Here is a 72089-nt window from a genome sequence, read left to right as displayed (position 1 = left end):
GGGTTGTTTATCGAAAATGGGAGCGTTTCGTTGTTTCGCTCCACGCTTCACTTGTATTTATATTTTTAGTGCTTTTAAGGTTTCTTTTACAATGATCGAATGGTTTAGTTATGTAGTTTAGATAGTACTATTTGATTAGCATTTCGGCCTCTTCAAGAATATTGTAAGCAACGTTTCGAAATTTTTGCTAAAACGGCTTTATACCTTATTAATTGTAAAATATTTAAATTATTTTTCCAGTGTTTTTATAGAATGGTTATTTTTAGAACTAAATATGGAAAATATTATAAGTTTAAAAAATAATAATGGAGAGAGTAGCTTTAGTTATTGTTCTGAGGGGGAAAGCCCCCTTGTTTGAGAGCGTCATTTTTTAATTTGATCATCTTATAGTTCTCTTATAGCCTAATTGGGTGTGGAACTAACTTCCGAGATGAATGTCCGCAGGTTCAAATCCCAAGGGTACACAACTAAGACTTTTTTAAATTATGTGTGTATTCTTTGTGAATCATAATCGCTTGCTTTAACGGTGAAGTAAAACATCGTTAAGAACTGCAGTGTATAAGTAAAATGAAAGAAAATGGTTGATACATAATAGTAATTTGTTTAACTTTGTTTTTTCACTAATACTATAATTTTTTAATTTTCAGGTTATGAGAATCGGAAGTGGTAAGTGGAAGACACCGTCGTAGGGTAAAATTAATTCTCCCTCGGCCAGCGATACTGTAGCAATCGCATCGGTAATTGTTACTCGTTGAAAATTGACCAGGCGTTTTATGTCCCATTTCAATTGCTTTTCTGGGGATATGAAAAAAAATTCACTTCCAAATATATGGACTTTGGAGACCCACATCAAATATATTTGAGCCATAATGTAAACGAAAACGAGCAAGTCGTTCGAATTCTAGGAGTCATAATAAACAATACATTACATATTTACACAAATGTTAATAATGTGTTTGTAACGTTTATTGACTGTCTACGTTCTTAATTTAAACAATAATAATACCTATACAAGAATATCAGCCTTATATTATATACTGCCCACTGCTGTGCACGGGCCTCTATTACTGAGAGGGATTAGGCCTTAGTCTACCACGCTGGCCTATTGCCGATTTGCAGACTTCACATATGTACCCTCAAAATTCTTATAGAAAACATTTCGAGTATGCAAATTTCTTCAAGATGTTTTCCTACACTATTAAGGCAAGCGATAAGAATACACACATTTTAGAAAAGTCAGTGATGCGTGCCCTTGGGTTTTGAACCTGCGGGTATTCGTCTCGGCAGTTCGTTCCATACTCAACTAGGCTATTGTCGCTTACTCTGATACAAATATTTGTGTTTTAGTAACTATACCCATTTGAATTATGACTGATAAGCTGAGGAAACACTGTTTTGTTCAGTTTTAAGGTCATTGTAACTATTTTGACTGCCTCGGTGGCGTAGGTGTTGTGCGCGCGGTTCAACATCGGTCTAAGGTCGCGGATTCGAGTTTTGGATCGGGCTAAGTAAAGTGGGTTTTCCGTTAACACCGTGGAGTCTGGAATTATTGCTTGATGAGGACTTGCTTCCGTCACATCCTGGTTCAGAAGACCCATGGCGAAAAATGTGTCTCCTGGTTACACCTCTGCCTACTTCTTCGGTGATATGGGCGTGAGTGTTTTTGTGTACAGACATTACGATACGTAATATCTCGCCTCCTTAGTCAAAGTATGTAAGGGGTATGGATTAGCAGTTCCTGGGTTCAATATTCAATATAGCAACAACTCTCAGAACTTCGAGTTCTGTAAACATGATTTTTTCGTGATCAGTGAGGCGACCGTACGTAAACATTATGCTGAAAAGTGTGTTAAATATTTTGGATGACGCAGGCTGTTTATTAAAATGGCTTATAGGCGCATAAGTCACATAGAAGAACAAAACAAATTACTCTTCTGGAAACCGACTTCCATACCTTAGTCTATAGCCACACACCACTACACCATGTAGGCGATATGAAAATTACATCAATAGAAACAATTTATAAATATTGAACTGGTATGCATATTCAGCGTATTGTACTTGTACTTGGCCTTTTTCGACGCGCCCGTTGGGAATATTTGAATATATTAAATGGCGCACGAAATCCTATTGTTTCGAGGCAATGGGTTTCATGTAAATGTTCAATGATTGAATTACGGCACCAGTTTTATAGAGACAGACAGTAAGCGAATATAAAGCGCCGCGCAAACCAACACACCAAGTTATGGAACTGGTGGATGTTTAAGCGACTTTAGTAATCAGTTACTATAATAGCGTCAAGCAAAATTTTTATAGCGTCTGCGCGGTGCTTTAGGAATGATTTCTAGATCAGATAGTATATAATGAACCTGCCTGATGAGACTATCACATACTACAACTCCTGTACGTCAGGAATAACACGAACGGCAACCCGGCAGTGAAGTTTTTCGAGACTTGGAAAACTTTTCTGTCTTCAGCCTTAATTTGAGCGAGTTTCTTGCGGCAAGTTTCTTGAGACAAGTCTGGCCGTCAACGCGGGTAAGAATTACCCTTGTGTGCAGGTGGGGCAATATTTTTATATTTTCTCAAGAAACTATAGGCAAGATAATTGCTGCGGTTAATTAAGACTTTAGGCAAAGCCACTTCGAACCTGCAACCACACATCTTACCCAATGCACCACGAATAAATCCAGACGGTCATAGATCTACCGACAGTTGCAGATAGCGCTATCTGACCCACATTTGATACACGACAAGCAATTCCTCGGGTCCGATGTAGTTCTCGCTACGTAATCCGCCCGCTGTTTATAAGGATTTCTATACAAATCTGGCAATCTGTTCTGAGAACGTGAAGCTATGAAGTGTGTGGATATTCGTGGGGTCTTTTTGGCTTGACAGTGACAATATAATTGAGGCTAGGTACAATTGCTAAGGGGTACGTTTCTTGTAAGTGTTCAGCAGATTGTTAAGTTTGCTTCCTAGTACCATCATGCATCTGGTATTTATTTATTATACTTCATATACATTGAATTTGTGATAAATAAATTAATCTCTATAAAGATTGTAAAGATGGCCTTAATGCCGAAGGTATTTTCTATCGTAAAGGAAGTAGGCGGTTTTATCGCGTTTTTTTAAGACGTTGAAGCCAGTATAATTTATGGGTTTTGTGAGTTGACATAATGAGAACATTGTAATGCCACACAACGTTTGTTATTTAATGTTTAGAGTTATGAATGGTATTGCTATTGTTAATCTGTTGATACTGTTACTGGGTAGTCATCATCATTACCCTTAAGGAAGTAATTACTACAAATCATTGTTCAATAGCTATTTCAATCTTCATCACTTTATGAGACATTTGACTAATGCTGGACATGCTGCTTAACCACATGCCACATCCAATTTTCATAACTTCGTGGCGAATGTAATTTATCCAGCCTTATAAATCAAGAAATGTTTACACGCGGCGATCGGGCGTTTGCCGCCGAGTGAGTTCACTGAAACTCTTTGAACGGGAGATGTATGGCCTTTATCAGATGGCGTATCCATTTCAATTTCTACATTTGTTTGAATGTGGCTATTATAAGCAAACCTTTGATTTACATAATCTCCGTGAATGGGTTTTGTATGACAGCGGTGACTAGGCTAGTGGACTTAACTACAGTACGGTTCTGAGTTCGTGCAAATTACTGAATATTCATAGCTTCTCTTACTAATATTAGGAGATTTAAAACATTATGAGAAAAAGTTAAAACAATTGCTGCAGTCAAATAACAACAAAAACTTAAGCACTTAACCAAAACATTATACATTTATGTACAATACGCGGAAGATCGTAGTTTTGGAAAATTTAATATTACCGAAAATGTGTGGGCAAAATATGCAATGAACCTGTTTGAAAGCACTTAAGCATAACAAAAGCGGCCTCAAAAGACTCAAGTTGTTTTGATAAAGAAATAGAACGAAAATAAAAGGAAAAGTTAGTCCTTGCTGTTTATGGACGGTATTGGGGGGTGAAATGATCTTGGGGAAGAAAAAATGGGGTGTGAGAGGAAGGACCTTTGGAGATTGTCTAGTATTTACGATTTCGGTATGTATTACTAATAAATAAATTCATTATGCAGTTAAACATAAGCTTACACTAAGATATAGAACAGACATATCACGCCTTTGTCGCCAGACCGGGAGGAAGACGTGCAACCAGGGCAACCATTTTTCGCTTATATGTTACGTTCCATGATGTAAAAGGGACGAGCCTATTCGTCACAAACTTCAGAAAAAGTCAATATTATTATACCCACCCAGAATTTCGGAGCAATGACGTTAACGAAGGAATCTAGAAAAGAGAAATAAAATAAAAAGTTGGTTAATTCACCTCTGGCTATGGTTATGGTGTTTTTAATCCTGATCACATTGTAATTCTAACGAAATTCAATTTAGTTCTATACTATTTTGGAAAAAAATGTGTTAGTATACTTATTTTTTCCATACTTATTTTTTCCTTGCAGAATATGGGTTGATGTTTCAATATGCCTAAGTCTTCTGTACCCATTATTTTTCGGCCATGGGGACGTTAAATCGCCGATTTGCATTCACCGAGCGAGCCGGCGAGGAATTCTATTTTTATTGTGGACTTAAGATACTGTCGCATTGCTATTTACGTCACTGTTGTTGTATTAGATCCTATTTATTTTGTAAATGTCGCGTCGGACTTATAGGAAGTGGTAGCCGGAGGTAGTAGAAGGTTTCTAAAGGTATAGTACTTATTTACAGAGGTTCTAGGAGTTGAATTTTAAGGTATTGGATCCCTCAGTATCCACAGTAGAGAGGACCGAAAATTGAGCCCAACTAAGAAATGTGTGATGTTATGTATGTATGTAAGAAATCCTTATTGAAACATAAAAATGGGTCGAAATGAATCTAGATTTCGGATTTTATCGCGGTTTTTTGTATTTTATTTTCGGAGTTCGCCCCAGGTTTGAACGCTGCAAAGTCTTTAAAACGTTGAAAAATAGAATACAAAATGGCGCGCTAAATTCCACAAAATAATTTTATCTTGATAACTAATATTCGCGTAAACAAGAAATCATTAAATATGTTGTGCCGACTCAACATTGAAACAAAACAAGTTTTAAATTATTACCCGCTTCTTAAATGATGACCATATGCCGACCAATTAGATCGTTTTGTTATATCCTTACTGTTATATGGGTTGCAACGCTGACAATTGCGTCCGTCAGTACTTTCATTATTTCTCATGCATTCCAATTGGAGTATCTCAGTTAGTCTTCTATCTGCCGAACTAAACTTTCGCCTGTTCTATTTCAAATTTGCTATTTCGTAAAAAGATTTATAATAAAGTTTTCCAGTGTAAAATCAAAGTTTCTTTTTTAAAAACCCAAATCCTAGAGACCGTATAATAGTTCGCAGACCTACTAAAAATAAAGAATCGATAACCAGCAGATACTTGGTATATTTAAACATTTCTTGCCTCCTTAATGGCGTTCAAGCGCTGAATAGAAATCTAATTAAAAACCTGAATTGTGTTACGTTACTTTGATATTAATTAATCATTTCTTTCAAGATCGATCAATTCAGTACATAAACGTAAATTAATTTCGGATCAGGTATATTTTCTTTCAATTTATGTTCTGGAACGTATTTGGTATTCTTGAAGACCGTCTGTATTGAAACCAGGCTTTTTGGCTTAAAATCGTGGCATATTTGGTGCTAGCTAAGTAATAACACTAGAGGTAGGTTCGTACTCAATTCTTGTAGTTTGGTTGTATTTTTTTTATTGCCATAGTAGGTAAACGAGCCAGGGGTCCGCCAGGTGGTAAGCAGCATCCGCCGCACATGGACTAAAGCAAGTTCACAGGCACAGCCATGCTATTACCTACCGGGCAACATACCTCTACCTGGTATTATGTAAAATCGGTGCCGAAGTTAGTACATCGTTTGTTCAAAACAACATTTAACATAAGCTGTTTCATCACTCTTTCCTTAGAAATATCTAATCCTTTTATGTTTTCAAAGAATTGCTGAATACGTTTCTACTCTCACGTAATTATATATTATTACCTTATCTAGGTAATATAGAATGGGATGTATGTTTGGATTACTCGGTTGTTCAGCCCTTTTTTCTTGGAATATTATGTAGTTCTTCTTAGTACTTTAAAACACTTCTATTACCTGCCATTATCCTATTTCGATGTGTAATCTAGATATAATATTTCTTGTGTGTTACAGAAATGGTTTGCCATAGTTTTTACTGTCAGTCGTTTACTTGAAGTCAATATCTTCTAGAGAATTTATTCTTGGCAAATGCTGTTATATGAACCCCATGGAGTATTGTCCGATGTGAGAATCAAACTGAACCTCTTAGCTTATACGATATTACTATAACAAACTAATGCTATTAGTGATAAAAAAAATAATAACGGTTTGATATTAGGAACTGGTTTGAAAGAACATTTCGCAGTTTGAAAATTCACTATAATAAGCAAATGAAAATAGATAGAAAAAGTAATAATGGTCTTAGTGTTATTAGTAACTAGTTTGAAAGAAAAATATTTTGCAGTTAGAAAATTCACTGTAATAAGCAAACGAAAATAGATAGAAAAAGGAATTATGGTTTGCTATTAGTAACTAGATCGAAAAAAGAACTTTTTGCAGTTAACAAAAATATACCATAATAATTATAACACCGAAAAACTCCTTTAGAAATTGTATCATATTCGACATCCGTCACGGGAATGACTGCCTTATTCCCAGCGTTGAGAGAATGAAATTGCAGCAACACTATAGCGTTTAATGTAGACATGACAGCGTGTCTAGACCGTTTTACTTTATAGTATTTTTAAGCATTTTCTTAGAAACAATTTGCATCGAAACGGTTTAGCCGAATGAGTTCTAACAAGATGTTTTTGGGAGGTAATTGGTGTTTTGATTGATAAACAGCTCAATTTTAAAGTTTAATAAGAGTTTTTATTAGTGTAAGCGACGCTTTGAGGAATTTTATTTGCATACGCTTGCAATACTTTTACTGAACTATTAAGAATAATAGTGAAATTTATATCGAGATGCATTTTGATTAAATGTGTCCAGTAAATGTTATTTTACCCTTTTACCTATTACTGGCAAAATGTTGTGTAAAGACCTTTGCCTATCCGTAACTGGTAAATATCGCGCTAGAGTTGTTTACGTACAATGTTCCTTCTGGAATAACTAATGAGTCGATTTGAAGGCCCAGTAAGGTAAAGCGAATCTGAAGTTGGAGAAACCGAGAGCCCAATAAGTGTTACGATTAAACGCGTATAATGGGTTCAAGAGCCAGCGAGCTATGGTCTTAATGATCGTCGCAAGACTTTGAAGGGCTTAGGATGTCTTTAAATGAGAAAAGTAGGAGAATGTTTCTTTTAGAGTGGTTGCGGTATGATGTAATCATAGTTGTTGATAGGATTAAGGTAGCTTGACCTAGGTAGTACCTCCGGCTAGAAAACAGACACTTTGCCCTTACGTTTCGGATGATAAAGATTCATCACGCCTTTAACCTTGAAGTGGTTGACAGAGATGCAACTAGGCTTACTTTTCACCAAACGTATTCCGTTCCATGATTTAATAGAGTGTGAGCCTGTTATCATTTCGATAATTCCAAACTCCGTGCTGAATTTGTTCATAAATACCCAACACAACTTTACCTGAACCGGGATTTCTTTTTTTTTTTTTAACGATGAGACGAGCTTGCCATTCGCCTGGTGGTGAGCGATATGAGCGCCCATAAACAGTAGAAACACCATCCAACACCTTGAATTACAAAGTATTGTTTGATATTCTACTGCGCTCGCCATCCTGAGATATGAGATGTTAAGTCTTATTATGTCCAGTAGTTACACTGACTACAATGTTCTTCAAAGCGAATCACAATAATGACTAGTTTCTTCTTTATTTCTTTTTCAGGACAGATAAGTCTTCAGAAGGTCCAACTTTTGCTATATTTCTTTTTAGGTCTCTAAGATTCTAATATTGTGTTTGTTTCTGGACGTTGAAGCTCTTTACACATCACATGACCTACTTACTCTTTGCTATGCTATAAAAATGTGCCCATTCCATTGATGAGTATGAGTTAATGGCGCAGTAAAACGGTCTACTGATTTCACGACTAGGCGAAACGTATCCCACTTGGTTAGAAAGTTGTTTCACGTGGATATGAGATGGGAAAATTCATTGCGATTCATTCTGAGATCAAGTTGTAGTCCGAGGAAAATAAAGAACCTGGACATGTTACGGTTAAATATCACCCTGAAATCTTACGAGTTATAGCCTGACCAGAAAAATAAAGAACCATGTTGTAGTAAAATATGGAAATGGTTTCTTGTAGTGACGTTAACCTAAACACGGAACAGCAAAAGTGGTGACCTCAAACTAGATTTAATAATATCTCTATATTATTTACTGTCCTCTTCTGAGGACGGGTTTTCTTTGACTGAAAGGGTTTAAGCCTTAGTCCACCACGATAGCCTAGTGTGGGTTGGCAGACTTCACACTCCGAAATTCTTAAGGTGAATTTTCAGATATGCAGGCTTCTTCACGATTATATTCTTCACCGTTAATTCCGTTACACATCGAATTCTCAGGTATGTAGGTTTTCTTACGATGTTTTCCTTCGTTAAAGCCATCGATGACAAACAATACATAAGTAAGTACTAAAAGTCAAAAGTGTATGCTTTTGGTGTTTGAACCTGCAGACATTGTCTCTGCAGACCGTTTCATTCTCAATTAGGGTTTCATTCACACACAATTTATCCAACATTCACATATCCCACATATTTCTATATCGCAAGAAATACAACCCATCGAGCTAGCTCTCATTAGAAATAAAAATGTATTCATCCAGAATTTAATATAATTTAAGCTACATTAACTTTTATAAATTAAGAACTAAGGTCGATTGTGCAGAACTCCATAATATTTTATCGAGTTAGTTAGTACACCGAATTAATATTAAGAAGTACATTTCGCGATTTGTTCCGCCTTGGGAACAAAGAATTAATTAGTATCGTTTGTTGGTGTTTCGTTCCGCTTTGTGTATTGATTTTTTTATTTATAACCTTTGTAGCCAGGGTACGGGACCTTTTCCTCATTATCACATTGCCATTATTCCTTCGATGTAGGCTTTTCGTAAAGCATTTTACTATTAAAAGTGTGATTGAAGATAGCTTGGTGCCTAGCATAAATTAATATAAATAAAATTCTTAGTTTAAATTTCGAAATACGTCAATATGTGTGGTGTGGTAGTACTATTTAAATAAATAAATAAATAACCATGGCCCCCTATCCATGTTTTCGGTTTTTGGATGCTGTAATCTAATAACATATTACGATTGTTTACGTTTTTTATTATTAAATTTTATTTGAAGAAACAATTTTATGAATAATTTTAGATTAAGTTGGTCATCAATGGTTTCGTTACCTGACTTAAGGGTAAGTATGTAAAGACGTTTGAATATTTGTCAAAAATGTCCTTGAAGGATCCCATAATTCTATGACACGGTCGATTTGTGGAGTCATCAATAAAAAATCGCAGGCATCGCATATAAGCAATTTTTTACATCGTACTACTACGTACTCTATCCAGTTTAAGGTTTTTTATGTGAACGAAGCCGAGAGCAACACCTAGTCAGGCATATTTCCGAATAAATTAAGCCCAATTTTTACCATCGATATAAGCTCAACGAAGTGTGGATGCTTAACCTTTTGAGGATAAAAGCGTGTTTTCCATTTTATTTATTTAAACAAGCCCCAATTTCCGAACTCAAGTGAATTAAGTGTAAAAAGGCAATTCAAATTATATTTACTGTGAACGCAATGTATATTTTTAGGAACAATAAAACAGCCCGAACTGCGCAAACAACAATTGTAAATGACGAATTCGTTTGAGGTAATTTGTTACGAGCCGTGGAAATCTAACGTTTATAAAGCTTTCTACTTTGTAATTATCTCTGTAGGAATGTGCTCAGCATTTTGATTTCGGGATGTTTAGGAATTCAGGTACGGAATTGAGTTTTGACTGTAGAGAAATCGTTTTGTTAATAAATACAATGATTGCCTATTCAGATATAGGAATGATGAAATGGGACAGGATGATCTATACTTATTTCTACTGTCAACAAAGATTGCCTATTCAGATGTAGAAATTATGAAATGGGACAGGTTGTTCTATATTTATTTTTACTGCTAAGCAGTATTGCATGCGCCACACGAAATAGTTCTTGCGGGATGAAATTGTCGCTTTGTAATTTCCCCGCATAAAACGTAGTCTGTAGCGCTCAAGAGTTATGTAGCTTCCTATTAGCGATAAAAAAATCGGCTTAGTAGTTCCTGAGATTAAAGCGGTTAAACAAACGAACTCTTATATACTACTAATATTATAAATGCGAAAGTTTGGTGAGGTTATAGGCTTTCTATCTCGGGAAAATATATAGTGGGACTTTAATCCCGGAGTGCTACTTCACGCGGGCGAGGCCGCGAGCAAAAGCTAGTATTATTATATTTTGTGTGGTTTGCGATCATCGATTATTGTTTTCTATATATAGTCCATTGAAATGTTACATTTTTTAGGCCTTACCTTGCGTTTTTTAGAGGACGCAATTTTATTTTTTTGAAGTGTAGGGGGGGTCAGTCTAAAGCTAAAACCAAGTTTGTGGGGTCGCCACCCTTGTCCCACGGCCGCCATCTTGAAAATAGGGGTTGAAATGGTTTTTACGATGTATCTCTTAAACTATTTATCTGACAAAAAAAATATATTAACATTTTTTGTTGCAAATTAAATTCTCTACAACTTTGATCTAGTAACTTTTTGTCGTAGAACTATAAATAAAAAAGTTATAAGCGAAAATGTTAAGAAATTCAATGTTAAGCAATGTCCATTGCAACGTCATCAGAACGTGTGTTTATAAGGTTCAAAATACTTTTTTTTGTACTCTCATTAATACCCAAATACCCAAGGGACCATTAGAGAACAAAAGAACATCTGCCTGCTATTATTATTATTATTTCTAACCTCTCGTATTGTAAGAATAGCTGATAATATTGTGTTGAAGTTGTCGTTCAACTTATATCTTTTAGTTGTGCTTAATATTTCTGTACGTGCGGATGTATTTTATTCTGTTTTTAATTGTGAAGACGATTTCGAATGATTTTAGACACGATTAACTTAACTTTAACTTTAGTGAAAACTAATTTTTTTTTATTAGCATTTTGACTTTGAAAGTCTTTTAAACCATTTTTTTTAAATGTCTTTTAAAGCACAGCACAACTAAAAGATATAAGTTGAACGACAACTTCAACACAATATTATCAGCTATTCTTACAATAAGGGAGGTTAGAAATAATAATAATAATAGCAGGCAGATGTTCTTTTGTTCCCTAATGGTCCCTTGGGTATTTGGGTATTAATGAGAGTACAAAAAAAGTATTTTGAACCTCATAAACACACGTTCTGATGACGTTGCAATGGACATTGCTTAACATTGAATTTCTTAACATTTTCACTTATAACTTTTTTATTTATAGTTCTACGACAAAAAGTTACTAGACCAAAGTTGTAGAGAATTTAATTTGCAACAAAAAATGTTTATATATTTTTTTTGTTAGATAAATAGTTTAAGAGATACGTCGTAAAAACCATTTCAACCCCTATTTTCAAGATGGCGGCCGTGGGACAAGGGTGGCGACCCCACAAACTTGGTTTTAGCTTTAGACTGACCCCCCCTACACTTAAAAAAAATAAAATTGCGTCCTCTAAAAAACGCAACCCCAAATGTAACTTTTCAATGGACTAATTAGAATTGAACAAAAGAGGTAATTAAGCACAGTAGCAACCTTCAATCCCACGACGGTGTTCTTTCTGAACAGACTATACCAATATTCATAGTTAAGACAGGACATCTATCGGGTCAGAAATTAGATGCCATAAATGTTTGTTTTATATGATTTTACGTACAAACAACCCTTCTTTAATTAGCATGAGGGGGAAGACATGCTAATAAATAATATTAAACGCAGGGTGTTTGCTAAATTTACATTTAATGCGTGACATGAGAACATAACTGGTTTGTTCGATTCTTGTGAGAAATAAAAATTATTCGAAATATTTTTATATACAAATGGTAATTTTAACATTACTAAATGAAACTGCATAATTATTTTTCCGAAATACTTCGCAATCAAGTTCTCGAATCATAGGCGTAAAATAAAAAAGTGTCGAAGAAAATAAATATAAAAAAATCTTAATTTAATTTTACACGCCTTAATGCCATTGCGACTATTAAACTATAAGACTATAAAATAAATATTCGCAGCGGCAAAATCACACTTTCAGTGGGAAATAAATTGAAGTACACGCTATATTCGCACTTAACTACACATAAATGAACGTTTAACCAGAATTCATAAAATACAGTCGAATTTAGAATCTGCTCCTTTTCTAAGTCGATTAAAAATATGAATGTTCAGGCATTTGTATGTTTTCGTATTTGATATGTCAACCAGCAGTATTTTCTTGTAATACTGCAATAAACATTAGTTATTTTCTTTGAAAGAAAGAAATAGAGATAAGTAATATTATATATAGGTAGTATATACGTAACGCCCCGTGTATTTAGTTATGACTACTAAATTCCATATAAATCTATACATATAAAGCTGAAAAGTGTGTGAACGCGTTAATCTCAGGAACTACTGGTTCGAATTGAAAACCTTTTAGTGTGGAATAGCTCATTTATTGAGAAAGCCCTTAGCCTATATACAATTACGCTACGGCCAACAGGAGCATCAATGAAAAATATTGCAAAAATAGGGAATATAGAATCCATTTGAGAGTTTACAAATATGTATGATGAAATTGATCCTCTTAAAAAGTTCTAATAAATATATTATAAAACAAAGTGCCCATCGCATCTGTCTGCCTGTCTGAACGCGATAAAGTCAAAAACTACCCAACGGATTTCGATGAAATTTGGTATGGAGAGCGATAGCCTAGTTGGTTGTGGAACGGACTGCCGAGACGAATGTCTGCAGGTTCAAATCCCAAGGGCACACACCTCTGACTTTTTTAAAATTATGTGTGTATTCTTTGTGAATTATCGCATGCGTTAACGGTGAAGGAAAACATCGTGAGGAAACCTGCATACCTGAGAAATTCTCTATCAGGAATTTTCGAGGGTGTGTGAAGTCTACCAATCCGCACTAGGCCAGCGTGTTGGACTAAGGCCTATGCTCTCTCAATAGTAGAGGAGGCCCGTGCCCAACAGTGGGACAGTATATAATACAGGGCTGATATTATTATTATTATTATATTCGTATGGAGATAATTGGACAAGATACTTTCTATCCCGGGAAAATATAAATCGGGATTTTTATTGGAAAATCGAGCAAAAGCTAGTGCATAATAAGAAAGTGTTACGCTTCACACAAGTTGAATAATATATAAGTACAGTAGCTTCTGGCTAGGCAACACACTCACCCAATAAATTCGTAGTAGTAACCAAAAAAGAATCTCAAATAACGAAGTAGTAGAGATTGCAAACTCCCTCAACGTCCATATTGTAATATATAAATGAATATTACTAAAGTGAGGGATAAATACTGATGTAGTTTTAAAACTACACTCCAAGGGACTATTTAAAAATACTTCGATAATACACATAACGACAGTAAACAAATTTCTGTTATAGGGTAATTTAGAATTCTATTTGAAATGGAATAATAGATTGAAATCTAATTTAATGGCATAGAATATATTTTAATATAGCAGGTTTTACATAAATAACTAAAATACGTAAGTAATTTTCAACAAAATAAATTTATAGGTCCAATTTTTAAAACCAAGTCTTTATGAAGTTCAAAAATTGGAGTGAGAATAATAAATTAGAGGATAATATACCTATGAAATATGTAGAGATGTTTGTTCAGTCCATATTACCCTTGATACTCGTTACTGGTGCCCTTGCTGATTAGATTTCTATTAATAATATATTTGCCATTACTTTATGGCAAGATGTAATGAGACACGAGCTGGTATTTGGCCTGATTTATTCTTTGTACAAATGGTGTTTATATACTAATGTGGTACGTGATGTAGTGAGTTAACACTCATCCAAGCATCTACGTGATACTATGTGCGACGCTGTCGCTACATATACATATCCTTAATAACAATAATATATTATTAAGTTTATTCACAATATAATACTTACTTCACATAGTGATTTCGTTGAAATAGATATCTGCAACAGTATTACTCGAAGATGCCGCTAGTCGACGAGCTATCTCACGCAAACATACAAACTTATTGGAAAATATGAAGCCACAGTAACCCTCATATTTTTTTTCTTAAAGTTCAGCTTCATTTATGTCTTGTTAAAAGATTTTAGACCGTACGACGCTACCATTACAGTATTCTGTTTATTGCTATGGACGGCTTTAGATGTTGGAAGGATGCCTTGTTGCTCGTGTTTGCTGTGATGTATAGTCAAGTGAAGGACGTGCGGAAGACAATGGAAAGGAACCTGTTCGACTTCAGGACTCAGGGCAAGCGGATGTATATACAGATGTACGGAATTATAATAGCCTGGACAGAATTGGAATTTGGAACGTCTATGAAATTGCACGAATATTGTTATTTATGTCAAGGTAAAATAACCTTTCTGGACCTGATGGTAATTACAATTGAATATGCAATTTAGAAAAAGGATCTCATAACTATAAAATGTCTAGAAATGTATATATAATAACAAATAACAACAAAACTTCTGTAAGTTTTCATTGCTAATTGAACCCAAATTGTAACTCAAAAATATTATTTTTTTACACTACTTTAGAAAATAATAAGGTTTTCCCATTATCTGAACTTATTAGATTTTCAGATATGTGTCCTTTTCGAAATTGCATATTCATTTATAGCGTTAACCAAGGAACGAAATGCTGATTTTTAACATCACTTAGAGTTTTGCATTGCGATAAATTGCCTTTACTAGCGTGCTATAGTTTAAACTTCATTTTTGATTTTACTAATCTATTATTGCTTTATCTCTGTGCTGTATACGTTGTTTGGTATCAAAACAATATTGGAGCAAATGAACCTGGACACTGACTTTTTGGCATACGTGTTCTGTCCTATGATAGAGAGCGAGCATATCGCCATATCGGGCACAAATTCTAGACTTCAGGCTGACGCTAACCACAAAACAAACGGATGAGAGCCGGAGAGAGTTATTTGGATGTTGTTAAATCAAAATAGTGAGATTATGTTTCCTTATTTGATTTGTTTGTATTGAATTTATTTTGGTAGTTTTTGAGTTAATTGTATCAGACAGCAGACGTGTTGGGGAACTTTATTTTATAATGTAAGGACTACACAAACAATATGAGAAAAGAGATTATGCTCAATAAATTACACATTTGTTTGTATTGAATTTCTTTAGGTAGTTTTTGAGTTAATAACGTTCAGATAGACAGACGCTGCGGGGCACATTTATTTAAAATGTAAGAATTATAGTAACAAGATAAGAAAACCACAACAGTATATAGTAGTGATAGCAACATACCAGCTTTATTCTTTACGACAAAGTAAAAGTAACTGAAAAATTCAATTCCCGTTTTAGATTTAGTTGTATTCATGTAAAAGAAAGTTGATAACGACAATGTCAACCAGTTTACAAAGTGAAGCCTGAAGTATCTCTTTCGCGTTTTAAGACCGTACTTTATTGTTTGTGCCTTTTAAGTTTGAATAATTACCGGGGACCTCTTAAATTCTATCCTTGTTAAGATTTTAAAATGTAATTGATATTCTTGTTGTTTGAAGATAGCTTCGATTTCAAATTTGACCTTTAGTTCCGTTTGTTTGAATTTTGTAAAATCAATATATTTTCGTTTATTTATAGTCTACCCTATTGTTTACAGCGGATTCAAATGATCCCAATTTCAATCTTCAATCTTGTTCCGAGAATGAACCAATCACAACTCATTTGTGAGCATCTAAAAAAAAACGTTGTTTTGATTGGTCCTTTTATGAGACAGATCGAAAAAGGCGATTGGGATAATTTAATGAAAATGGCGGTTATTTATGTCACCATTTTTGACAACCACGTCATTTTAACTGGGAACGTATGTCAGGCGCGTAAAGACGCATTTGGCGCACATTCATCCGAATGCGGGTTGTTTTAAAAAAAACCAAGATCCACAAACGCAACACTCATTTTAAATTACAAAACATTGTGTGACTGCATTGCGACTTTCAATCTAACGCATTAGTTGTTAAAGCTCATAATCAATAATCATACTGGGCAATCTAAAACTAGGCCAAAATAGGCTAGTTTCTTTATCACAGAAATAGTCATTGCGTCATACCTCACTGTTAGGAAAAGTGAGTAAGTTCTGAAATTGGCGACGTAAGTCAGCGTACGTTAAGCCCCGCGGTTACGATTTAACTGTAAATTCGCTGTGAATTTTGTCAGTTTTTATTCATTGCATTGAATGATACGATGGGCTTACTGCTCGCCTGATTGAAAGCAATACGACCGCTCATAGCAATACGTTACAAAACTTTGGATTAAAAAGTACTGCGTGGTACTCCACTCGTTGCCCTGGGGCCAAATATCTTAAAGCTCCTGATGCTCTTTAATTAACATACAATATCGTTTAAATCGAAACACAATAGCAACACTGCTGCTTGGCGGTGTATTTACTACTGGTGGTAGATCTCTTATGAGAGTCCACCTGGGTAGGTACCTCTGCGATGTCGAGCAGCAGTGTGGAGTTACTGTTATATTTGAAGGACATTATATTCTGTGTAACTACTGGACATAATGAGACTTAACATCTCATATCTCAGGGTGGCGAGCGCAGAGGATAACCAAACAATACTTTGTAATTCAAGGTTTTGGGTGGTGTTTCTACTGTTTATGGGCAGTCGTATCACTTATTAGGCGAACGGCAAGCTCGTCTCGTCATTTAAAGCAAGAAAAAAAATACTAGACAGGTAATACGAGAAACCTACCAGTAATTTAGATTCGACTTTAAGTACATTAACTTATGACTACGGTCCCAGAGCTCTTTTCAGCATTAAGAGAATTCAAGCTCGTAGATCAGCGGAATCCCCGATAACAAGCTGCGAGGTTAATGAACAGCTCTCCGGGGATGGCGGCGGGTTTGAGAAAAATATTCGTGTGGGATAAGGGTGGGCGTCCATTGCGATTTATTTATAGCTTCACGTTTTAGAAGACTGGCTTGGTGGCGTTGTATTGCGTGTGTGGAACGACTACTTCGATCCCTAAGGGCTATTGAGTTTTGAGTTTCTACTGTCAGCCCGAAGTTTGGACTTTTTGTTTGATATGGCGATAGGCTTGCCCATTATCACATAATGGGTCGGATCACGGAGCGCATGGTGAAAAGTGTGTGCTTTGGTTGTGCCTCTGCTTACCCTTTTCAGGGTTAATGTGTTTTTAGAAGGTAGTGATGACTGTTGAGATTTGAGTATAAGTCCAATAAAGCTTGATTTTTATAACGGAACATTTAAATATTATACATTTTTAAATATCATAGTGTCCATTGCCCAGTAACTATGACTGTTTTGTTCTTAAAATTAAACACAACTGTGCTCGTATATTTTAGTTTTACAACAAATAGGAAATACTTTTTTAAACCTTGATATCACGACAGTAATGCGAATGATCTACAACATAATAACAACGCAATTTTTATTTAATACAAGCACTGCAAATTGACGCCACTGCACCTGAATGTTAGTGGAGTGAAGTCTTATACAATGTCGACTGACGAGAGATGATTACCCCTCGGCAGTCGACACAATTATGCCGCCCTGTAAGACCAGATATACACAGGCTGATCCCGGATCGCAACACACGTGCACCACTATGGCGGGTATTAAAACCTTGTGTACAGCGGTCGCTATCCGGGCGGATATAAAATATATGCTGCTACTATCAATTTCGCCCTCGCTTCACCGCAGTGGAACTAGGGTTTAACTAAGATATCTGATATTCCGTGTTCGTTATGCGACGCAGGTATCGAAGGGCCGTCAAATACCGACTCTAATACATTGCCATTGAACTTCTTTGTTCCAGGCGATGCTTTTGTATTAAAATTCAACTTTTAATATAATATTACATGTCTTATATATATATACCAGCGACCCGCCCCGGCTTCGCACGGGTGCAATGCTGATACTAAATACACTACAGAAAAACTGTGAACGTTGTATATAAAAACATAGCGGCCCGCTCTGGCTTCGCACGGGTATAACATAACAAAATAACAGTATTTCTCCACTATTTAATGGATGTTATTATACATATAAACCTTCCTCTTGAATCACTCTATCTATTAAAAAAAAACCGCATCAAAATCCGTTGCGTAGTTTTAAAGATTTAAGCATACATAGGGACAGAGAAAGCTACTTTGTTTTATATTATGTAGTGATATATAAATGAATCTCTATTTCCCTTTGTAGCGTAACTTGTGAATGACTTAAACGATTTCATTAATCATCTTTTTTTTGTCAGTTCTCAGTTCTCACGGAAAGATAAACAAGTGCGAGTCGGAATAGCGCACCGAGGTTCCGTACAAACCTGTAAGTAAAAGTTCACTCATCGCGACAATCGAGTCACAGTTATGGTATTTTTATTGCAAATGAAACCCATAATATTAAAATATGGAAAACTGGAAGAGCATAAATTAAAGACAAAGGTCTTAAAATTTAAGGTATTCGGAATTTTTCCTGTATATGCGCCTTAAATTGCTGTTTCTTTTGATTACGTTGACATAGAAGTTTGTTTTTGTTACAACTTAAAGGTATTATAGACCTGTATTTGATATGAATTTCAATTTAGAAGGGGTAGTAACTTTAAAATTATTAAAAATAATTTTATTATATGATGTAACTAAAAATTTACGGTTTTCGCAATTTTTCCTTTATCTGTACTATAAGACGTTGCTTCGTACCAAATATCAAGATTCTGAGTTCACGGGAAGTATCGTATCGCTTTTGATTCCCTTGCGAGTTTCGAAAATTTGCGACATAAACGGCTGTATCTTTTGATTGCGTTGGCTTAGAAGTTTGATTTTTTCACAGCTCCAAGGAACAGTAGACCTGAGTATTTGATATAAATTTCAGCTTAATACCTGCACGCGTTCCTGAGAAAAAGGGTCTTGACAGACGGACGGACAACAAAGTGATCCTATAAGGGTTCCGTTTTTCCGTTTGAGGTACGGAACCCTAATTAAGATAAATTAAATTTTTCAGAAAACTTAACGACTATTTTAACTTCGTGTGTTTGATGCGCTACAATCACTTTGTACATCCATTGTATACATACGCATTCATTTCCATTAACTCGAAGTATTAAATCGTCGATAAAAATCGTGGTAATTGTGTAAAAATATGTAAATTAAAAGAATTGCAATAATTGTCACAAAGAGCATGTCCGCTTTTTGTATGGACCATGGTTCTTTATTTTAAATAAATTCCAACGTATTCTAAGCTATTTTTCGGATTTTATCGCGGTTTTAATTTTAATTTCCTCCCGACGCGACGTTTCGAAGACTGCAGGCTTCATGGTCATGGGGGGACTGAGGTGTTGTTCATCCGCAAAGTCAAAGTTACAATATCTACCTAAATTTTACAAATATACAACTTTTTTTTTTCAGCATGATGGCCGCAGCACAAAGTTCAGCTGCATTCACAGAACCTGACTGAATCCACGTTAAAATTAGGTTTCTAAGTGAATATTTAAAATCCCTGCAGACTCAAAAGATAGTTTTGTTGCAGTTTCCATGTTACTCACTTACAGACTTCGGCAATTAAGTAACGCGAGATGAATCTTAACTAACTCTCTTCAATTTACTTAATGTTTTCACAGTATTCAAAAGTAGGAGCGTAATTACAAAGACTGGGGATTCCTCGTGGTTTCAGAACAAAGTATTGGTGAAGATTATGGCAGCGTCTACGTGGTACCAAGTTTTCGTAGAATACTATACAAAATATTTTATTTTATTGCTTTGAATGAGGAGACTAGCTTGCCGTACGACTGATTGTAAGTGATAAAACTGCCCATAAACGGTAGAAATACCATCCAACACCTTGAAGTATTGTTTGGTATTCTACTGCGCTCGCCATTCTGAGACATAAAAGATGTTAAGTCTTATTATGTCCAGTAGTTACACTGGCTACAATGTCAAATTTTTTTTATTCAAATTTTTATTCATGATATCGGGTAAATAGGTACATTGGTCTTAAGTAAATACGATAGAGTTCGCCGACATCTGCTTTCGTAGCATATAAACCTTCACAACATGACTACATACTGTTGCATGGCGGCAGAAATAGTCATTGCAGTGGAACCTACTCAGATGGACTCTCACATATGAGAGACCTATCACCAGTATATTCGATCAGTTTCATTATTCTGCTCTAAAATAATGAAATTTAACGCGAGAAATTCTTGGCCACGTGCGTTTATATAAAAAAACGCTTACAAAATGCCAAAGTACTAAAAACCTTTTATTTTTAAAAAACGACGCAGTATATTATCAATACAACCTCAATAACACTATTCAATTACACACGCATTTTTTCGAACCATTTCCCGGCGAGCGAAATATAAATTTGGTGAGTTTTTCACGTAGGTGAGGTAAAGGTTGCTTTTTACATGGCATTCTAATGACGCTGTAGTAGAATAATTTATTATTAACAATTTTGATGGTTTTCTGCTTCATTTGCTAACGGAACCTTACTGAAATGAAATGATTTATTTGAATCTGTAAAATGTTATACATTATTTAGATTCCATCAATATTAACTCTACCACCAGTTCGGAAAGCAGTTTTCACCAGAGAAGGACGGGCAAGAAACTCTGGTGTTGCTCTTTTCAATCAGTTTAGGGTAAAGACTACAGTACATGATAAAGTGAGAAGAGAAAAAAGTTTAGAGCAGTTCATTACTAATTCACACTTATCATCATCTCAGCTACAGGAAGTCCACTGCTGAATATATGCCTCCCCCAAAGATCTCCATGTCGACCTGTTGGAAGCGGCCTGCATCCAGCGACTTCCTGCGACCTTAGCCAGGTCGTCCGTCCACCTTGTAATGCACACTGATTAAAACAAAACGACCGAATATATAACTTTTTTATAAAAAATAACAAATTCGGCAATTAATTTATTGTTAGCGTAGGTTCAACAGCTATGCATTGCTTGCTTTCCGTCATTAGTTACTTTTTTTGTTAATCTATGAGCAATAGTGGATTATTTGTTTGTATTCTTTAATATGTTCAAAACTAAAATTTACCTATAACATATAACTGTTTTTTGACCCTAATAAATAAATAAGATTCGATATACATAATAATATTCATTATACTAGGTAGGTTACATCTCAGCGTGCATGCTTTGTAGTGCGAAGAACTAGCCGAAATTATTTGTAGTTGCACTCTTAAAAATTGACATATTTTTTTAAATTGCGTTGAATGACGAGACAGTAGAAACACCATTCAACATCATAAATTAGAAAGTATTTTTTGTTATTCTACTGCGCTCGCCATCGTGAGACATGAGTTAAATCTTATTATGTCCAGTAGTTCTGGCTACAATGTCCTTCAAACGGGAACACAACAGTGATTACACACTGCTGCTTGGCGGCAGAAATAGACATTACGGTGGTATCTACCCAAGCGGCTTCTCATATAAGTGATATCTTCCACCAGTAATAATGTATCGAGGCAGTAATAGCCCGCGGCATTTCTGCAACCTACGCTCGGGGCTCTATCGTTAATAACCATCCTTTTTTGTAAAGGCGCGGCAAAGTGACCCCTACTGCATCTTATGGTAGTAGAGTGGGATCCAGATAGTGTTGACTAACAAGAGATATTAATCTCTCGCCAGTCGATGAAATTATGCCGGCCTTTTTGACACCAAATATACACAGGCTGATTCCGGAGCGCGACACACTAACGTAGGCCATTATGGTGGGTTTTGCGTGGTTGCTGTCCGGGCAAGTCAAGTATAGTCGGATAGCTCGTGTCCGACCACAGTCTTAAGACCGTATTGATAAATTGATCGTACCTTTGTGAAGGATCTCAATAGACATATAATGTATTGAACTATTTTATAAAGCAAGCTTGAGTGGTTATTTAAGAGCTTGCTTTCAGCTGAGTCGGCGTTGTTTAATAATCAAAACTTTGTTGTCAAAATTTGTCATATGATGTGACTTAATATATGAGATGTCGATATCTGTTTATTTAATAGTGACGACCTTAAGAAGCTTACTTTAATTTGACAGCGAGTCAGCTGATCGTACAACTGTCGCACTTGAGAGCGCAATTGAGTTGTATCAATTAATACGACCCTTAAACTTTAACAACGCCAACTCTCTTTGATAAAATGAGACTAAGACGGCGTCGATTAAAACAAAAAAGTATTTAAAGAAGTCTTTATTAAATTTATTTACTAATTATTACAAGTTTTATACAAACAGTATGACGGCGACATAGGATGCGTGTGTCAAACCAAACGTGAGCAGTGTGAGTTTGTGCTTAGACCAATTTGAAATGCGTAAAAGCGATAACACAACGTACAATTTTATAATATTTTTTTTAAACATTAATGATTAATTGCCCAGCCCGCTCAACAGTAGACGCCGATGTAAATAATAGTTTTTCCAAGTTCGCAGGGCTGAGAAAATTAAGTGCATTGATGATTTATGTACTTCGAGGTTTGTATGTATGAAAAATAATTCAGCTATGCGAGCTAAGCTAAATTGACTTAGCAACTGGAATGTATAATATTACTTGATATAAGTCAGCGTACGCAAATTCTAAGTACCGAATTATAGACCAGCCCCATTTTAAGTAACATCTTAAGTAAACATTTGAGTTATTGATTTATTTAATAAACAATACTTAAGCTGTTGTTTGAGTGCCTGTTGTCAGCTAAGTCGGAGCTCAAGAATAAAAATAGCCGTCAAAATCCATCATATACTGTTACTTAAGATACTACGAGATGTTGCTAACTGTTTATTAAATAGCGATGATCTTAAGATACTGACAACTTGACAGAGTCTCACCTATCGCATTTCAGAGCGAAACTAAGTCGAGATTATTAATATAGCCTCCATTGATACAATTTTATTTTAATTCTATCTTTATTTTGATATCAAATTCAGTATAATTACTAGGATTGTATGTATATCTTAAGAGTAAATGCCCCAGAACTTAAAATTATTAAGCCCGACAGGGCACTGCACTGAGGTCATCATCCTGATTATATTTTCAGTCACAAAAATTGGGACAAAATTGCTGTTCTAGAAAAGTATTTCTATTTATTTAGAACTAGTTTTTGCTGGCGGCTCCGTTCGCGTTAGTTTTACAGGATCTTTGGACATCAAATTTTGGTCGTTTTTGAGTGTATCGCGTTTAGACAGATAGACAGACGTAGTGATCTACAATTCATATTATCTAAGGATTATGAAACCCAATCGTTTATTTGTAATATGGCAATTATGGTGGTGATACAGGAGGAAGTGAAGGACAGTATACAGTGCACGTTGAGCGGCACCGCGCCCCACACGACGTATCTAAACGAGTTGCTCTTCAAATACTGGTACAACTTCTGGATTTCGGCGCGGTCTCGTTCGTCTAAACACATTCAAACATAGTAAAATCATTAGAAAATATATTCCTTTCATATGGCACAAACATAGACACCGCCTTTTATTGAAATTTATTAGTTGACCCGACAGACGTTGTCCCGTCTTAACTATGAATTTGCAGGGCGCTCTGTCAATTTCGACGTAATTTTTTGAATTTTTTCTTTCATAAGAACTTTCTCCTGACAATAACAAACACAACAAAAAGTAGTGAAATCGTTCCAGCCGTTCACGCGTGATGGCGTGACCAAGGGAAATAGGGATTCATTTTTATATATATATAGATAGATGGTTTATTATTGCTTTCGCGTTTGTTCAAGAGTTGAGAAGACCTTTTGTTACATGCAAGCGTTTTGAGGAATGACATGGTGACTACACTGCCTTGACGAAGTATAATAATAAACATAATGTTCATTAAAAATATAGCGCATAGAACAGTCCATGTTCTGTCGGTAGACCCTAGTAGGCATATGCAGGTTTTCACTAACAATATAGCGCCGAGTCTATAGTCCATGTTCTGTCGGCCGATTTTATTGGTTATATACAGCTTAAGTTTAACTAGAACTTGACTTATCGTAACAAGCCATTATCAGTTTTATATTATAGATGAATGACGAGACGAGGATGCCTCTCCATGGTAAGCACTACGGCCACCCATAAACAGTAACACTATACTGAAGTTTGAATTAGAAACTGCGTCGAAATCCACTTTCATCACCCTGAGATATAAGATGTTGAGCGCAGTAATCACGCTGGCTACAATGCAAATCGGAACGCAACAGTGCTTGGCTACTATTGCTTGGCAGTAGAAACAGACATTGCGCTGGAACTTGCTCAGACGACCGGGCGTCTCGAATAAGAGTAGGGCTGCCGTTCGGAATTCCCCGAATTTGTCCTAGTTTGAAGGGCGTCTTTGAAGCACAGAGACTTACGTGTTTGTTGTACGTAACTACGTATAAGTAGTTATTTCGTTTTTAATTAGGTAATAGTTGCTAACAAAGTACGCTTCGTATTCGCTACTAATCAGCGAGCGTGATTTTTCTTCGGATATAATAAATATAAATGTCTGATTAACTTACTCTTGCTAGAAATGCGTCTGTCTACGACGATGCGCAACATGTCCTGCATCTCCAGCGTCACCAGGTCCACCAGTACAGTAGATAGAACCAGCGGTAAGGCTAACAGCGAAGTATCCATTACAAACCAAACATATTCAATCAGATCTCCGAACTGAAATAAAATTACAATTAGGTATTGCAGCTGTAAAAGGATGTTTATTGAAAATTCTGTTCAGCACTTTTCTGGGAATACGGTTTAATGGCGAATATAGTTTTTTCAATGAATCCAAATTCATTCACATTTAACTTCGTTTTTAACCTAACTCTTTTATCTAGAAATTATTTTCGTTGGGAATTCTGTCCGTGATATAAATTGTGTTCTCTTTCAACCGACAACTCCTATTCACCAGTTTAGCAGTACTTTTTTATTAACTATAAAGAAATAATACTCACTCTGTTATGTCTCATATCATTAACCCTGGTTAAGGTCCCGTAAGACAAACCGATGAATGACCTCGCCATTAATATAAATAGCTGAAAATAATATGTATATATTAATGTTTTATATTAAGTTCCTTCCCCTAACAAACGGCCTTGAGTAATTCGTTTCATATTTAGTGGCGCGCGTGTTACGGACTTTTATATGGAAACATTGATGAATAATTACATAATAAATAAATTTTAGATATTTTTGAAAATACAAAAATATTCCTTATTAAATTGTCTATCTAAAATTATTGGTTGGAAAACGAAATGATGTGTACTTTAGGTGATGCACGCAATCAAGAATTTTACTAGCATTTTCATTATGAATTTAATGAACAATCCACATTATAAAAATTTTGAAACATCCAAAAAGATGACACATTTATTATTGATGTATAGTCTATCGAAGATATATTATATATATTTTGATTAAAATTATAAATATCGAATAGATTACTTCTGAAAATAGGGTTAGCGGGCCGTTTTGCTCGGGGAAGGGTCTTAATAAATAGGTAGATATGTCATTAGAATGCAAAATCTGAAGAGTCGAAATTGTCCTAATTGGGACGTCTCCGTGCACTAGATGGCAAGTACAGCAAAATGCTTTTGTTGCTAGTTTTAATTTTTTAATATATTTAACATTTATTAGGGAGCATTAGATTACAATAAGAATTTTGTATTCGGTCGACTAAATATATTTATATGATACGTAACATTTACTCAGTGGTGAAACTGACCTTTCGTTGTTAATTAGTTGACAGTTGCTACAACATAATTTATAAACTAATCAATTTATTGAAACGAAAACTATTTTACGGATTTTATCGGGGCTATTTATATAATAATTTCCTTCTGACGTTTCGAAAACTTTGCAGCTTTCGTAGTCACGCTGTGGACTGAGGTGTTGGTCGTCCAAAGAGTGAAAGTTGGAAGAAAATTATAATATAAAAAACCGCGATAGAATCCATAAAATAGTTTTATTATGTCTAACATTCGCGTTAACATAAGAAACTTAATCAATATTATTAAATTTATCACTTGTTCTTACGTCTGATAGATTAAAATGTAGTAGAACAAGTAGAACGGTATGTTTCTTACTTCATACCTGAAACTTTACAGCTCCGTCGGTTGCCTCCAATCGGTCCATGATGGCTTCTTACATCTGTATGTACCTGCGCAGATGATACTTGCCCAGGGTTCTGCAGTCGAAGTCATTGTTCTCCAGCGTCTGTCGCATCAACCTCACGCGAGAGTACAGCAGAGCGAATACAAATAGCCCGGGCACCCTCCCCATTATAATACATATCCATGCAACAATTTTCAAGAAACCATAATACACCTCGTATATGGTTAGACTTTTTTTGTACGCCAGATTGATTGTTACACTCAATATCTTTAATGCAGTCATCATGCACATAACTATCATAAGACAGACAGATCTATAGTTATTTGACCCTTCATCAATCAGCGGTGTTTTCTTGTAGTACTGCAGTAAGTACCTATCAGCTACTAGCAGCGAATAAACGATATAAAAAGACAATTCGAACAAGGATACGAAAATCACAAACACGGAATGATAATTTGGATTGGTTCTGTAAGTCAAAATCAAGTAAAATACGAACACAAGGCAGCAGTAACACCTCGCCAGTCTTCGCATTCGTGGAGAGATTTGGAACTCGTGGTAGAAACCGAGGACAAATCTAATGTAGAAGAAGAAGTTAATGTCGCATGCTAACTGGTCTACCATGGCGGTGAGTTGGACGTGTGTGTACCAATAAGATTTGCAGTGATGTCCAGGAGACCGTATGTGGTGTGGAGCACTAACCCTTGTTCTTTGAGGGACAGTGAGTGTGGTATTAGGCAAGGGTAATAGAGCACTCATAGCTAATGAATTAGATGTGGCGCAGCGCGGGGTTAGGGTTCGGCAAATCACAAAACGTATGACACAAATCAATGCCATATGATAAATACCACGATTGGTCATTCAAACCTTTAAATTACAAATATCGTATTACTGTACACTGCATTCTGAAACATTCGAGCTAAGACTTACAAGAGGTACCCCGTAATTCCATTAAATACAGTACTCATTAAAACAAAATACAACAGCGCTTGTAAGCTGATGTTTGGAGGCAGAAGTAGATAGAGAAGTAGTACTTATCCAGACATCGCTTCACAGGGGTACCATTACACGCACACACTCACACATTTTATCCCCTAAGGAGTATTGTGTATATACAAGCCCCCCACCCCCGTGTCTGTTTTGGCCCATGATACGATACGGGGCGAGCCTATTGCCATATCGAATATAATTTCCAGATTCCGGGATAGTACCGAGTAGGAAATCCAATATCTCTTTACCAGACCTGGGGATTGAACCTGAGACATCAGCACTGCAGTCGTACTCAACTGCGCCATCAAGGCAGTCAAAATAATTACGGAACCGTTCATTTTAAATAACAATATCCTCGATCATCAAAGAATAAAATGAATAAAGTTTTATATTAGTCTAATTACTGATGAAAATAGTTTAATCGATTATAATGAGTATCGATCTGGATGTACAGCCTTGAGAAGGTCGATGAGGCACCTAGTTTTTAAGTATTTGTGCATTTGGACATTATTACACTAATGTATAGGTTTTATATCTTAATCCGCACAAAATAAAAAACATAGTAGCTCACGTAAATGTGTCGAGTTTCACTATCAGCTTGTATTTATTCGGTTTCGAACAGGGTAGTGTAACTACTAGACATAATAAGACTTAACATCCTATGTATAGCATCCATCCATCCTCAGTATAGCGAGCGCAGTGGAATGCCAAACAATACTTTGTAATTCAAGGTGTTGGATGGTGTCTCTGCTGTTTATGGTTGTATCGCTTACCATCAGGCGAACGGCAAGCCCGTCTTGTAATTCAAAGCAATAAAGAAAAGGCCGGCATAATTATGTCAAGTGGTAAAGGATAATCGTCGCTCGTCACTCGACATTATCTAGTGGCGAAGGGTGAAAATTTTCAACAATGAACCCGACACAACATATACTTAGGTACAAATGCATGACTGCAGTCTGCAAATTGTTCTAATGATAATTAGATTTTACGAAAGGTAAGCCGGCAGGAATAGGTTTATTGCAGACCGCAGTAATATTACGCGAACGCACGCTTAATTGAGAAGTGGCCTTACCTTTGGCCACTTCTGAATTCTAGTCTACTTACCATCAGGTGTGTTAGTTAGTTACGTTAATAATAATAATAATATCAGCCCTGTGTTATATACTTACCCACTGCTGAGCACGGGCCTCCTCTACTATTGAGAGGGATTAGGCCTTAGTCCACCACGCTGGCCTAGTGCGGATTGGTAGACTTCACACACCTTCGAAATTCCTATAGAGAACTTTTCAAATGTGCAGGTTTCCTCACGATGTTTTCCTTCACCGTTAAAGTGAACGATAAATTCACAAAAAATACACACATGATTTCAAAAAAGTCAGAGGTGTGTGCCGTTGGGATTTGAACCTGCGGACATTCGTCTTGGCAGTCCGTTCCACACCCAACTAGGCTATCGTCGCTAGTTAGTTACGTTGCTCTCGTTAAAAAAAGCATTGCCCCGTATACCATCATCATTGTTAATGTAAAACATGAAACTGGCCGAAATTCCGACATTTAGGTGGTTGTTTTAAATGAATATTGAACAGAGCAAAGTTTATTAATCTTAGGATGGAAACGAGCTTCGTCTCAAGAATACTGATAATTTGTGGCGTTTCATGTAAAGTTCTCGAATTCTATTTAACTAGAGTTGTAGGTTGCGCCCGCATTCCGGATTTCGTGATTGTGTTAAATACGTAATTCCGTTAAGGAGATGTTATAATTAGGCCACAGTTAGGTAACAGTTGTAGTAATAGACAATTGGGAGAGGAACGGGCTGCCGAGACAAATGTCCGCAGGTTCAAATCCTAAGGGCACAAACATCTGACTTTTCTAAAATGACGGATTGCAGCGACAAATGTCCGCAGGTTCGAATCCCATGGGTACCTTTGACTTTTCTAAAAGGATGTGTATTCTTTGTGAATTATCGCTTGCTTTGACGCTGAAGGAAAACATCGCGAGGAAACCTGCTTACCTGAGAAGTTCTCTATAGGAATTCTTAGGGTATGAAGTTTACCAATCCGCACTAGGCCAGCGTAGTGGACTAGGGCTAATTCTATGCAGTAGTAGAGGAGGCCCGTGCTCAGCCGTGATACAATATATAAATACAGGGCTGATAATATTATTATTTTATTATAGACAGTAGGATAGTATACATGTAGCGGCTTAAAGGTCAATACCGCTGTAGAGGAACAGATGGTTGCGTTCCTCTATGGAAGGGGAAGATTCCCAGTCAGGCAGATGTTGCTTGTGACCGGCCGCGGCCCCTCCGACGGTTCTTATTCGGAGGTAGTATATATGCTGCACGTCGCGCAAATTGTGCAAGCGTGATTCAGGATCGATGTCGCCATCTATCGTGATTGCTGTGTGATTATCACTCCAGTTGCGTCACTGCATCGATCCTCTTGCAGTTCCGGCGATGTTGACAAGATGGCGGTATATGCACTAACTGTACCGCCACATACACATAATACAGGGTTGATATTTTTATTATATTATTTTTATAGGCAACATAAAGGTTATATAATGTCCTAAATTATAATTTATGCTAGATTTTACTGCCTATCTATGGCGTCATAAATAGGCCTGTATTCAAAAATTGATCGAAATTTCATTTCCATAATTTACCCTAATATTATGGTATAAAGTAGGCGTACATAAAACTTTGTTACGGAAACGCTTCTCACAGAATTAAGAGTTTGTTTGTGCGTATTACATTATTAATTTGCCTTTGAGTGGATCACGAGGCAATGTTGGTGTAAAATATTTACGTAAAAACAAGAAAAGAAAACATTATCGGCCACAGATTGTGTGGTAAACATAATTTACAATAAATTAAATTTCTTATGAGTTAGGGAAAATAAAATAATTAAAAAAAAAAAAACAAAATTAAAATAAAACATTACACTAGTACATAATTTTACACGTAAATTTTATACCAGTTCTGTATTATGAATAGGCTGTATTAATACGAATACATTTAACTTAATAAATTAAAATATAAAAGAAGAATCAACTAAACTTAATAAAAAGGACATGTTTGCGGGATAGTTGAGGGATAATCATATAAAGAGTAACAAAGGTTAGGACATTTAAAAAATAGATGATCCACACTAGAAAAGACTTCTTCTTCTTATATATTATGTCTGCCACCGTTTATCTATCGGTGATTTTGCCAATGTCCAGTCATAATAGCAGATACAAAACAAAAAGAGAGTATAAAATCAGATCGCCATGTTTCTTTTCAAATTTATTATTTTCATCTAGAATAGTCTATTGAATTTATGTCAGCCATCAGCGTCACAGCAAATGCATTTTATTTTTAATTTTTTACAACTCGAACACTCGTCTTTAAAGTCATTAAGTGCCACGAGCAAATTCAAATTACGTCTCCGAAAATTTATGCTCAGGTCGTGAATTTTCGATTGCCGTGTAATGTCAAATATTTTTTACGAGTTGCCAGTCGTAAATATTGTCGACCGTACAGCCGTCAGTCGGTCGTTCATAAAACACTCTCGGCTCGATGATTTAACAGCGGCTAGGGCAGTCTTGTGTGGAGGTCGCTGTCTTACTAGCTTGAATCAGACTTAACAATGCTATTACATGCAGGTGGGCAAGTAAGTTTGCTATCAGACCAATTACACTATTAAAAATGTTATTCTAAACTTGTAACCAAAATTGAGAAAGGGTATGCTAAGGTGAAGATGTATGATAGGAGACTTACAAAAAGAATGTATAAGGCAAATGTGAATGGAGGAGTTGGTAGTGGTCGACCGCACCGAACCTTCAAATATCAGATATCTGACATTCTTAGTAAAGGACAGCTCAAAAGTACCCTGAACCGGCGGTAATGCATTAATTAAGGTTGAGGAAGCGAGAGAAGTATGCTAGAATCATGAAAAGTGGTATCCATAGTTTCTGCCTATATGACCCAGATCCTTAAAAAAGCAAATATTACCAAAATGTAATATTTGCTTTTTTAAGGATCAAAAATATAGCAGAGATAGAATAGTAGCTAACTTTCTTAGTGCGACGGCGACCTTACTTTCTATTACGTTGTTGATTCTTTTGTCGTGTACTTATTTTGTGTAATGTATCGTTCAATCATTCGTTCATTCACCCGGACGGTCATGCCTTTGTGTATTAAATGTGCAGTTTAAACTAAAGTTTACTCGACCGCGTTATAGCAATCTGTATTAATCATATTAATCATGTAAACTTTTTGTTTTTATTGTATATCAAAATAATATGAGATAAATACATTAACTTACTAAATGATACCACATTTTACATTAAGTTATTTGAATTGTTAATGTAACAAAAAGTTTTGAAGGATTTTTATTTATACGTACAGGACAAAGTGACCCCGCTGCATCTTATGGAAAGTAAATTAGGCTCCGATAGTATGTCGACTAACGAGAGATGATTACCCCTTGGCAGTCGCCACAATTATGCCGGCCTCATGGTACCAGATATACACAGGCTGATCCCTATGCAATACACCTACGTGTAACCACTATGGCGGTTTTAACACCATGTGTACGGTGGTCGCTATCCGAGCGGATATAAAATATATCACCAGCAAAATTGATTATTATATTTTCGTAGGTCAGATGCTAAAAACAGATCCTCCAAGATCCGCGCATGGCCCCAGTAGGAACTAGGCTCTGGTTTGTTGTCCAAGTAGATATAAAATATATCCTAACATTAACAAATTAAATATCAATAAAAATAATTTTAATTTTATTCGCCCACTACTATAACATAGTTCATCGCAGCGGCAACATCACACTTTCAGTTCGAAATAAATTCACGCACACGCCATACTCCTATTAAATTATCAAAGTGAGTGTATGGAAAGTGAAAGCTCATAATATAAAACACCCTTCGTTACATGCTACCTTGTCTCACCAGCATGTCTACAACAACTGAACTGATGAACTTCAATAAACCGATCCCATTCGTGGAATCAATCGAAAGCCTAAATATGTGTTTATTTGGTTATTCAGATGCCGGTACGGTTAATAAAATGGGACTTTAAAACTGATTTCCACTCGAGATTATAGAGTGGAAAAGTAACTTGCGTCGTGGCCACTAAACCTGTAATTAAGCTTCATACTTGAATTTTCCTGAGTGAAGGTCTCACTGTACCCTATTTGGAGTAAGAGTAGACTAGGTTTTTTTTTGTGTAATTTATAATAATAATCTTTACATTACTCTGTTACCAATCTTTGCTTTTATAATTTATTGTGTAGGTAATAGGGTAACAGAATACAGAAAGGATGGAGGAAGCACGTTGCAACCGTTAGGAAGTAGTGTATACGATGATTCTATTTGTTTATAAGTAGCAGCATCAGTACTGTACACATAAAATATCCTACGATTAAGGGAGGTGTCTTCTTTCGCCTCTCAACAGTTTTGTAAGCCTAATTGCGTGTTTCCTTTCGTCTCTCACCAGTTTTTGTAGGCCTGCCTAGTTACTCCTCCACACTTATAAGTCGAAATAAATCGACTAAGATGAAAATCGAAACACTAAGGGCCTGTTTCACCAGTAAATATTTGATAGTTACTTATTAACAGGTAATGTAGATAGTACTCATTTCATTACCTTTTATTGGCGAGCATAGATTAGAGAGTGACTTTCGTGTTCGGTCCGATTATATATTTACTTGACGTATAGCGTTTATAATGATTTCGAATGTTCGACATTGAAATAAAACTGTTTACGGTTTTTATCGTGGTTATTGGAAACTGAAACAGACCCTAAAACTTCTTAAAACCCCGCTATCTTCAAGGCCTGACCTACAGAGTAAGCGAGATGTTATCTTTTGTATTTATATGATCTGGCACACGGCCCGCTCGCTCGGATTGCATCACTTCTACCCCTGTTTGGAACAATAATAATACATTTTAGTGAATTATACCCTCATCATAAATATCCGTCTACTTATTTGTCCAAGTTGGCATTGTGTCGAACAATAGTCGTTGGGTTAAGTTATGTATTATATCTACAGTTTGGTAAAGGATTGTCTGTTTGTTGTTTGGGTACAAAAATGATAACGGTTTAATGTCTTGAAGCTTGCGCTAGCCTTGGATCCTGTTCTACATTAAATTAAATCGGATTCAAAAGACCGGCTGCCAGACTTCAGGACACTGTGAGCTCATTCAGCGTAGATCGGACCGTCAACAGCTTAAAAAAATTAAAATGTTGTGTAATTGTAAAATGAAGGTAGATATTGTAACTTTGACTTGCGGATGACCAACACTTCAGTCTGCCCCGAGACAATGAAGACTGCAGAATTCGAAACGTCGGAATCCTGAGAGTCTACTTCGAAAAACGAAATCCGTAGTTTCGGATGACGGATCGTACATTTTGTTACTACGAAGTGTTTCGGATTCGATGACGGATTCGACGACGGATCCGTAATCGGATTTTGACACTTATGACATTTTTACTTTCGTCGACCGCACTATGAAAACCCATTTGACATAAAATACATCGTTTCTTCGTTCGGATCTTAGCGTCAATTTTACGAAAGCTCTAAGCCTTTCGTTTGATTTTCGTTTGGTACTCCAGAGGTTTCAAAATTGCTCAATAACTCCTGTGTGAAGAATTGTTGCAATAGGAAAGTGCTGGGCGAAGTTGGAAGCGTCTCTAACTGCGTAAAACCTTCGTAACATGGAATTTGTAAGAGCTTATAGGACTTTGCCACCCCTTTTGAAACCATCTGCGAGGATATAGTTGTGTATAGTACACTAATTCCGCCATACAACATATACGGGGAATTGATACTACCACTAAGGTAAGCTACAGAAGAAATATTACTTTCTACCTTTCTCAAGAACCTAGCTGGTATTAGTATTGTAGTATTCTTAACGTCTAAATGATCTTGTTTTTGTTTTTTGATGCATTGTACTAAAATGTATATAATATTTTTCTAATTTCATATTTTGACTGCGCTACATTTTTATTCCAGGAGTTGTTAGGGAGCTGTGGAACTAAGTGTAGATGGGTCCATGGCCCAGCAAACAGTCTCTGAGTGCCTCAGGCAAGTGTCTGAGTCAGCCTCATATATTGACTAAATTTATAAAATTTCCACAAAACCGACAAGAAAGGACTCTTATTAAAGAACCGTGAGTTAATAAATATTAATCATTCTTAGAAAGTACCTAAGTATCATCCACATAGCATTAGCCTTTAATTTAAAATAAATTTAAATACTTTATTTACTTAGGTTAAACAAGCCATTAATAATTTCTCATTTTTCATAAATATGTAATTCCAGGCAAATGTATGTGGGTCCATTGACTGCACCCATATAACCATTAGAAAACTTATGAATTTTATGCCATCCTTTGTACAAAGTGCCTATGACTTCGAATTTATTAGACTTTAAACATAATATGTTTTCTTGTTTCAGAATCAAAAAATTAAACAACTACTAACTCGCTCGAGCTGCCATAACCAACACTGCATCACGCATGGAAGATTAACTACCAAATATATGTTATCGGAAAATAAAACATTATTACAATAATTTTTGTATTCGTGTTTTAATTGTTTTATTCATTTCTTTTAACTCTCAGAATCCCCTCCAATACTTCTTTTTTTCAGTTGGAATGCGAAGGACCCGATTAGAAGTCGCCTGTGTCGCTGGGCGCACTCGTCGTCGTACTCTCCTTGAAACTGTTAGGTGGAATCATAAGAAAAATGTTAATTAACATCCTAACATAGGGTACATAAATATATGGGTTCTTATTCCTACTGGAATGCAAAATAATAAAATTCACAAAAAGATTCAATAAATTTTACCGTAAAAACCGTTGTGTATATCGATGGGCAAAACTAATGATTTCTTTAATAGATCAAACCAAGGAATTTACTTGTTATTACACAATAACTGCCTTTGCAATGAAAAACAGCATTTGTTTAAAGCGAGTAAATAACATTTTAATAATAAACTTACCAATACAATAAACAGTTTTACTTGTAAATTACAATTCCAATTTGTTGTGATTTTCGTCAGTCAACTTGTCAATGTCCATCAATTGTCAAAAATTCTAATATTCCACAGATTAAAACACAATGCAATAAGACCGTAGATTGCAAAATCAACAAAAATATTTGTAATTTTGTAACTATTAAATATTTAGAGTTATGAAACAATAGTTATATTACAGAAAACCTAATTAGACATCCAATTTATATGTTTTTTTCACAAGAATATCATAATAGGTAAAAATTTACGGTTTTGAAGATATACATCTCTAATCCGACACAATATTTTCATTCGAACGATTGTTTATGGTTCCGAAAGGAACGTTGACGGATCCGAAGTAATTTGGTAGTAGGGTTAAATCCGAAGTTCGTCGTTTCTTCGTTTCGGAACGACGTTTCGATGTTCGTTTTTCGAAGTAGGGCCTCTGATCATTCTGAATCTAAAATTCTGTAAAAAGTTTTATTTCAATAATAAAAATGTATTTACTAACGTTTAGTCTACATCGTATTGGTAAGTTTACAAAGCTTATTAGTTTTAAGGGGGTTTGGCTTTGCTGGCGATAGTTACTACGGTACGCTCTACTACTGCTACTTCAGTTTGAGGACTTTTATTCTACAATATTTTCAACAACCACCGCTTTTTATCATAACGACATTAGCTCAAAGATTTAGCTCTTCTTACTGTCATTGTCGACAATTTAAGAGAATATTCTTTCCAAATCAAATCAAATCAATTTATTTTACATAAAACATGGTATAAATTATGATGTTAAATATCTTACATGTGCAACATGTTCACCGTTTCAGCGGTATGCAAAAAAAATATATAGGTACGTACTTATAATTAGAGAACGTAGTTAGGCAAATTACCTATTATTAATATATCTATTCCCTTTTAGGTGTAGTAAAAGCCGCTCTGAAAAATCCAATAAAAGGCGCTCTGTTATATCTCGCGTCTTCCATTCTAATTTGATAAACTTCACTGTCAAACTGAAAAGCACAATGTCGTCTACACTCAAGCTAAAGATTTGTAACCCACAGTTTACAATAGATGGCGCTATTTTCAAATTCCATTTTGTCTATTCATGACTTTCTTATTTTTAAAGAACTCAAGTACCGTCGCGTCTTCAATGTTTCGAAGCCTTGCTTCTGTTTGAAAATAAATACTGGCATTACTTTTTTAAAATATCTATACGTTTGTTAGTCTGACAAAGTTCGGCTTATACAAACACACTGGCCTTTTGGGTGAGCGCTTTAGGCGGTTGCAACCCTTCAAAATTAAGTGACCATGCTGAGGGCAACCCACTCGAGTTACGAACCTTGGCTCAGGACGACCACTGGGAGAGGATGAGACATCAACGATTAAGGATGAGCGTACTAGACAATCTATCCATCAAACATACCTATATTACTATTCACATATATATATGGGAACTGCAATGTGACCCCACAGCCCTTGATGGGAAATGGAGTGGGGTCCACATAGTCGACTGACGAGAGTTTGCCCTCGCCAGTCGATACAGTTATGCCGGAATGTGTAAAGCTTTCAATTGCCTTCTTTAACCTAATTTATCTGACAGCCAACTTTAAAGAGCTCTATTGTATGCTGTCTGCAGATTGCTTTGCATGTCATTCATTATGATCATTATCATTTTAGCCGGGGATCGTCCATTTGCAATTGCTGGACATAGGCCTTCCCCATTGAGCGCCATAGGGATCGGTGCATGGAATTGATTTTTACTAAATGTAATTACGTTTTTGAACGGCTCTACGATACGCTGCCCAGGTGTGGGTGGAAAATCATGATGTATTTATGAGTATTATAGTAAACATTCCAAAATTTGTTTTCTATTGTCGTATGCGTTGATTATAGATATAATTTTATTGTTTGCTCCCGTTATTAGGTTTGTTGGTTATCAGTTCTTTTGGTTTATTCAGTATCCCCATCCATTGTCTGTAATTATTTTCGGACAATTGTTTATTATATCACTGAAGTAGTGATAACTAAATTACTGCATTGTGGTTATTCAGGGCTAATTTCAATCAGGTAACAGTTATTCTTTTTTTTGCTTTGAATGACGAGACTAATTTGCCCTTCGCCTGAGGGTAGGCAATACGACTGCTCAGAAACAGTAAAAACACCATCCAACACCTTGGTTTACAAAGTATTCTTTGGTATTCCACCGCGCTTGCCATCCTGAGACATGAGATGTTAATCCAGTAGTTACTGGCTATAATGTCCTTCAAACCGGTACACAAAAGTGACTACACACTGCTGCTTCGCGACAGAAATAGACTGTACGGTAGTACCTACCCAGGCGGACTCTCACATATGAGAGACTTACCAACAGTATTCATAAACTATTACTATAACAATATATAAAGCTGAAAACTTTTGTTTGTTGAACACGCTCATTTTAGGAATTACAAAATCGATTGTAGTTTTTTTTTTACTAATGGGAATCTACATTACTCCAGAGCGCTATAGATTTTTATCCCGGGAAAATATAATGCTGGACGTTTATCTCGGAATACATCTTTCTCGTGAGGGAAGCGTGCTAATTAACCCTATTGACTTTAAAATAGACCAATAATTATTTTATTATTTTGTTCACATACTAAGTATCAGCTAGATATTATATTTTATGTTATAAGTAGTTTTTGTTTAAGAATGATTAATAAATCTTTCAAGGGTCCTTTTGTGGCGTTGGCGAAACTTTAAAACAATATTTCTTTCAAACAAAGCGTTTGTATAGGTTATTAGATGCCGAGAACTTGGGCGGAGCTGTGGGTTAACAATAGTTTTTACTTTAACTCATATACGGCCACCACTAGCACTCTTGTAGACCTGGATTGGCAGGCATTTTAAATAAAGCTTCGCAAAATCTTAAGTAGTCTAATATTTTTTATAATTAGAATTCAAGCAGAAGATAGTACCAAAAATATACACACGCACACTCATGCCTTTATCCCAGGTGGTCTAGGCAGAGGCGGAACTAATGCTCCAACTTTTTGCCACGCGTATACATTCTGTTTCATGACGTGAGATAAAATGAAAATAAACCAATTAAACAAAAAAATCAGTGTTATAATAAATTGGAAATACGATTATCCGCTTCCCTGAAATGATAAAAGAAATACCTTATTACCAAAGTGATGATATCTCTAATTAAACAAAAATCTCAAGGAACGTTACTGGGCGAACCGTTGAAATCCTAATAAAGCAATTACGAGAGAACTTGCCACTGTTCCGCGGAGCCTCGGAGTTTTGTGCATACTAGCAATACTTCCAACTTTCTAGGATAAACTTGATATTTAATTTAGGATTCAGTTAGTTTGCTTCGGTATGACGGCATAGCATTTTGGGTTTTATAAAATTTGTATCCAATTTGTCTTCTCTTTAAAGTAGTTAACTGCTGCGAATTCCAGTTCGGCCAATACTTGAGGTTTTTAGAGTTCCGTGCATCAAAAGGAATCCTTATAGGATCACGTTGTTGTCCGTTTGTCAATAACAATTTTCTCAGGAGCGCGTAGAGGTATTAAAATGAAATTTATATCAAATATTCGGGTCTACGGTTTCTTTTATCTGTAAAAAAAGAACGAAGAAGAAAAAACTTGTAAGTTAACGGGTAAAAGCTATGACCGTTTATGTCGTTTTTTTGTAATTTAACGAATAAATCAAAACCTATATGGTACTTGCCGTTGACCAAGAATTATAGAATTTGGCAAATACAAATACAATTTTTTTATTGCTGAATGTAGGTGCAACAAAATGTTTTAATACATTCTACCGGGATAGGTTTTACAGCAAATGTTAAGGAAAAATATGAAAACTCTAAATATGTATTTATATACTTAGATACGTTACCTATAAGTTTGTACGGAAGTCTTGGTGCGCGAGTCCAACTCGCACTTGTCCGTTTTTTTACACAATAAGGGCATGAGAGAAAATGCTTATTGGTTTAATGCCATTACAAACGTTAGGTTCAAATTCAAAACGAAATGTATTTTAGAAATACCTGAATTTGCTTATCTTTCTGCACAAACCCGTGTGCTTATATATGTATATTGAAAGGCATATGTATCCCACCTTTTAATAAATGATAAGTCCTCTTACTTTGTTCGTATAATGACTAGGCGTTAACTCTTGGTCTCTCGTGGCTCGCCGGCGAGCCAAGACAGCTACATGACATTTGCGTGTGTCACGGGATTATAACCTTATATACTACATAATAAGGTTATTTTTCCGTCACACGCGTAGCTGTCAATGTTTGGCGGCAAACATTCAGCTACCTGTACATATTTGAAAATAAAATTTTGACAAGTCATGACGGGTTAAGCGACTAAGGGCCTACTTCACCACGTCTAAGTGCAACTCATAAAATAAAATATAACAGGATCAAATACAAAAGTCATGTCATTAATTACTTTGTTTCTGATTACGGTCAAAGGACTTCTTGGCAAGTAAGGTGTCACAAAAGGTTTTAAAAAAAACGACATAAAATCCGCATAATAGTTTTATTTCAATGTCTAACATCATAAATGTATATTCGTATTCCAAATACAAAATTAGCGGGAAAATTTTAATCTATGGTAACAACTAAAAAAAATATTTTATACTGCCAGTACGTAATATTAAAAAAAGCGACTTATATTACGAAAATAACTACAAAATAACACATTTTTTATTATTTTTAATAATAAATACGTTTAAAATTATATTCAAAAATAATTTCATTTATCACACATCTACGCACTACCCCAAATTATGAAAGAACCTCAAAGCAGGTTTAAATTAATTGGCATAAACAAAACTACCGCGAAAATATTCGCCTAATTAAAAATGGCGCTGCGGTAGATTGTAATTTACATTAATATTTCGTTTGATTGTAGCTTGTTTGCTGAGTACATTTCCTCGGGCTTCATAATGTAAAAAATGGACTATGCAAAGTGTTTATGGCCAGTAACATAAAGAGAATGAGAAGGATAAATTGATCGAGCTGTTTATGCTGAAACACCTCAGAAATGATAAGTATTGACTGCAACGACTCTTTGTCTCAACTACATAGAGCGCTTTTATATCGATGCAGGCTGTGTCAAAATATTTTTTACGGAAAATATAATTAGCACTTATCCCCAATTCGTCATACACGCACACAAAATGTGAGCCTGCGATATCTATCTTCAAATCATTCGTTTAAAAATTGTATACACAGCTAGGGTTACAATTTCTTTTTAAACCGTAACAGTTACACAATACTGCATACAGCAAAAAGGCTCACACCCTTATTCACAAACAATACTATGAGGTTGCAGTCCGAATGCATAGTGTCGGCAATTACATAGTTTTCTTTGGCTTGGTTCAGCTTCGTTTATCTAACAATCGACTGAAGTTATGTTGCATCTTCAGCTTAGCCAATCACGGCGCCCTTATGTCTACGCACTACGAAGTCATGCCGAAAGTATTGAGAAACCGACTTACACAGCATTGCTGTACTTAGCTAATTAGCGTTTGTGGATACTTTAGATAGCGTTTGTGAATACGGACTTTAAATAGACCTGGGTTGTAACAACTATCTATTCCTTCACCGGTGCTTGTGGTAGCTCTGTCGTATGCGAGCAGCCCTCTGGTTTGGTACAACAGCAATGTCTATTTCTGTAATTACTGGCCATTATAAGACTTAACCTCTTACATTAGGGTGACCAGCGCAGTGGAGTGCCGCGCTTTTTTTATAATTGCAATTTCTATATAACGTTGCCTCTTTTTATGGTGGTCGTATCAACAGGTAAGCGGCGTGCTCGTCCCATCTTTCAATAAAAAATAAACTACACATCAAACCCTTAGTACATCACTAGTTAACACAAACCGTGTGAAAAACGTAGTACACTAGTGGCGAAGGGTGAAATATTCCAAAAGAGAATCCGACAACTTATAGGTATTTATAATACGCATAAATGCGGTTTGCAAATGGTTTTAATGATAATTAGATTTTAATGGTTGTGGAACGGACTGCCGAGATGAATGTTCGCAGGTTCAAATCCCAAAGGCACACACCTCTGACTTTTCTAAAAATATATGCGTGTATTCTTTGTGAATTATCGCTTGCTTTAACGATGAAGGAAAACATGGTAAGAAAACCTGCATACCTGAGAAGTTCTCTATAGGAATTTCGAGGTGTGTGAAGTCTACCAATCCGTACTATGCCAGCATAGTAGACCAAGGCCAAATCCCTCTCAGTAGTAGAGAAGACAAGTGCTTAACAGTGGGGCAGTATATAATACAGGGCTGATATTATCATATTACTATACAAAAGGAAAGCCGGCATGAATCCGGTTATATGGACTCTTTACACTGTAGTGCACATAATTAGTTGAAATAATCCGCGTCATTAGTAGACCACGAGTCCGGCCGGCGAGCGTAGGCCGCCGCACGCCTAGTACAATTAATCAATATATCGGCTGATTAATTGGCGCTACCGCGGAAAATCGCTTGGATACCGACGGTGTTAGGTTTGGATGTGGTTTGGTGTAAAGTAGAGTGGGCTGCCTCGGTGGCGTAATAGCGCTCTGAGGTCCTGGGTTCGAATCCCGGGTCGGGCAAAGTGATATTTGGGTTTTTCTGCTCAGTATCAGCCCGGAGTCTGGAATTTGTGCCCGATATGGCTATAGGCTCGCCCCCTATCACATCATGGGACGGAACATACTTGGCGAAAAGTGGGTGCCCTAGTTGCGCCTCTGCATACCCCTTCGGGGATAAAATGCGTGATGTTATGTATGTTATGTATGTAGAGTGGGCTGGTTGAGCTATACGTTATTTGAGGTAACTGAATATTAGCTCTCGTTTTAATATGCGCACCGCAAAATGACCCTACTGTACATGATGGTAGGTGGCGTGGGTCCAGATAGAGCGTCGACTGATGAGACATGATTATTCTTTACTAACACAATTATGTCAGCCTGTTTGGACTTAGTCGTAATTTTAATATACGTATTGAGATTGGAAAGGCAATCATGTTATTTGGAATCGCCAAATTCATCTAGGTTCCATAGCACTAGGTACATTTTATATCCCGAAGGTCACCATCAAATCCGGGCGGCTCAACGCTGGGCCGTAAGGCACGGTGACCCCAGCATAACCGCTCAGTCGCCCCCCACGAAGGCTGGGCGGTAGTAATAAGGCACTTTCTCCGCGAAACAAAAAAAAAGGTACATTTTATATTATATTTTTATAAAGTAAATTTTTTAATTATTTTTTTTACTAGAATTATTTAAGTTTAAAACGCTTTATTAAAAGTTTACGAATTCTTGTTTAATTGACCATCCTTTGGATACCGGAATTATTTTGTTGAGGTTTTTAACATACTCTTAACAAACGTCGTTAACAAAAAATATTATTAATATTTTTAATATATTATTAATATTTTTTGTTAACGAAATATATGTAAATCAAACGTTACAATAAATATTACAAATACCACATCCACACTTTACTAAACGGTGTCAACCATAGTGTAGATAATAGCTGGAATTCTCGTGCCAATATGGAGCCCAAAAAACACCATGCTCTCACAGCAATTACATTTTTGTCTCTCTCTAAAGTATTGTCGCCTGTACCAGACAAAAGTGATCGATATACGATCCTGTGCTCATTACGGAATGTTCTACGGTTTTAGGTGTTTGTTTTGTAGTAATGAGGCGCTGAAATTTAGAGAATTATAAATAAATGTTTTTAGTTTACAAGGAACAATTAAAGGAGTATAAAAGAACGGATATAGAAACGATTCGATTCAATATATACTTCTACTCAAAAAACGTGAAAGTAACTCTAGTCTAATGATTTCTTATGTTTACGCCAAAGTAAAACATATAAATAAAAAAAAAATACTTTATTTTATTTACTGTCGAAGCTTAGAAGACTACAGGATTCATGTGCCCCCGGGAGCACGAAGGCTACAAAGTGTTCAAAATGTCGGGGGAAAATTACATTATAAAAAAATGTGATAAAATAAAATAATAAATATTTTGATAATTCTAGTCTGTCTGTTACGCTTTTACTTGTGAACTATTAGAATGATTTCGGTGAAATTCGATTTGAATCCTGGAAGGGATATACGCTAATTTTATCCCGGGAAAGAATATGACGGGACTTTTATCCCGGAAAACTTTTTTACGCAAGTCAAGGCGCGGCAAAAGCTCGTTGTATATAAAAGGAAAAAGTCGTCAATATTTCTTTTATTGATAGTTCAACTAATCAATAGTCGATTAGTTTGTGTCGTGTGTTGCAATAAGGAGACCGCGTCTGCGTAAAGCCTTATCTAGATATAGAGTGGTATTGTCATTGATCTATGTCAGTTTTGTTTAGCTGTCGTGACGTGACAATAATATCTATGGACTACACACTGCTTTCCCTATGAGGCAATTCTTGTGGGCTCGGGCTCCACACCGAATGCACGCCCATGCATCGGGGGACATTTGACGCGGCTCTAGGCATACGGTTCAGTGTCTATACCTGTTCGTTGTAACTTCACAATGAGGCCTATAAGGGCTCGCGAACATTTCCCGGCCTTCTCCTCTCCTACCATCCTAGTCTCTGTCCTTCCCCAATACTTCCATTCCATCTAACCCCTTCAACTTTCCTCCAGGGCCTTGCAGTTTTCATTTCAGCCGGGGATCGTCTACTGCTGGACATAGGCCTCCCCCATTCAGCGCCATAGGTCCCGGTTCTGGGCCGCCTTCATCCATCGAACTCCGGCGACAAAATGCTATAACAGTTCTACACACTATCATATTATTTAATACTAACATTGTAAATGTAAAATTGTGTGATAATGTTTGGATGTTTGAAGTAGGCAGTGAACCGCTGAGTAGATTTGGATGTAATTTGCTAAACGGGCAGATCATATCGTGGGATTAGTTTGCCGTGCTCTAAAGAAGAAAGAACTAATATTTTACTACTAATATAAATAGAGTTATATGCCGTGGGGTCACTGCCGTGCCCTAAACAAAAAAAAAACAATTAATATTTTACTACTAATACGAATTGACTCGTATTTGTACGCTATACTATCCGTCTTTGTATCTCTACGTAAATTTATCTCCACTGATGGACAGACAGACAGACAGATGTACCGTTACAGATCAGTACATTCCTATAAACTACGGTGCTGCATTTGTTTTCGTCTAGCGCCCATTTGTCTCCCTTCATTGTCTTTGTATGAAGTGCATTGCTCTACATTCGAGCACAATAATCGATGTTTTGTAGAATTATTTGTTCAAGTAATACACTGCGCAGACGGTGGTAGACCAGATATATAAGGGCACAAAATATATATTTCATAATTACGGTGCTAGTAAGCAGCGATAGCCTAGTTGTGTGTGATGTGGACTACCGTGACGAATGTCCGCAGGTTCAAATCCCAAGGGCACACACCTCGGATTATTCTAAAATTATGTGTGTATTGTGAAGGCAAGCTCCGTCACTAAATGTGTTCAAGCAGAGTGAAAATTCACTATCATTGTTCAGTTTCTGCGTAATAACCTGTTGTGTGTATATGTATATATTAATATAATAATTTATTTTGTAATATGTAAGTATAGTTTATGTATTTGTATATATAAGTAATATATGTATTTAGTTTATCTTAGTTTAGGATCGTTTTTAGTTAGATTATTATTATTTTTCCATGCTGAATATATTACACACCCCTTCTTTAATTTATAATAAATATGTCTCTTTATATATCAGGTTGTCTGGAAGAGATCGGTTTTTAGCGCTACGACTGCCTATTGGTGCACGTTTTTTATATGATAATAATTGTATTAATTTTTCTGTATTTGGTGTAAACAATAAAGTGTTTCATTCATTTCATTCGTTATTCTTTGTGAATTATCGCTTGCTTTAACAGTGAAGGAAAAAATCGTGAGGAAACTTATATATACCTGAGAAGTTCTCTATAAGAATTTTGAGGGTGTGAGAAGTTTACCAATCCGCACTAAGCCAGCGTGGTGGACTAAGGCCTAATCCCTCTCAGTAGTAGAAGAAGCACTTGTCCCACAGTGGGACAGTATATTGTATACGGCTGGTGTTATTATAACGATGCTAGTTGCCCTGAGTCAACTAATAGCTTGCTTTGAAGGTAAAGAGATTATTCCATAATATTTCGACATCCATGGTTCAGAAGGGTTAAGAAATTAAAATAGTATTTAAATTAAACTATTTTACGGATTTTATCACGGTTTTTTATTTTACTTTTCTCCCGACGTTTCTGTAATTTTGAGCCGTATCATTGGTGTAGTGGCAATAATATGAAATTGGGTAAATAGGCTCAACAACGTGCATGTTAAGCTGTTTAAATAAATTTACTGTTGTAAATATTTATAAGTGCGATAGTATCTCTATCTATCTGTTTGTCTTTCATGGCTGAACCACTGAACCGAATTCGATGAAATTTTTGCAAGCGACATAGGTAAATAGATAAATGGTTTTATTGTAAAATATCGGTTATTTTAAGATTTAAAATAACCTTTAGGACAGGTCTATGTTTACAACGGACTTCATAAAGATGACATCTTTTATTGGTATGTATAATAAATGATTTAATAAATACGCAATATCAATTAGGTCGATCTCCGCTTTCCTCCCCTAGACCGAACTAGCCAAATAGTTAACACTAATTCTCAAAGTATGTATTGCACTTAGACAACAGTATTGAAGATCTAAGAAACTCTCCACCTGACTTTAATGAGAGATAAGAGCTAGCTCAGATAATCCAGTACGTTAAACTTGGCAGTTGGCAGGAACTATCGCGTCCGGTACGTCGTGTTGTTTCAAACTTCAATGGAAACTGGACGAGAGGAAATTCTATAACAGTTCGGATCCATTGTGTCACGGAATACATAGAATATTTTATTGATGGTGGCATATTCATATATATTGCTTTGAATGACGAGACGAGCATGCTGTTCGCCTGTTGGTACGACCACCCATAAACAGTAGAAACACCATTTATTAATTGCTTAGAATGATGAGACGAACTTGCCGTTCGCTTGTTGGTACGACCGCTCATAAACAGTAGAAACAAAAATTATTAATTGCTTAGAATGATGAGACCAACTTGCCCTTCGCTTGTTGGTACGGCCGCCCATAAACAGTAGAAACACCATTTATTAGTTGCTTTGAATGATGAGACGAAATTGTCGCCCGCTTGATGGTAAGCGATACGACCGCCCATAAACAGTACAAAAATGATCCAACACCTTGAAATACATAGTATTGTTTGGTATTCCACTGCGCTCGCCATCCTGAGAAATGAGATGTTAAGTCTTATTCTGTCCAGTAGTTACAATGTTCTTGAAACCGGAACACAACAGTAACTACACACTACTGTTTCGAGATCCTTATATGGACCGTTGTGGCGGGTTTTGCACTTTGTGTACGACGGTCACTACTCGGGCGGATATTCATCATAATATAATAAAAAAAGTTAGTAGCAGCATGAAAATATTTATTAATAATTATTAATATCTTCATTTATTTATTATTTTCTTGAATAATTCAACTATAAACTTGTATATACTATAAACCTATATATAAATACCTCCAAACCTCCTACCACCAAAATCACTTTAAACTATAAATGCCGACAAAAATCTCGTATAAATCATCCAATGGACACAGTCCCCGCTCTCCCATTGTAGTTATGTACACCGTAGTTGGATTGGGCCACTGAAACTAGTTATAATACCGGATGGTATGAAATTGATTACTAGCTCCCTCCCACTTCCTGACTCACTTTAGATGTTTGAGGTAATCTGGTTATGGTGAGGTACTTCTTCAGTTTGGCATTGGCAGCATCTTTAGACAGTTCAGCTGGTGGTGATCTCAATCAAACTTCACAGGATCACTCTTATATACACACATTTATATATATACAATATAAGTATATCAAGTTTAACAGTGATGACAAAGCAGGAACTGGATTTTTCGGGATATTTTATAATTTAAACCTAAAAATAATTCTAGATTTGACTTAGAATGGTGTTAGTGTGACTTTTTTATTTTATTTTTTTATTGTGTTTTGGTGTTGTGCAAATAAATGTTTTGTATTTGAAATTAAATATTTTAGACAGAATTTTGCCGCCGCCCCTGTTCATGCTTGGGAGTTCTTATTATCTTCTATAAGGTCTATTAGGTACCTACATAGTTACAGAATATTATTTACGTCCTCTCTCTAATCATATATTTTAACAACAGTCATAAGAATGTCTCCAAGAAACAAACAAAGAATTTTTTTTTTTATATATTTATTTGTATACACCCTTTGAATGAAATTTCCGAATGTACCATTTTAGCACCTCAATGGAATCATTTCGATGGACTGCCCTCTTATCACATCATGGGACGGGTATAAAAACGGTTACGCCTCTGCTAACCCTTCGGAATGAAGTCGCTATTATGCATTTCCTTGTCTACTTAAATATCCAAAAATAGGTCACTCGTTAATTGTGAAACAGGCGCTAAGTAACAAAATCCTAAAATAACCGCCAATAAACCGCGCGGCGTTCATCCCGCGGGAGCTACGCGTGGAATTTAAATTGTTCGCCCGGCGTATATAGATATGGTGCATTTGTCTGTCTGTCCGCTTTATTAGTGTTCGCCAGATTTACGATTGTTGAGTAAACAAGTTATTTTCGGGTTTTGTTATACACGCGATGGCTTGAGATTTTTAAATGTATTAGGTACTAGCTGACCCGACAGACGTTGTCCCGTCTTAACTATGAATTTGCAGCGCGCATTCTGCCAATCGCTGACAGTTATTTCAAACAATTGACAGTTATATAAAATTAATATTTTCGTTAGGTTTTTTTAAATTTTCTTATTTTAGCGTAATTTTATGATTTTTTTCTTTCATAAGAACTTTCTCCTGACAATAATTAATACAACAAAAAAAGAATTTGCGAAATTGTTCCACCCGTTCACATGTGATGCGATGACCAAGGGAAATAGAGATTCATTTATATATATATATATATATATAGGTGTTTGTATTGGCAAGCGCAGTGTCGGATGTCTACGAGGTGAACAGACGTCCTCATAAAAGTCGCAGAAGGTTGCTTTATGGGCCGCTTTCAATAGGTCGATCTGTAAATCTAGGGGTGGCCCATGTTCAGCAGTGGACATAGCGGCTGATGATGATGATGATGTTTGTATAAGCTAGCTTTCGCTCACAGTTCCGTCTACGTAAAATACTATACAGATTTAAAACTCCTATACAACCCCTTAGGTTTAGTGTTTCGAAGTATCCTGATTATTCTTTGTAAGCAACATACGAAGAAACTTATGCAAAACATTATAAATTAATAAAATACGTCAGTAATATCCAGTGATGCGATTTCATCAAGTAAATAAAACTAAATGATTGTATACCTGGACATCGAACCTAAGACCTTCCGTTCGACATCCAGTAACCCACAACGGCTATAAAACAGTATATATTTTAACGACTTTTCGACCTCTCAAGAATTTCGTCTTAATCCTCTAATGCTTTAAGTTTAGTTTTTGGTGGCCAAGGGTCAATAAAGTCTACTTTAGATTGATGCTCGATAATTCAATACTTTTACGTTTATTACTGCACTTTATAGCTTAAGTTTTACTAGTATTTTATGGGAGTTAAAGTTTGAAATAATGATTAACGCACGCAAACGCGTTGATTCCTTGAAATACTTTACCCCTTGTTTAGTGACTGCCTTAAAGCACGTAAAGCCGTTGCCGGATTGCCGTCTCACCGCACTATGAGAGTGAAGGAACAGAGAGTGCACCTGTGTATTGCGCACAATTATGCACTATAATATCTTTTGAGTACTTGGTTGATTTCCGTTGAGATTGGCCGCCGTGGTCGAAATTCTGTTTGGAAGGAATCAATGAATCAGTGACTGCCTCGGTGGCATATAGCGTGTTGTGTAGCGTGCGCAATACGGCACCGGTCTGAGGTTTTGAGTTCATGAGGGTGTGATATTGGGTTATTTTGCTTATTGTCAATTCAGAGTCTAGAACTTGTCCCAAAAGTCCCCTATCATATCATGGGGCGGAAAATAGATGGCGAATAGTGGGTGCCCTGGTGGCACCTCTGTCTACCCCGTAAGGGATAAAGACATGATGTGTTCGTTTAAAAATCTAGCAATCCATAGGTAATTCTAGCAACTACGTAAGCAATAATCATCTCTCAGTAGTAATAAGTTAAGTCTCTTAATAGTAATTGTGTGAAAATTGTTCACGAATATGTATTACGTATTTGATCAACAAGGTAACAGCCTAAGTTCTATGTAAAGTAATTTTGTAAATAGATGTGTTTTTCACAACACGAATTTCATCTAATTATTCTGATGGAAAAAAAATACCAACTGCCCCAATACTGAACATAATTCTCTTCGGCCTGACATAATTACTCTTAAACTGCAAAATATATTGCGATGTTTAAATAACCGAGCGTATCTTAAATCACTATATCAATGGGGTGGACAGCGCAGTTGATTTATCGTTTTCAAATGTCGGTTCATGAACTTGTAGGTTACTTAAATCTTCTATTTGACTTAGACTTGGTCGGTTTCAAAAATCTTCGGTAGCTTGAAAAGTGTAAAATATAATAAATAATAATAATATCAGCTCTGTATTATATACTGTCCCACTCTTGGGCACGGGCCTCCCTACTACTAAGAGGGATTAGGCCTTAGTCCACCATGTTGGCCTAGTGCGGTTTGGTAAGCTTCACAAACCTTCAATTTCCTATAGAGAATTACTTAGCTGTGCAAGTCCCCTAACGATGTTTTTCTTCACCGTTAAAGCAAGCGATAATTCACGGAGAATACACACAATTTTAGAAGAGTCAGAGGTGCCCTTGGGATTTGAACCTGCAGACATTCGACTCGGCAGTCCGTTCCACAACCAACAAGGCTTTTGCTTTTGCTTTAACCAATATATAGATAACGTTAAATTATTTATTGGTTATTAGTATTTTTTTGTTATCTGTCATACAAGGATAAATTCTACGAAGTGGCAGCGTATTTATGCTGTCGAATCATCCTGACTTTAATCCTGTTTAAATTTGTTTCAGTTCGGGTTTGAACTTGTGACGTCTCGCAGCCGAGCAGCTCAGTTACAGGACAGTATAAATGAACGAATGTGTCGCGAGGGACAGAACTATAAACATAGTTCAACTGTGATTATTCAATCAATGTCATGTTCACTTTTTTAGAAATAGGGTAAAGTATTTTTTATTTAGCAGAGGTTCCAGTAGTTCGTGAGTTGGGTATTCAGATAGTATATCAACTGACAGGAAAATATAAGTATCTCTAGTCGACATAAAGGCTTGTTCGAAACCTTATCTACAGGCTGATTCCTACCGCGACACTTACGTGGGCTGCTATAGCGGATTAATTTTATATAGGGGCACGGAAAAATGACGTCACTACACCTGATGGTAAGTGGAGTGGAGTCCAATAGAATGTCGACTGACGAGAGATGATTATCCTTCGACATTCCACACAATTATGCCGGCCTGTTGGTACGGGATATACACAGGCTGATTCCAGAACGCGACACTTACGTGGACCACTATGGAGTGTTCACACCTTGTGTACGGTGGTCGCTATTCGGGCGGATATTAATCATAAAATAATTTAAGTGGGTGCCCTGATTGCGCCTCTGCATATCCCTTCGTGTGTGTGTGTGTGTAATTAAAAAAAAAATGTGTCAATATGCAATCCATTTACAATTATTTATATTTTCATTTATTTATTATTTTTATGATAAATGTACGTCGTACTCTTGTTTCAGTCCTATTATGAAATAGGACATCAGTTAAGCAAAGTTCTGCTTTATAAAAAAATATCAGTGGGACACAACTAGAAAACCCGCGATCCGCAATTAGCAACTGTGAGTAGTAAAATAAATCAATAATCCAATAATAAATGGAAACATTATTCTGCGCCGATGAACCGAATACGTATAAATTGTGGGCATAAATTAAACACATCTCCATCCCTGCGTAATTAATCTATGCCAAGGATGCGCGTGCGCAGTGGCGCTGTCTCGAAACGTTATTTATCCTTTGCTCTTCATTATTTACCATTCGACTAATGAAAAAAATATAAATTTTTCCCTTATAATAAAATTGTAATAGACTGATGTTTGTACATTAAAGGTAGCGACGAAAAACTTTTATGAGGGGTCTTTAGTAACAGAAGCCAAAACAAGTTTTTAATTTTTTTGTCTGTCTGTATGTTTGTATACGCATCATGCAATTTTTTTTTCATGAAATTGACTGCAGTTTCTACCGATGAATTGTTAAAGGTCTAACTTAAGATGCTCTCCACAGCTAAACGGCACGCTTACCGTATTTTTAAAAGCTAGTTACTCGAACTTTATAATAGATATAGAAAAAAAACATCATATTTCTAAAATATGTTATCTTAACTTTGGTAGTTTCAATTTTAATGGGGATATTATGTTATTAATCTCACAAAATGTCATTAAAATTATTGATTCTGTGCATCTCCTCTTACGATCATTTTAATTTACAATCAACACTATTAAATAAACAATTTAGTAAGGGATATTTAAAATTTTCAAAATGACGAACTATTTGTAAATCTTTACATATTTCCACCGTTAGGTACTCGTGGGCTAATAATCTATGGAAGGAATGCTCAAGGTGGTTTGGGATGGGTGTTAATGCAAATATTAGGTACTATTACAATATTAACGAAAGTTTGTGGAAAACCTTGGGGAGTTTGTTAAGGCAAAACATACTAACATAGTAATATATGAAAGTTTGTGTAATATGTGATTGTTAGAAGTAAACGCAGGTATAATGCATGGAAATTGATGAAAATTAGTACTCGTGTATACCATGTCCTGGATAAATATATAGACTACTTTTATCCCTTTAATTGTTCCCTTGAGAAATAACGTTTGTTAACCTAGTTTTTATATAGGTACCTACTTGGCGCCATCATTGCAGTATTTTAAGCTGTTTTTATTACATAGATACGTTGTCCGAGCTCAATACTGGCAAGATGAAAGTAAGGTACTGCCTCGGTGGCGTAGTTGTATTGCACGTCCGGTACAATAGCGCTCTGAGGTCCTGGGTTCGAATCCCGGGTCGGGCAAAGTGATATTTGGGTTTTTCTGCTCAGTATCAGCCCGGAGTCTGGAATTTGTGCCCGATATGGCGATAGGCTCGCCCCCTATCAGATCATGGGACGGAACATACTTGGCGAAAAGTGGGTGCCCTAGTTGCGCCTCTGCATACCCCTTCGGGGATAAAATGCGTGATGTTATGTATGTATGTATGAAAGTAAGGTAATTGCCCGACATTCACTTAGTCAACCTCCAACCACTGTCGCCGCTACTAACTTTTGTATTTTTATAAATAAAATGCCTTCCTGTGTTTTTCGACGATGTACAAATTATACTCCAACTGTAAATGAAAAAACGTTTCATTTCATACGTTAGTAATAAGTATATACTATTTAACTTATTTTTTGACTAATAAATGCATTTTATTTGACTGTCATGGCGACGGGGCGGTCGACGCTCGGGCTCATTCGGGCATACTCGGGCACACTCAGGCCGTATCAATGCGAGCCGCTAGGGCTGTGACTATAGTAAATACTGCGCTGTTTTTATGTGCAATTTTGTTAGTGTATGACGCGTCTATTTGTAAAACGTCATTGGTTTTAAGGACTTCGTAGCAGGAAAAGCTATTCACGTGGTTAAACCTACGAGCTACATCTAATACCACATAATAGTACCTACTGAGACCATCGCATACGAAAGGTCTATATTGAATTATTTAATTGCGTTAATAAAACAACAAACAAAAATATTTTCGTTACAAAAATCGTTTAGAGCTTTCAAAACTTGTACAAATAAAACATCTTACAAGGGACATAAATAGCTCCCATTAAAAATTAGTTCCAATTAAGTCGAACGCGAGACAAAGACGAACGGGCCAGATAAATTACGACATAATGTTGAGGCAACAGCGGGTTGCGCGCGCGCATGTCGTGGATTGATCACCGCGATAGAGACAATTTAAAGAGGGTGCATTGGCGGTGAATAATGGGTGCATTTCTTTGGAAGGAGTTGTATTAGGAGAATATTTGATGGTAAAAGTATAACATACTATTACTATGTTATTACTGTAGCGGTAGAACTTTACGATCGTTAACTAGCCTACTGCCCTGGATACTAGCTTCTATACAAAGATATTGCTTTTAATTGAAACCTCCAACGCATGTATCAAAGGAGCGCTAATTACTGGTACATGAGCGCAATGAGCAGATGTACTCTTTGATACCGTTTTATATAGTAATAAGAGATAGACGTTTACACCATGTGATATTATTTTTTCACGCAACTTACACATATACAATTTTACTTTAATTCGTCTTATGTTTTAATCAATTGCTTTGCCACCAATTATCAAAAAAAAAAATACTTATGAACTTGTAGCGTTAAGAGGTGGTTAAGCATTGCTTAAATAGCTGTCAAAATTAAACATCGCCTGTGATTAAAAGTTTAAGAGCAGATTATTTTTATAAGTAAGATTGATTGTGTGACGCTATCTCTTTTTAGGTATATAGAGGTCTCATTTCGACACTGCCTCGGTGTTTTTTTTGCGTACGTAGAACAAAATCTGGAAAAACCTCGCGAGGCAATCTACATATCTGAGAATGCTCCAGTAGAATATTGAAGGTATATAAAGTCTACCAACCCGCATCTAGTCAGCGTGCTAGACTAAGGCCTAAACCCTCTCAGTAGTAGAAGAGAGCTCGTGTTTGGTTATTGGCCCTATATAGTATTACATATTACAGGGCTAGCCCTGTATAATATTTGTTAATTTACCCATTGGCACTTATGTTTACACCATATTCAGCTCAGTCGTTAAAAAAAATGGAGTTCCCTTCTTCACTCGTCGCTGGAAAAGCGCCTTCGAGCATGTAAATAAGTGAGAGCGTGAAATAAACGCGCACGCGTCCCGTAATGAATGAAGACTTCGCTGTCAATTATAACGACAATTTAATTTTCGTTTGGAAGATACGTCGTGCGTCAACAGTAACGTCAAGTGCTTGTCATAGAGTAGTGAGGAGAAGGTACAGTGGATAGTAGATTTTTTTGCTATAAATGTCTATTTCTTCGTAAACAGTTACATTCAGAGTTACCGTTACTTTGCTCAAATAGGGTACTTTTCTAATTATATGTAACAGAAAATAATACTAAAAAGAAATTCTTTTGTCTAATCAGCCCTACAATTTATTGATAAATTAAGCAGTTGTTCATATTGAAATGTTGTGAGCTAAAGTGAAGCGATGTGGGGTGGCACGTTATCTCTTTCTTACGCTTGCGGCGTTACGGCCGGTGACGTCACAGTTTGCTATTTTTGTTACTTGACAGTTACTCAGATTCAGAATATCCTTTTTTCCACTAGATTTTGCATAACATAAATTTATTAAAAAACATAGTCAACTTCCCAATTACGACCATTGTATTATAGGGACTATCGTGGATTTTATTTTGTATTTTGCTATTATTTTGACAATGACATGACAATAGTGGATAAATTAAAACTTGAAACGTTTTTAAAATAATTTGGCCCAATAATTTGAAAATAATTGAGACAATTCTCAATATTAAATGTAATAACATTTCATTTATTATTATGTATAGTTATTTATAATATTATCTATTTACTAAGCTTGCAAGATTAGGCCAGAATGAATCGTCTCACCCACCCTTACACCGGTAAAGTAGGCTACCATTAGACCTGGTGTGTTTACCGTTTCTATTCAAAACTGAGGAGCCCTGTTCATTTCAAACCACAAGAAACAATATTTTAAACCATAAGCAAACATGTGTCGGCTCTAGATATCTTTTTTCATTACCCACACTCCTGTGTAAGACATTTGTCGACGTACTTTCATTTGAACTGTCAGCCAACAGTGAACTTCCAACTTTACTCCTACATTTTAAGGTAGTTTTTTCAAGTTAGAGTTTACGCTTTAACACATAGCGGCTTGTAGTCGGGGTGTTAATTAAGAAACAAGATATAGTGGGTTGGACTGAGGTTTTTAGCACTCACTAACCTGTATATTTCAAAGGATACAATGTTTATTATGCAAAATATTTGTGGTGATAGCTTCAAAAAAATGAGGGTAGATAATTTTAAGCCCGAGATATGTTTAAAACTAGACTTTGATGTGTTAGATTTTAGAGTGTATTCAAAATAAATGCGGCTACAGATGAAAAAATATTTTATGTTTCAATTTATTCACTTCATTATAGCGTCGCCCAGAGAGCAAGAATAAATTGGTGGCTGTCAATAGACGGTCTATACGATGCAGCGTGTAATCTCCACGAGACCCCACAGATTGCACTAGCAAATAATATTTGCTACAATTTGTATATCTTTTACTTTGCTCTGAGTAAAATATATTGTTAGAAAACGGATTCGATTTTAATTAAAATAAAAAGAAATATCACTGACTACAGAAATACTTTCACGAATATTTCACCAACTAACCGACCGGTATGATTGTCAACAACTAACTAACTCGGTCTGTTCTTTTTTTTATCCCTGTCATACGTTTGTTAGCCTGGCAGGGCCGGCTTATATAAACACACCGGTCTTGCGGGTGAGTGCTATAGGCACTACGAGCCCTTAAGTGACCATGCTGAGGGCGACCCTCTAAAGGGTCACGGCCTCGGCTCAGGACGGCCACTGAGAGAAGATGTTTTGGGGACATCAGCGATTATGGAAACGCGAAAGGTGCGCAAGCGACCTAACTGTCTAACATGATTACATCGGCACACGGGCCGGAATTATCAGAAGGGTCAGGAGGACGGGGGACGCGGCGAGGTCCTCGACGGCGAGGACGGAGCTGCGGTCGTGTGGAGTGTTTGAGCTTTTTGAGCAGCTCGTGCTTGAGACGGATTGCCAGAGTTATATCGTCCTCTGGGTCTGATAGAGACTCGGCCTGTCAAACGCTCAGTGTTTTTATAGCAAAAAGTGTTACAAATACCATCACTAACATGGTTTATGCTAACATTATACATATTGCACAAATTCTTTCACATAGTTTTTAATCGAGAAATGAAGTTTTTTTTAAGTATACTGGGCGTTTGATCCCCTGAATGCGGTGAAAACCGGGTAATGCTAACACGCGAGTCAGTCGAGTTACTCGTCGCTCAGTTAAAAACATGTTTGTGACGTACTGAACCTATTTATCAAGTAAACTGGACTTGTGCTGATGTTGATGAATCGGTTTAATCATACTCCATACTTATCAACATCACTTTCATTGCGTTTGTATTGTACTGTCTGCCTTTTATATCAAGATTATAATTATAGGTCATATATTTTATAGGTTAGATTAGGTAAACTTGATGTTTTAGTATTTAATAGTTTGGTAACTACGTAAACGTTACGCGTTCCGGGATCTTTTAACCAATAATTTAACTGAACCAGTATTGAACAGGCCGCCATAATTGTAAAACTGACGAACGATAATCAATTCTCCTCAGTCGATACTTTATCAGCGGTCAGCAACCTTTTGGTAGGCAAGGGCCAAGAGGTGACAAAATTAACTAAAGGCGGGCCATACGTATAACATTAAATCTAGAAACCCTGCTTTAGATGCGCTTACTCTTATTATTACCAAATTACCAAATTGCCTTATTACCAAACAATCACGGGCTATAACCAGAACTTTCGCTGGCCGCGTGTTGCGTGATCCACTTATATGGCACAGTAAAGTCTCTACACCATGACAGTTTAAAAGAAGCCGACGTCAAGTCCCTAAGGTGTATTGACGGGTTTGGTGTGTACAGCGCTTTAGAGACATCTTGGGACCCCACCGTGCCCCCAGATACGCTAATTTCTAGCAAATGTAGTTGGGTGGAACTATTGTCTCTGTGACAACGTTAATTGGCGCAATTAAGGCGTGGTTCAACTAATTCATACACCGCGGTGGAAATACCGTTAATAGCAAATCAGACGGATTTGGTACAAGGAAATTTGAACCGAGAGAACGTTTATTTACACTAATATATATCTAGTGAAGTAAAATACAGTGAAAACCGGTTATAGCGACATTGAAGGGATTACCGAATCTAGGCGCTATATCTGATAGTCGTTATAACCGATGCGTCGCTGTAAGCGGAGTCGTTATAACCGGTTTCTACTGTAATATTTAATCTGGTGAATGTTTAAAGACTAAAATTCGTTAACAATAGACGAACCATTTTATTGTTTGTAACCTGTTTTAATATTATACCTGATATTAAATACTGTAGTTTCTTTGTATCCACGAGGATAGCAATCATCGCATACAAGGTGTAAAATCCGCCGCACTGTCCCACGTTTGTTGTGTTCCGGAATCAGCTTGTGTACATACAGTTTCAAACAGGTCGACATAATTGTGTCGACTGGCGAAGGATAATCATTCCTCGTCTGTCAACATTGTATCTGGACTCTACTCCACACACCAGAACAGTGAGGTCTCTTTAATGTAATCGAGTAAAAAAGAACTCCACTAAACAAGAATAGCCAAATAATAAACGGTTGCTCCTACTCTGAAGGAACGGGGAAATTAGACAAGGGTAAGGGTAGACCCAGGATTTATCGAAATGAATCCGCTCTTCAGCTGTCTCTTGAACCAAATATCTTAGCGAGTAGAAATCCGTGTCTGATAAAACGGGTTCTGAATAATATCCGACTCACAAGTGGTTATGTGTGTCGAACTATTAGATAATAGTATTATAATGTTAAATATCCACGCATGTTAGGTGCCGCGCAGACGTTATATATTAGTTAAAATGGCCACGAAATGTAAGCTCACAGATACAAGGTAATTGATAGACTATTTTTGCATAGCGGCGACGAAATGTATTTTATACTATGAAGCTAAAAGATACAGGTTATTGGTAAACTATTTTTGCAATGGAATGATGAGCATGCCGGTCACCTGGTGTGAGACTGCCCATAAACAGCAACTTTCGGAAATTCGAATTACGAAGTACTGAGTAGCAGTCCACTACGCTCGTCACCTTGAAACATAAGCTGAGGCTCATGATGCCCGGTAACACTGGATAAAATAGTCATGATGAGATATAAGTTGAGGCTCATGATGCCCGGTAACACTGGATAAAATAGTCATGATGAGACATAAGTTGAGGCTCATGATGCCCAGTAACACTGGATAAAATATTCATGATGAGATATAAGTTGAGGCTCATGATGCCCAGTAACACTAGATAAAATATTCATGATGAGATATAAGTTGAGGCTCATGATGCCCGGTAACACTGGATAAAATAGTCATGATGAGACATAAGTTGAGGCTCATGATGCCCAGTAACACTGGATAAAATAGTCATGATGAGACATAAGCTGAGGCTCATGATGCCCAGTAACACTGGATAACATAGTCATGATGAGACATAAGTTGAGGCTCATAATGCCCAGTGACATAAGATAAAATGTCCTTAAAATCGGAACGCAACAGTCCACACTGCTGACATTAGATAACTAATCAACTGTTTATTTGTTGAGAGTTTTTCAAATTAAATGTCGCCATTTTGTGTTGTATGGTTGAACTTGACAGCGTTTGCACAGTACGTAAAGGTTTCAGGAATTTGGGTGTTTTTAGTGTAGTCTGTCTGTTTAGATTTCATCGTTTTATTTATTTCTGACTGTTTAAATTTAAACATACATACACTCAACATCCTTACACTCCATTCTACCTGTATAAATGCTTCAATAATAAGTACTTGAGCATTTTCAATTGTCTTAAAGATTGCGGCTCATGCTGTGATTGCTTTTAACCAGAGTTACAACTACGTTACTGATTATAGCTATAAATATGTGGTTATTATAAGAATGATTGTAAACTCCGTTAGCAATCCTTACCCAATAAGTAAATAAATAAAGCTAATATAAAATATTACAAGTTAAATAAATATAAAAACATTTTAGATGATTGTAAACACACAACCCTATAACTATAACAAATGTTCTATATTTTTAGAAATAACACAAAAATAGACTAGAATTCTAAATAAACATATAGACAAATTTAACAGTTGAAAAGTGCAAATGCGATGCTGAGAAACCATTTTCACGCGAGCAGAGACGCGAACAAAACCATGTATAAAATTTTGATATTCAAGTCAGTTATAAGTAAATAAAAATTCAACCTTATTAAGTAACAAATTACATTTTTCTAAACAAATATAGCGTAATTAGTGCTGCCTTGGACAGATTGAATAGGCCTGACGAGGGTACCTGTCACCCGCGTCATAACCGAGTAATATATTCCAAATCTTATGGAAATTAAGACTTGTGTATTTTGTGAAAGAGAAAAGGAAATTGGCCGAATGGTAGGTTAGTTTTAGTACGTATATTAACTGATAGTTTTGATTTGATTCCCGAATTGGAGAGGATTGTAATTAAGACCTAATAAGATAACATAAGACCTGATGGTTGCGGTCACTTCGCGAAGCCTACCTAGCATACTTTCAGCAGTGGATGGTGATAGACTGATTGAGATTGGGAAGGTAGAATAAAATAAATTGTTACGCGCCGGTATCCTAGCCGATGACATCGGGCTTTTCCGGAAGTATTCGGCTGCGTGGGCAGGCTTGCAGAAGAAAAGATGTCACGCGGCGACTATTCTATTATTCTCTCTGGTTGCACGTAGTCCAAAAATGTCTAAAATTATATTCTGTAATTATTTTTGTTAATATAATGTTTAATACTGTAAAAGAGCGTTTAACAAAATCATTGGTTGTCGGGTTCGGCGTCACTACCTATCCCTTAACAGATCCAAGCGTGATCTTCAATTCGTGTGTTTTACAATGCATTCACTTTATCATGCTTGAATAAGATAAATAAAAAACAATGTTAATTTATGATTGCAAGGAGCTGTTCATTTGTCCATTGTATACTTTCTGAGCTAAAAAAACTGAGTTGAGAGGTTGATGATTTTAGACTGATTATTAAACTGAACCCATTACCTATACTGACTTAATACAATACATTGCATGTCATGCTAACCCCTTTATTCATGGAAGTTATTTATCTAAGGATGGAGCTGTGATAACAAGTCTGTTTCTCAGTGCTGACGGCATCGCAGCCTTTGCAGTGTGTAGACATAGGGCCGTTGCGATTGGCTAATATTGAGATACATCTTCAATCAAGTTGGCTGTTAGATAAACAAAGCTGAACGAATAGCAAGCCGTCAGATAAACAAAGCAGAGAAACAGATTTGTTATCACAGCAATGCTCCGTCCTTAGCTAAATAACGTCTATGAATAAGGGGGTATGTAAACACATTATGGTAGCCTTATTTATATAGAATTATGTGGATACTTATTCTATGTATTGTATTATTTCATCTAAAAAAATTTGGAGGTACTGCGGATACATGCATATATGCATATATACATGTTCTAACATCACACATGATTGCATTCAAAAGAAAATATCAACGTTTTTATTATCACAACTATAATATAATATATTATTTTACGTTATATGTATGTTACTCCAGTTATACTATTTCTGAAGTCGAGCCACATATTGTACAGAATAGCCGTAAACGAAACATTGTTTTGACTTTTATTACTCTCCTGAGAAGATATAAAATCCTTTGATAAAATCCAGCACTCTACAGCTACTTTGGCAAAATTAGTCCCATATTAATAAGCACTATTGATTAGTTTTAACTACAAGTTCATATCAGACGGGTTGTTAGAACTAAGTCAAATAGTACATGCTTGAGAAGTATTTAGGGCCGAGCAGTGGCGAAGGGAATTTTTTTTCAAAAGGTAACTCGAGGCAAAAAAAATTGGTTTAATTAACATATCGCGACCAATTTAACAGAAAATAAAAAAGACAAACGTAAATAAACCTAAAAGGGAAGCTGGTAGGAATTTGGTTGTACGGATGCTTCGCCATTAGGGCCGACCCCACATTACGGGATTACGTAGTCTAAAGGTAATGTGTTTTAGTGTAAACAACGTAAAATAATTGTTGTAACCATAACGATGAACAACTCAAATAATATTGCCAATAGTCAAAAATTCAATCTATTTTTATAGTTTCTAAATCGAAGTTCGCCGATGCGGAAGCGATGGCAAATGGTATGTTAGTTGCGGGTAAGTTGGTGGTGAAATGTAAATAATAATACCGTGTAAGTGCCTGATAGTGGGTTCGCACGGAATCGATTCCCGCGTCGGTCAACCGCCGCTTATACAGAAGTGAACTTGGGTTAACAAATTTTACTCAATATATGGTTGTCTGAAAGCGGCGATAGCCTAGTTGGTTGCGGAACGGACTGCCGAGACGAATGTCCGCAGGTTCAAATCCCAAGGGCACACACCTCTGACTTTTCTTAAAAATTATCTGTGTATTCTTTGTGAATTATCGCTTGCTTTAACGGTGAAGGAAAACATCGCGAGGAAACCTGCATACCTGAGAAATTCTCTTTAGGATTTTTCGAGGGTCAATCCGCACTAAGCCAGCGTGGTGGACAAAGGTCTAATCCCTCTCAATAGTAGAGGAGGCCCGTGTTCAACAGTGGGACAGTATACAATACAGGGCTGATATTATGATATTATATGGTTGTCTGTAGATATTGCCTCGAGTGATAAGACCGCCAATTGTACTCTTTATAAGGGGATATACTGTCTTTTTCCTCTTATACATATGTATAATAAAGAATTATATAAATAAATAAAAATAGATGCCATCTTTGTAAAGTGGCGGTGATGAATTATTAATTTACCTATATACAATTATATTATATGCAGCTGAAGAGTTTGTTTGTTTGAACGCGTTAATCTCAGGAACTATTTAACCGAATTTGATATTTATTTCAGTAATAGGAAGTTACATTACTGCGTGCTGTAGACTTTCATCCCGGAAAAACTTCACGCAGACGGCGTCGCGAACCAACTTACTTATTAATATATTGGTTTCGTATAATAAAAATTGATAATTGCTTCGACTAACCAACAGTTGGAAAACATCGTGAGGAAACCTGCACATCTGAGAAGTTCTCTATGGGAATTTCGAAAGTGTGTGAAGTCTACCAATCCGCACTAGGCCAGCGTGGTGGACTAAGGCCTAATCCCTCTCAGTAGTAGAGGAGGCCCGTGCTCAGCAGTGGGCAAGTATATAATACAGGGCTAATATTATTATCATTATATAACCAACAGTTGATAAGCCAACAGTTGGTCCAACTAAGTTGGTAAGCAATTAGTGACAACTTGAAGTCGCTGTTTCTTTACAAAATTAACCGTTTGCAGTACCTATAACCTAATATCCAGCTTAGATTTGAACTAGAACCGTAGTTGTTCGGTTTTATTTAGTTACGATGCGGTGCTCACGGCAGCCGGCAAAGCCAAAACTTTACTATTCAAAGAGTTGAGCAAGTGAGCTGATTCCAGAAAGTGTTTTAAAATTGCTTTCACAAACTTCGCCATTTTGTAGCTATTTTCTATTTGAGTTTATCTGTTTGATTATTCAAATTTCTCTTGCCTAATCAAAAATTGTTGAACTTATGAATAAAGCTGTAGTGTTTGTGCTATAAATATAATTCTAGGTATTCATTCATTAAAACCGTTTGAAAAGTAGATTCCTCAATTTGTATTTTTTTGTATATTTGTTCATTTATATTATTTTTTACTAACCTCCTCCTAGCCGAATTTCGACTACGGCGTGCAATCTCAACGGAGATCAGCCAGGTACGCAGGATATATTATAGTGCACAAGTGTGAAGTGTGTGTTTTTTACTACTTTCCTCCCCGCTTCCATTTTAAACTTTGTATCCAGGCCTCTGCAGTCGTTAAACCAGGCAATTCCAATATCCGGCCCTCAAGTTTCCCCAGGTGTCGACTGCATTGATGCCTACTAAAACAATTTAATAATTCATTACCTACAAATCATACATATTATACAAAAATACACAATCGAGTCGCAGTATAAATATTTATCTAACCTCCATTCCACGGCCGAGCGGTTTGTAACAACAATTTTATTTTCATTGCGTTCGCAAACTTTGTTTTTCAAATCGTGCAAACTTTTCAACGGAGCGGTAATGTTTTTATTGTGCAAAAAGTGGGATGACACTCGACGGGGCGTTTTGTTTGGTGATCAGAATGTTCTAAAATCTTTGCTATTAGGTCTATTTTTTGCCCAGTAATGTTATGTTACGGTACGCAGTTTTTTTTTATTGCTTTGAATGACGAGACTAGCTTGCCGTTGGCCTGATGGTAAGCGATACGACGGCTCATAAACAGTAGAAACACCGTCCAACACGTTGAATTACAAAGTATTGTTCGGTATATCACTGCGCTCGCCATCCTGAGACATGAGATGGTAAGTCTCATTATGTCCAGTAGTTACATAGGCTACAGCGTCCTTCAAACCGGAACACAACAGTGACTACACACTGCTGCTTGCTGGTAGAAATAGACATTGCGGTGGTACCTACCCAAGCGGAGCCTCAGAGTAATTATTATTTTGGCCTGTAATTACTGTACATATTTAAGCTAATATTTATTGAAAACATGTCTCAACTCGCAAGCGCTCGTGATTCCTTGTAACAATAAAAACTGCCAGTGCAGAACGTGTTGGCAGAATTACTGGTGGTAGGTCTGTCATATGTGAGAATCCGCCTGAATAGTAACCACCGCAATGTCTATTTCTTTCGCCAAGCAGTAGAGTGTAGTTACTGTTGTGTTTGATGAACATTGTAGCCAGTGTAACTACTGAACATAATAAGACTTAACATCTCATGTCTCAGAATGGCGAGCGCAGTGGACTACTAAACAAAATTTTGTAATTCAAGGTGTTGGATAGTTTTCTAATGTTTATGGGCGGTTATTAGTTCATCAGGCGAACGGCAATCTCGTCTCGTCATTCAAAGCAATAACAAAAACGATCCTCAAATCTATTCTATATTAGGCGCTTGTTTTTTGTTCAAACTTGCTAATGATCTAGACGTTGGTCTAAGTTCACCAGCTGGCATCAGAATACGAAATTCGACGGAGGAGCCGGTCAAACTCGACTAATGATTATAAATTATGTTAATTTCTATAATAGTTGATTGTACCTCACGTGCCTGTGTCCATGCAGGCGTCCCGGGAATATTAACAACATCTGACGCTCAACAGTAATTAATGACGATTTATGTAGATTCTGGCTGTATATAATGACATTTAGACATTGCGTTACTAAATGAAACCATATATCTTTTTGAAATTATACTTTACAATAAGCTACTCGAACTGTAGTTGTATAAGAGGGAAAGATTCGTACAAAATTAATAATTAAAAAAAAATTTTTTTTTACTACAAATTGCTACGTATACACATTTAATCGGTAGACTATATCTGGTGCCGTTACAACAAACACCATAACCAGACCCATGTTTAAAATATAGCTGCTATGAAAGTCTACTCAAGTGGCCCGGAGTCCAGACATTGTGCCCTATATATTGGTTCGTCTACCTTATCATTGTATAGAAAATACACACGACGAAAAGTGGATGCACTAGTTGCGCTTCTGTCAACCCCTTTTGGGGGATAAAAGGCGTGAGTGTGCGCGACTATTCAACTAAACTGTTAAATCAATAGTCTATTAGCTGGGAGTATCAACTATCAATTACTTAGCAATGAGGCAACCTCATTATAATTAACTAAACAGCGCTGATGTGGAATTTTAGCCCCTAGTGTTTGTAGAATGACTGGGTATCAGTGAGCAGTGGTCGGTGGGTGAGTCCGGGCTCAAATGTTAGTTAACAATAATAGCGTATAATGTTCCTCATTGAATTAACACGATGCAGCCTCGAGCTCAGTGTTGCTATACTAAATTTTAGATTACGGGAAATTGTGGGAATATTTTGAAATTAGAATGAAGGTTCTTTGATAAGTGACTGTGGCAACATTTACCCCTTGACCACGAGCGGTGGCACGGACTTCGGCGTGGGTGGCGGGAATAACAGGTGTAGGGGAGCGTGACAACTTTCATTTGTGCTTATAGAATTGTTTTTCGACCCACCCGCGCTGCCGCACGTGGCCTAGCGGATAAAGTTTCTAAAAAGAAAAATCTTGTATAAAAATAAGCAGTATTGTTGGTTTTTCACTCAAAATAAATCGTAACGTATAGGTAATGTATATTTTAAATCGATAGCTCTAGCAAAATAACAAACGAATTCCGTGTACAACAGGAACACTAAGTAGTACCTCTTTCTATATTTGAGAGAGTTAAATAAAAATTCAAGAAAATAATTAAGAAATGAGGAAGCGGTGATATTCTAGTTGAGTATGGAATGGACTGCCAAGACGAATGTTCGGAGGTTCAAATACCAAGCGCACACACCTCTAACTTTTCAAAAAAAATTATGTGTTTTTTTTGTGAATTATCGTTTGCTATAACGGAAAACATCGTAAGGAAACCTACATACCTGTGAAGTTCTATATAGGATTTTTGAGGGTGTGTGAAGTCTACCAATCCGCACTAGGCCAGCGTGATGGACTAATACTTAATCCCTCTCAGCAGGAAAGGAGGCGCGTGCCCAGCAGTGGGATAGTATATAATACAGGGCTGATATTACTATTATCAGGAATTCTCGTAAATCCCTAGTTTTCCACAGCAACTCCAGTTCTGAGTTATAGCTCGGAGTCCATTCGTGTGGCGCACGTTTATTTACGTCCCGCTATAGTAATTCAATACTAATGGTTTAGCATTGATGATGTCCTCTGTTTGAGAGCTATTAACTCGCAAAGTTATTGCTCTACATTTCTATTTGGGATATTATTTGCTCGCGATTTTAAGGTCAATGTAAATTAATTAAATTTGTTAAAAAACGGAAGAAGTTGTAGTCAGTTTAAAGGTGTAACTGGTTGAAGACTGGTTAATGCTGGCAGAATTGCTGAACTTTGACGATCCAGGGCCCTTATTCTGTATGATAGTGTAAGCGCGTAACGCGGCCGTGTCATGTTATCTTCGAGAAATGTGCGTGGAATGGTATTCTGTAAGCCAAATCTCTATAGTCCTAAACATGACGCGTTGTGTTGCGTGCTTGTTACGCACTGTCAAAATAACGTGTGAGATAGAGAATAAGGGCCCAGGCTTGTAGAAGTTACAAGGAACCTTGAAGCCCTCTCGTATGCGTCGAAGAAGACCACTACGGGTTTTGAGTATGTCGCTGTAGAGTTAAATATATAAAATCTCTGTCTTTGGTTCATTTCAGTTGCGATTGGCCGCCAAGGCCGGAACTCGGCTAGGAGGGATTCAGAACTTAAATCCAAAAAGAAAAGAAATCATCACAGCTATATACATATATACACATTACAAATACGATGTGTACCATTTATACGTCTTAACTGTAACAACATTCAAATTATAGAACTAATGGCTACATCGCTATAAAATATATTCTATTTCTTGTACAGTAAGACATCGATTACCTGAACAAGTGGCCTATTCACTTCAACTCCTATTACCTCGGCAAGGAAGAATAGATAATTTCTAGTGCCAATCTATTACTAACGTAGCACTGAACTGTATTCCCGATTAATTCCCTTTTGAGCTATTCGTGCCGTTTACCTTAACAGCGCTGTATAAACCTTGCCTTGGCGGAAATACTATTATTGGAAGGCTGTTTCACAAGTTTCAATTAAAATTGACATTTATATGTACATAGATAGTGCTCATTTTAGTATCATTAGTTGGGAGCATGGATTAGTGACTTTTTTTTGTTGCTTTGAATGACTAGACGAACTTGCCATTATCTTGAAGGTAAGCGATACGACCACCAATAAATAATACAAACACCATCAAACATGGTCTACGCTCGCCATCCTGAGACATGAGATATTAAGTCTTATTATATCCAGTAGTTACACTGGCTACAATGTCTTTCAAACCAGAATACAACAGTGACTACACACTGCTACTTGGCGGCAGAAATGAACATTGCGGTGGTACCTACCCAGGCGGACTCTCACATACCTATGGGAGATCTACCACCAGTAAAGTAAGATTTTTATAGACGCTATAGTATATTGTTAGGAACTGAAGCGATTTCGATATAAATGAAAAGAACTATCACTGACTACAGAAACACTTTCATTAATATTTCATTAACCAATCGACTTATAAGATTGTCAGTGACCAATCGCCCTGGGCCCTTATTCTGTATGATAGTGTAAACGCGTAACGCGGCCGTGTCATGTTATCTTTGAGAAATGTGCGTGGAATGGTATTCTGTAAGCCAAATTTCTATAGTCCTAAACACGATGTGTTGTGTTACGTGCTTGTTACGCACTGTTAAAATAACGTGCGAGATAGAGAATAAGGCCCCTGGTGTGTCGAACGCTCAGTATTTCTATAGCAAAAACAAATACTCTCAAAGTTTACTATTATCCTAACAATACACAGGGTCATTTTGACATTGCGTTAGTAAATGAAACCAAATACTCGTCTTCACCTTTGCTGACATTGTACCAAAAGTTATCCATAAATAACAAATATTTTCGTGAAAAATCCTGGTTTTAGTTTTCTGATTTTTTGATCATTTTGTAGTCTAATGCGAATATGGCGTGTGTGTGTGTATTTCTGACTAAAATTATGATGTTGGCACTGCAACGCATTCTCTTAGATTAGTAGTAGTGGCTTTAGGGCGTGTAAAATTAAAATTTCTTTTTATTAATATTTATTTTGTTCGAAACTTACACTTTTTTATTTTACATCTACGGCTCAAAATGACCCTGTATAATTTTAACAGTAATTAAGGTTTAATAAACACAATGTAGCCTGCATTATGTAAAATATTTTATTGATAATGTCTTACTCCCAAAGAAACTGTCGCAAGAAGAGCTACTTTAGAACGGTATAGAATAGGCTCAGTTTTAGGGAACGCAGTCACAGAGCGGCGCGTAGACAAAGACACTGCACCATTAGTAAATTGTTATGGAATCGATACGTCTCGACAGCCACTAATAAAAGTGTTGCCGTTTACCCGCGCGACACCATCCAAACCGCGAGAGCCGGCCATGTTAGCACGCGCCGGATCTCTCATATTCTTTTTTTACCTTCATATTTACGAACTAATATTATAAACGCGAATGTTTGTAAAAATGATTGAATGTTTGTTAGAAATCAAAATAACTACTGCTCGGATTGTAATGAAATTTGGTTTAGATATTTTTTTGTGTTTCGTGGAGAAAGTGATTTGCCGCTACTTGCATATGGGGTATCTGGACAGTTCGCCCTATTCCGCCTATTCGCCGTTCAACCCAGTGAAATGAAAAAAAATTAGGCGACCGCCGTGCCGAGTACCTAACACTATGCCGGGTGGACTTTTGAGATGAAGTTAAACGCAACTACATCTATAAGAACATTTATTTAGGAGACTGTTTATTATTTTTGACGATATTTATAATCCCCCTGTGACCATGAAGGCTGCAAAGTCTTCGAAACGTCGGGAGAAAAATAAAATACAAAAAACCGCGATAGAATCCGGAAAATTTGTTTAATTTCAATGTCTAACATTCGCGTAAACATAAGAAATCATTATGATATTTACAGATTAAAAAAAAATATAGTTACCAATAAAATGGGTAATGTAAGTAAAAACTTTTTTTGGTGTCAAAATCCAGTTACCTTTAAGGATCAAAAGAATCTATTGGAGCATCAGAGGTTTGAGTACTTTTAAAGTCAGATATTGCAAAAAAAATGTTCAGAAAAGAGATTCTAATTCGCTTACAAATATGACACAACTTTCTATTCAAGGTCGATTATTGGAACAGAAAGAAAACAAAGTAGACGTTTAAAAATATATAAAATATACATTTATCTACCGAAACAGCTTGTATATGTTTAATATCTATTCCCCGTTAATTGCCATCGGTTCGTAAAATAATTAATTTGAAAGAAAGAAAGAAGGATGATTGCTGGAGTTAAAACACAAAACAAAACAATACGAACGCCGAAAAAAGAAACGACGAAAAAAACTATTCCAATTATTAGAAATGAATGAAAAAATAAAAAGTGTCTCATGCGCCATAACCACCGATAGCAAATTTATCGCCTCTTTGTCTTGTTTAGATTCTATCGGGAGATCCTGATATCTATCAGATCAGATTTAAAAGTGTCTGCGCCAATTACACATTAGAATGTTGAAAAAAACGAGACAGTGCCTCATTCAATACCTGTTTTTAGTTCCCATAACCTAAAATTTCTTTTTGTGACATTGATTATCCGAACTAACACTATATTATTTTTCATCTACGGTAAGAATATTTTATTGTAAGTTACTTTGAAGATAAGCATGTGGTTTAATTTATTAATGCAATGTGAAAATGGCCCTGTATAAAAAATAATATAACCAACTCCTAGACCGTGTTAAAAGCCTTTGCCGACGTTCGATAAATCAACGTCCAAAGAACTTTGTTCTTGTTATCCCTTCAAACGCGTCGAGTGCGTTCTGCGTGAAATTTCCCCTCGTCCCAGGGGGGGGGGGTAGAGGGGTGAATGGGGATCATTTAACCGCACTATGCTGAGTTCATCGCCGATAAAAGTTTTTGATTGAGAATTTATTGTCAGTCATTTTGGTCTTTTACAACTGAATAAATTAACGAGTAAAATATTCGGCTTATAATATAAATACACACGCACACATGCTTTTTATTTTGGAACGTGTAGGCAGCGCAACTACTGCACCCACTTTTCATAGGGGCATTTCATTTTGTGATACGGGGTGTTCCATGATGTGATAGGAGGCGACTCTATCGCCATTTCCGGACAAATTCTAGACTCCAAGCTGATATGAGTAAAAAAACCCAAAACCACTTTTCCGACATGAAATCGAACCCGAGTTTTCAGAGCAGAAGTCGTACCGTGCACGCAAAACAGCTAGCCACTGTGGTAGTCAGAATACAACAAAAGACTTGCATATTACTGCATGGTGAGGACAAGGGGCTAAAATAATCAAATCAGGTAATAGACAACGTCTGCGCAACGCCTTAACTAACAAAGTTAACTCTATAAATCAAAGAAACGATAAAACGAAACAGCGATATTATAACACGAAGTGCAGTTTGCGGACGTGGAACTTTCTAACAAAATTAAATTTTAATTAGAGGAAGTGGGCATTGACGTTTTTGAGAAACTAAACCACATCGGGTCTCTTTATCGCGAGGCTTTTAGATCAAATGATATAAAGGTACATTAAGTTTTTCTTTATTGCTTTGAAAGACGAGACGAGCTTGCCGTTCGCCTGATGATAGACCGTCCATAAACAGTAGAAACACCATCCAACACCTTGAACTACAAAGTATTGTTCGGCATTCCATTGCGCTTGCTATCCTAAGACATGTGCAAAAGCGATAAAAAAATGAGATGTTAAGTCTTATTATGTCCAGTAGTTAGACTGGCTACATTTTCCTTCAAACCGGAACACAACAGTGACTACACACTGCTGCTTGGCGGCAGAATAAGACATTGCGTTGGTACCTACCCAGGCGGACTCTCACATATGAGAGACCTACCACCATTACTAACGTTTTGAAAAGTTCTTTATTCATTGCAAATTGTAATGGATATATAATATGCTTGTCACCATAATATACCAGCATAGTATGGTCATAGCAATGTATATAGCCTGCAAGGGAAATAAAGAACTTCACTATATTTTGGTAAAATATAAAAAAAAAATTGTAAACTAATACGAAAAAGTAAAAATCAGCCCCAGCAGGTTTTTTATTATCTTTTTCAGCCTATACCTAGTATTTATCTTCGTATTCGTTGAAGTGAATCGTTCGTGTTCAACGTATCGAACATCGAGATAATTTGATGTAACAGCGTTGGTGTAGCCACAAGTCACAACATAGCTACAACTTGTGTAATTATTTGACAAGAGTATTAGGCATGTCACACTTAGGATTATTGAATGATTATATTTAATCACAGGATTCTAGGTCTTATTTCTTGCAATAATAGGTATTGATATTTAGTATGTAAGTCTTTCAGAAGACTAACAATTTTGCTGGACAAAGAAAGATACATATAACGGTAAGCGAATCGATAGGACATCCATCTGCAAGGTCAACAGAGTATTTCATAGAGGTCGCAGGAACACGCCAGAGCAGGCCGCTTTTGACAAGTTCTCCTGGAAATCTTTAGGAGAGTTCATATTTAGCAGTGGACCTCATTTGGCTAATGATGATGTTGACGAAACCGATACATTCGAAGATGCATGCAACCCGTATCAAATAAACTTACCTTCGAAATTGAACCAAACACTTCGTAGCCCATCAACATTATTACTAAGATAACCATGAAACAAGATCAAATTGCCAAAATCACTCACAATGGTGTCACTGTTGTCTCCAACGAAGTGATAAATACAGTAATAGCTACTAATTGAAAAGATAAAAAGCTGTGTTAACTACCCAAGATTCGGCAGATGGATGGCGCTCGTCAACGGGCGGGGAATAGCGAATTATTTCATCTTAAGTTTCTTCCCTCAGGCGGTAAGGGATCTTATTACCTTTGAAAGATATCTTATAGATATTGTGACGTTTGGATGTTTGTTAGAAGTAAACGC

This window comes from Manduca sexta, chromosome 16 (genome assembly GCF_014839805.1).
Source record: "Manduca sexta isolate Smith_Timp_Sample1 chromosome 16, JHU_Msex_v1.0, whole genome shotgun sequence".
NCBI classification, from domain to species: Eukaryota; Metazoa; Arthropoda; class Insecta; order Lepidoptera; family Sphingidae; genus Manduca; species Manduca sexta.
This window is presented reverse-complemented; position numbering follows the sequence as displayed.